Here is a 72089-nt window from a genome sequence, read left to right on the forward strand (position 1 = left end):
TTCAATAAGTAGAGCGTATTATTTTCAAGTGGTTAACTGAGAATAACTCTTGCAGAAGTACAATATAACAGTAATTATTCCAAAATCAATGGCACAAAAGGGTTCATTTCAAATCACGTTATGATTGCTGGATTAAAGTAGTTATTATATAATAGGATAGCAATTACTCCACCTTAATAATTTCTGGGTTTCTGAGGGTGAAAGTGATAATACAAGCTACAGCAGGTGTCAAATTTTAGATGTTGTGGAATGAATATTCCAAAGGCTGGAAAGAAACAAACAGATTAGCATATAAAAACCACAGGCATGGAAAGGAGCTAAAAATACCCAACTGCTTCACCCCTCTCCCCCTGAGCAGACATCCAGAAGCAGCTCCCTCCTGACAAAGGGCTCTGAGCACGCAGCTAAAATCACAAGGAGGCTGCAGGTTCTCATCACCCTCCTCTGAAGGAGCTTCGTGGATTCTGGGGTACTCAGCTTTATGGCCTGGGGCTCCTGAGCAGACAAGAGGGACAGGCTGAACTCCCAGATCTGCAGGATGCCCTAAAGGCACAGCCCACACCTCCAGCACAGCTGGAATTACCCTGCTTTGGGGTTCACACCCCTCTAGCACAGCTGGAACTGCTCTGCTGTGGGGTTCACATCCCTCCAGCACAGCTGGAATTGCTCTGCTGTGGGGTTCACATCCCTCCAGCACAGCTGGAATTGCTCTGCTGTGGGGTTCACATCCCTCCAGCACAGCTGGAATTGCTCTGCTTTGGGGTTCACATCCCTCCAGCACAGCTGGATTTTGCTCTGCTGTGGGGTTCACATCCCTCCAGCACAGCTGGAACTGCTCTGCTGTGGGGTTCACATCCCTCCAGCACAGCTGGAACTGCTCTGCTGTGGGGTTCACATCCCTCCAGCACAAATGGAATTGCTCTGCTTTGGGGTTCACATCCCTCCAGCACAAATGGAATTGCTCTGCTTTGGGGTTCACATCCCTCCAGCACAGCTGGAATTGCCCTGGTTTGGGGTTCACATCCCTCCAGCACAGCTGGAATTGCTCTGCTTTGGGGTTCACATCCCTCCAGCACAGCTGGAATTGCCCTGGTTTGGGGTTCACATCCCTCCAGCACAGCTGGAATTACTCTGCTTTGGGTGGAGAACTGTGGTGGTTTTTTTTCCTATTTTCCTTAGAGGAAAGATCCCATCTGTGCCTCAGGGCACCATCAGCTCCCAACAGCTGCAGCACCAAGGTAGAACTAAACACACAACTGCCTGATTAGTCTTGAAAAATCGAGTTCTCTTGGTATTACAAACTAAATGGCAAGTCCAAATGAAGTCCACCTAATTCTTAAAGAACAAATATTTGAGCCCTGTCAAGGAATGTCCCTTTGGCAAGGGAAGCAGGCCCTGAGGTTCAATGTGCAGACTTCAATACAGTTAAAGCAAGGAAATAGGAAAGTCTCTTAAAAAAGGTGAGTTTGTATCGATTGTAAATTCACTAAATGTAGTTCAACACGGGAGTTTTTGCCCAGCCCAGTCAGAACAGGGAAACACAGAGGAAAAGCAGCCCTGGGAACACAACCAGGCATGTACAGCCAGGGGGTCTGAGTGATCAGTTAACACAGGGTAACAACTTGTTATTAACCATAGAGGGATTGGCAAGAGAGCTCCTGAGCCACGGGAGTCACACACAGCTCTGTAAAACTGGATAAAAATGGGAATAAAGAATGGGCTCCTTCCACCATGAAGAAGATGGAGTCTGAGAGCTTTACCCCAATAGACACCCTGGCACATGAGCAAGCAGGGCAGCAAAACCCAGCCCAAGCCTGGGGTTAATTTGTGATCCAGTGTGAGATGTGCTCCTGCTCCCTGCACGGTCCCAGGAGCTCAGCAGGGCTGCACAGAGGTGCCAAATTCCAGCTCTCCCCACGTTCTCCAGGCTCAGGAAAAGCTGCCCTGTCCCTCCCAGCACAGCAAAAACCTCTGTGCTGAAAAGGGTTTCTCAGGGCTTTCAGCAGGGAGATTAAACATTAAAGCAGACAGCAGCGGTACAAAATATTAATGCAGCATAAATAAGCCCCTTATTATCACAAAAGCATATTAACCATTCACCTCAGCAAAATTCTTCTCTCATCTCTCTGCCTGCCTTCATCACAGCAGCTGCTCTGGCTGATATAGGCCAAGGCCTCCCAACTTCATGTGGAATTTGCCCGTGCTAAAACACTGAAAACACAACACAGAAATCTCCAAAGAAATCTCCAAAGTGCTACACAAAGCTGGCAAGTAAAGTGTATTACAGATTATTTCCCCCAGCCTAAACTGAGGTAAAACATCTGCATAAACAAAAGGTGAGGTCAGAAGGACTTCCAGATAAATATTTCTCCACTCACAGAGAAAAGCATCACAACACAACATCCAGTTACTGGGCAGCCTGAGGAAATATATTAAAGATGGTATAGAAATACCCACTCTACTGGAATAGCTTCACAGGGCAAGAGATTTTAGCAGGTCACTCCCAAAAAACAGATTCCCAAAGATCAATGGCAGCAAGAGGCCACAAATTGCCAGTGGCTTTTGAAACATTGAGCCAAGAGCCTTAAAAAAGTCCTCTAATATTGCTCAGAAATTCAAAACACTGAGTTACACTAATTTTTTCCCCTGCTCCTACACTGTTTATAATTAGCAAATTCTTCATTTGTGGGGACAGGAGGCTGATCCTCCAGCAGCTGACAGGCCCAGGGAGTTCAGCCCACCTCTGAGCAAAACACTTCATGTCTGCCCCAGCTCTCCATTTATTAGGGATTCTTCCAGGGCAGAGATGATTTTTGTGATCCCACCAGATGGTCCAGTCCCACTGAATCCAGGAAGAGCAAATGTTTCCCCAGACATCAGAGGGAGAAGTGGGATGCTGTGATGTTCAGCCAGGAGAACTCCCCTGGCCCAGCAGCTATGGCCCAAGCTGAATTTCTGCTTTGAAGCCTCCAAAGCTAAAAGGCTGCTCCACCAGGACTTGGGGAGCTTTAGTTCCCAATTTTTAGGACCTAAAGGAAGGAAATTGTATTGGGAAGGAGTTGATTCTTCTAATTTTCATTACATGGGCAGTGCCTGAAAGCTCCCAGCTGGGGAACAAGTGCAGAAGAAAAAATACAAGCAGTGGTTTTGCTGTTATAGGCATGTTTCTGTGAAAAGGAATCCAGCAAGGGACTGCTCTCCACCTAACTGTGTCCACAGGGGGCTTTTTCCACATCCTAATCATGTTTTTTCCCCTTCATTTTCCTTTCATTGCCTCATCACAAAGACAAGAGCACTGCACTTGCAGGTAACACCTTTTATCACCAGGCCACTGCTCCACCTCCAGCCCCCTTCCTACAGCTCCCTCCAACCCAGGAAAGGCAAAATTTGGTGGAAACCACAAAAGGAAAACCTCCTTCCTACAGCAGAGGAGAAAACAGCTCCCAGCTCCTGCCTGAGAGCTCACACAGAGACCCAGGAGGCTCCAGGATCTCCTGGCACAGATGCTGGGAATGCTGAGAGCCACTGGAGTAACTGAATTCAGCAGCCCCAGGCAGGACATCCCTCCTGCAGCAGCCACCAGACAGGAACATCCCAGAGGGGGGAAAATACATCCTCGAGCTCTCAATCTCCTGCTCAGAAAAACATTTTCTCAGGAAAAAAAATAAAAATAAATAAACAATCCAACAAGCAAAACAAACCAAATCAAAATCCCCCAAAACAAACAAACAAAACACAAAAAACAAATCCAAACTCCTTACCTTGAAAGCAGCAATTGTCCCATTCCCAGGAGAAAGCCAGCAGGAGTCTCCAATCCTTCTGTACCCATCAACCCATGGATTACAGGGATTCCACACCCCAATAAACCACTCTGCTCCATCTTCCTCCCTCCCTCCCTTCCTCCTCTGCTAAATTCCCTTCCCACAGCCCCCCTCCCCACGGGGCAGCAGCTGTCCCTGGTCTGCAGCACAGATCCCACAGGTGCCAGGGATAACAGAGGGAATTCCTCCAGAGTTTGGGAATCCCTGCCACCCCCAGCCCTCCTGGCACTCTGCAGGGAGTGTTCCAGGATAAAGCCTGGGTGAAAGTGAAGTGACAGGGAATTCCATGGGGTCTCAGGGGGCTGAGCAGGAGCTGTGTCCTGCTCTGGGTTCCCACAGGAGGGACATGGCCCTGGTGGAGGGAGCCACCAGTGTTCCAACAATGTTCCAATATTCCAGTAGGTCACAGTTTTTAAAATTGTCTGGTTGTGCTCCTGGCTTTTCTCTGTCTCTGAGTTTTGCTGTATTACAGAATGGCTTTAATATTTCATTATTTCCTTTCCCTCTCTTGCCCCAAACCCCTGATATTTGTGTTATTGATCCACACTTGTGCTCAGCCTCACACCCAACACCTTCTCCTCAGTGCAGAACCTCTCATTTGCTGAGGTCTCCAGCTTCAAACCATTGCCAAACACACCCCAGAGAGCTGATTCCTTAAATAACACCATTGCAGGGGGAAAAAAATGAATTAATTCCCTTTACAAAGCCCTACATGGAGGGCATGTTGAGTCTTTTGAAGGATCCATGACCTGAACTGGCTGCAAATTCCAAAGGTCTTGGGGGCACTGGAAATGCTGATTCCTCTCCCAGAGCAGGAGTGGTTATTGCTAAATTTGGGTCTAAATTTGGAGGGGTTTTCATCTCTCCTCAGCTTCTTCTTTTTCAGATCCTTCCTTTTTTTCATTGTCATGCAGGGAAGTCAAACTCCTGTGCTGTGAAATTGCAAACTGTTTCCATGGAGATGATTAATATGTTCATAAGTCCCCAATAATTCATTCACTGCGGGACCACTGAGGGTGAAATGTTGGCTGGCAAAAGAAGATGCCTTTAAAAACAGATTTTTTCTTTTCCCTTTTGTAATAACCCAAATAAAGAAACTAAACAATTAAATAAGTGCAATGCAAGCAACATGAATATTTGCAATTGTGTCCCATCCCAACAATTTTAACTTTAGTAAATGCTAAGGAATATCTTGTCATCAAACCTTGCAATAATTAAAAGGTGAAGCGATGGCAATTGAGGCGTGTAGATGGTGGATTGTTGTTATTTCCATAATTCCATCCTGTGAGAGGCACTCTGGGCCAGCTGGCTGACAATAATTCCCCTTCAAGAGGAGGATTGTGCCTTTACCAACTGCCCAGGTGTGACAGGAATCATCTCCTGCTTCCACAGCTCCAAGGGGAACTCGTGGCAAACTCTGATTTTTGATGGACACCAGCACTGGATTGAGCCTTTCCAAAAAGTTTAATGGGAACTGGAGCAGCTGTCAGTCCTTTGGAACAGCCCTGTTTTTAAATAAGTCAGAGTTTTACTGAGACTCAAGCACAAACAGAGATACAAAATTAAACATTTTGTGTTTTCACTCCATTTGACCTCAAATTAACAACAAAATTGTTAATAGAGGAAAAAAATGAAGAGTCAATGGTCATACTCAAACAGTCATTAAAGAGGAAAGTAAAAATACCTGAGAGCTTTCACACATTTTGCCTTTTTTCTTGCATCTCCTCATTAATGAATCATTTTCTACTAAAGCTGTGATGCTAAAATTCAGCCAAACATCCTGGGATGTGAGAGACAAGCAGAGCTTCTCCACTTACTTAATATAGACCTCTCTGCTGATGGCAGAGCTGGAAAAACTCACTTCAAAGCACACGAGCAGAGATGAAGGGCTGCATGTGGAAGATGGGGATGCTTATCCTGGTCCAGACCCTCCAAAGAAGCAGAAGCAATTAATTTTAATTAGATTAATTAAAAGTTATTTGAAATTTCGCGCTGCACTTTTGACACCCCGGTTCCTGGTTACCTGGTCTGAACCCCAGGAGATCTCAGGGGTCGGGGCAAAACTCAGGACTGAAGTGGCAAAAAATGAAAATGTTTGTTTCCTCATTTTGGAGGTAGTAAAAAGCATCACAGGGTGACCTCACAAATTCAGTTTATAGGTTGGGTCTGCACAAAAATCTTGTGGTGCCTGTCACAGTTTGAACAGCCAGGTGTCTGCCAAGGAAGGCAGGAGCCTCCCTTGAAATGGAGAATGCAAACCCCCTCCCTGTGAATTATTATAAATTTGAAATTAAGGGGCTCTCAGGCAAAGATGTGGGAGTAGGAATAACAGTTCTTTATTAGGGAAAAAATTAAATTAAAATAAAAATGCAGTGATACAACCCAACCCTGCCAGAGTGAGAGCAGTCCCTGTCCCCTGTGTGTCAGGGTGGGGGCACAGCCCCATCCCAGGGGGGCTCAGCCCTCCTGCAGTGCCAGCTGTGGCTCTGCTGCAGCAGGATCCTGCACAAGGGGGGAGTTTTCCTCTGCAGCTGCAGGGCTGCTGGAGATGGGCCTGCTCTCCCTCTGGGAATGCAGGGCAGGAGAAAGCTGCTCCTCTGGGAATGCAGGGGGCAAAGGCTGCTGTGCTGTTCCAGGGCAGATTGTATCCAGGTAGGAATGTGTGAAATCTCAGATTGTATCCAGGTAGGAATGTGTGAAATCCCAGATTGTATCCAGGTAGGAATGCTTGGCTCCTGCCCTGGGCACAGCATCTCCCCATGGGATGGTGGAATTTGATCAGCCCTGCAGGGACACCCACTGGCCATGGACAGAAGGTAATTAATAATTAATGGCCCATGGACAGAAGGGATCTCCTGGAGGGAGGGTTGGCTGTGGAAGGGATAAAGAAAACTGCCCCATGAGCAGCAGAGAGCTGCCCCAGCTCTGACAGATGGGAATTGAACACACACCCCAGGCACAGCTTGCATTTCCAACCCCAGACTCCCATGGAAGGTTTAAGGGAAACACTCCAGGCAAGGATGGGGCAAATTCCATTCCCTGTCAGAAGAAAGGGCTGGAACCAACACTTCGGGTCCTCTGCATCCAAATCCATCCTGTTTTCTGAAAATCTGAGACTTTGGAAAGGTCAGGTTGTAGGAGAGCTGGGAGAAATTTCTGGGAGAAATTTTTGTATTCTCTAGGAGAAATATGGTGAGCAGCTGAAGGTGGGGTTTTATTTTACAACACAAAGTTCTGCAATTCTGAGGCGTGGCTGGCAAAGCTACACAAACTCTGCCATTCAAATTCTACAGGAACAAACTCCTGCAGAAATTCCAAAATAACATTGACACAGCTCCACAGAGCTGCAGCAGTGCTGGATTTCCCTCCTGTTGGAGTAAATGGAGATTTTTTACAAAAGTAAAATCACTCTGGAGTTGCAGTGCCCTTCCTCTAACAGTGCACATATAAATACATTGCCAGTGTAAGGGCAGTGTAATCAAATTGAAATATATTCCTGTTTGACACTTTCATCTGCTTCCTCCTGTTTCTTTCCACTGGAAAAGGACTTTTTACAAGGGCACACAGTTGTAGGATGAGGGGGAAGGGCTTTAAGATGAAGCAGGGTAGATTTAAATTAAATAATCGGAAGAAATTTTTCCCTGGGAGGGTGGGAAGGGACTGGAATGGAATCCAGGACTGCCCCTGGATCCCTGGCAGTGCCCAAGGCCAGGCTGGATAAGGCTTGGAGCAGCCTGGGACAGTGGGAGGTGTCCCTGCCATGGCAGGGGTGGAATGGGATGAGCTTTAAGGCCCTTCCATTCTGTGACTCAATCATCCCATCAAACCACTGGTCCCATGGAATTTCAATCCACACAGGAAAAGAGTGGCCACACTTGGCAACTTCTCTCTAGCCCTGGGAGCAGATTCCCTATTTCCAAATCTGTTTTCATGCTCCTGCACAGCATTTGCTGCCTGTTAACACAGAGGTTTTGGGAATTATGGGTGGGGAGAGAGATAAATCCAGTGCTGCCCCAAAGTCAGCCAGGGCAGCAGCTGCTCTGGCTCCAGCCCTGATCCTGCTGCAGTGGAGCAGGGCCAGGGAGACTCCTGCTCTGCCCACGGGCTCTCATCCATCAGGTTTGGATGGGAGCTCCTGGCTCATGGGTGAAAGGCAAATCCAAGCTCCAGCTGCAGTTAAATGCTGTGCTGGGTGATCCAGCTGCTGTGCCAGGAGCAGGGAGCAGCCTCCAAAATCCCAGCTCCAGGAGCTCCAAAGCCCAGCTCAGATGGGGCTGCACCTGAGCCAGGCTCATCTGGGAGCATCCCGTGGACTGCACGGGCAGGGAACGGGGCCCTCTGGAAGCACAGGCTTCCAAAACCCAAAGAGGCATCCATTAAACAGCCTGAACTCTCTTTTGAAAGGCTTTTAATTTCTCTCTTCTTTAACCCTTCAAATTTCTCTTTTTTTAAAGACTTTTAATTTCTCTCTTCTTTCACCCTTCAAATTTCTCTTTTTTAAAAGACTTTTAATTTCTCTCTTCTTTAATCCTTCAAATTTAAAGACTTTTAATTTCTCTCTTCTTTCACCCTTCAAATTTCTCTTTTTAAAAAGACTTTTAATTTCTCTCTTCTTTAATCCTTCAAATTTAAAGACTTTTAATTTCTCTCTTCTTTAACCCTTCAAATTTCTCTTCTTTAAGGCTTTTCATTTCTCTCTTCTTTAAGGCTTCAAATTTCTCTCTTTATTGAGGGTTTTAATTTCTCCACCTAGAACCTGACTTCAGTTAAGCCTGTCAGATTTAAGTTTTCCCACCTAAAAATGTTGGGAATCTGCCCTTTATCCTGGAATTACATTCCCAAAACCTCCCATTTGGGTGTGATAAGGACACCCAAATTATGACTATTCTTATTAAGGATACTCCAAATTTAACAGCACTTTTTAAGCAACATTAAGGCCATGCATTAAAATTCTTTAATTCCCAGAAGTTCCTGATCTCCATCCCTCATTGACAGAGCTGAGCTATGGCACAAACCAAAAATGGAAATCGAATTCCTGGCCCTGCTCAGCTGACCTTGGACTATGGAACCACCTCAATGGCAGGGAATTAACAGCAATAAATGCAATTTCTGCTGGGCATTGTTTCCAGGTTCAGGCCTGGGTTATCCACTGTGTGAGGAAAATCTGCAGGACTCCTGAAATAGGCTCCAGCAGCTCAGTGAAGAGGGAAGGCTTTGGAAAACCCTGCCCCAGTTTGGATTGGTTCTTAATTTTACAGCTTTGTGTTCCTCTGAGCTGGGTTGTTTTGTAACTCAAAGTCTTCATTCTCTCAGCTTCAAATGACTTCTTTAAATGTAATTTTAATTGGGCTGGTTGCCTAAGATCTCCTGTTCTGCCTAAATCTGATTTTTGTTGCTAATTCTTTTTTTCCTTGTCTTTTGCAGCTTTTTTCTTGTCTATATTAAAGACCAGCAGCAAACAAACTCAGCTTTAACAGCATGTAAAATTTGGCTTTAATCAAGAGAGACAAGGATGCTGTTGAACCCTTCCAGAAAAGAAAAAAGAAGGGCTGATTTCCCTCCTTAAGTTTCTCAGCAAAACTTAATCAAACCCATGAGGGAAAACCAGCAAAAAGTTTTATGGTATTTAAAAAAAAAGAAAAAATTTCACAAATTCCAGGTAATTTTCCACCTCTTCTCCAGCCTGGTTTCATTTAGGTAGATGGGATTTGCTGGGCCTCCTGCAAAATAAAATACTTCAAGCAATTTTTTATGACAAGATGAAATTCATCCTTAGTGGTACCTCAGCACTTCCTGAGCTGTGGAGAAGTTGTCACTCAGAGAGAGAATTTCAGGTCTAATTACCTCCATTTTCTGAGAAGAAAATGTGTCCTTACAAGCATAAAGGGAGCAGCAAATACATTTATTATAACAAATCACCCAATAACACCGCCAGCACAAGGAGATTGGGTGCTGGGATGACACGATATCATTTCAAAGAGAAAATACAATTCTTATCAACCACCCAGCAGCTTTTAAAACAGATTTACTGATGGGGACAAGCTGTGTGTAAAACAAGGAGCTCGTAGTTGGCTGCTCCTTCCATATTTTATTTATAGACTCCCCAGTTTGCCAGTTAACCACACAATCTGTCTTGGAAATGTTTAATAAAACTGCTGCTCTCTCCTAGTTCATTCTGCTGGCTGAAATTCCTTGAATTGTTGCTCCCAAAATTGGACATTTGGTGATTGATGGGGGTAATGACTGCTCGCTGCTCCCCTCAAACGGGCAGGGAAAATAATTGTTACTCATTTTTATGCTTTCATTTATATTTCCTCTCTTCAAGCACTGTCTCTTAATGTGTCTTAAAAATATGAAATTTTAGGCATGGAAAAAGTTACATTCTCCCATCCAAGGGCTGATGTTGAAATGTTCTGGATGGTCACAGAGGAAGCAAAAGGAATTAAGGATCTGGATCAGCCCTGGATCCTGGGCATGATGGAATTATCCTCTCTGATGCCTTTTAAAACACTAAATGAGGCTGCACCAAAAAAAAAATACAATCTTTTAATCAATGCTTGTCTTTAATGCAGCAGTTCACACTCTCCTTTGTACCGATAAGGAAGGGAATGAAGACAGCACTGGCAGCTCTTCCTGGATCTCCAGGAGTCATTAAAATCCCACATTTAATCCCTTTGATTAAATTAAATCAAAGGAAGAGATTGACCCTCTAATAAAAAATAAAAATAAGCTACCAAAGACAGGGAGAGGACTGTGGCTAGCAGGAGTGGGTTTCTATTTGTGCTCCCACCCCTAAAACTTTATAGACCAATCCTAGACGTGGTTATTTGCTCCCAAAAAAATTCTCAGCTACTGCACTGATCTGCAAAAGGTGGATGAGTTCCCTACATTAAATTCCCATGTAAATTTTCAGGGAAAAACTGGCCTGTAAAAATCTTGGATTTCCTTTCAATATTTTTCCCCTTCAAATCTTAATAGAAGAGTTGGATTGACACAAGACCAGGAGTTGGAAGAGAAAGTAAAATAGAATATGTGGGCCTGAAGCAAGCCAGAAAAAGCCAGAAAAAGCCAGAGAAAGCCAGAGAAAGCCAGAGAAAATAGGGAAAACCATCCCCACAAATCTTCTGGGTGTGATTCATGATCATTTTGAAGGCTTTATTCATCCTGGCAAAGCCACATTTTGTAGACAGTTATATATTGGATTCCTCATCAGAGTAAGCTACCAAATATTCTGTGCCTGGGATTCCTAAAAAGAATCTTAAATATTGATAAAGAATGTCAATATCTGAGAGTATGAGAAGATTTCAAATTTGGTTTGATGGGTTTGGCATTTGAACTTATCTCCTTCCTGCACGTTGCATTTGCTTTTGGAAAATGCCTCACAAAGATCCAATTTTCAGTGGTACTGTTAATAATGGGAACTGCAGTGATGGAGATGAGGCAAGGATTTCATTTCATCACTATATAAAGTACATAAAATAGAAATTTGAGACAGTAAACATTCTTGGATAAAACTGAGCTTGGGATACTCAAAATATTTTAATTCCAAGTAGCAAAAAATTCCGAGTAGCTGCAGTGGAGGAAAGGAAAGGGAGAGAGAGAGGAAAAGGAGCTCAAAAAAATAAAAGAGACTCTTTCAACACCAAAGTATTTAAAGGAAAAAAATCAAACCCAAACGGAGTCAATTGGTGCCATCCATGCCATTCATATTAATTAAAAAATGCTTATCACCAGATTATATTGCTTGTTTGCACCGTCCTTACTTCATTAGCGCTAATTGGAAGTAATTACAACTGATATGTGAAATATTTAATTAAAAGATTTATCTGCTGCTATTGTCATGTTTCTGGAGCATCTGCAGCACTGCCAGGACTCCAATTCCACCTCTGGCCCTTCTGGGAGCCTCCCCAGCCTCCTCTGTTTTCATCACGGGCTGGAGTCCGACCGCCCAGGAAAGGACCCCAACCTCAGACTTCACCTTCCCCTCGAGAATCCCCACCCTGAGGGGAGAACTGATGCCTTCTTCCCCTGATTGCTGAGGAGATGAGAAGCAGGCAGTCCCACAGATATTCCCTGTCTCCCTCCAGCACTCTCCTCTTCCCTTTGGAGTCTTCCACCAGATTCAGCCAAGTTCGACTGACCAGGAAATGCAATTTCCTTCCTCCTGGTTTCACGTGTGGGCACAGGAAAGGGCTGTGCATCGATACCCTCCCTCCTGAGGCCTCAAAATGGGATTCCTGCTTTTACTCCTCAGACCTCTGAATCAAAAAACCCTGGGAGATCCAAGAGCTTCACCCAGAACCCCAGGAGGGGAAGCCAAACTGGTGGCTCAAGAGTCAGGCTCTGCTCTTTCCCAGCTCTTTGCCCCTCGGTAGCACCAAGGATTGACAGGAGCAGAGAAAAACAGGTTCTGCTCCATGACCTCCCCAATCCCTGCTGTTCTCCTCCTGCTCCCAGGAATGTCTGCTGGGAATGTTGGCCCAGCTGCTGAGGGTGAGGACAGCGAGGTGACAGAGCTGAGCCTGTGCCACTTCCGCACAGCCTGGGCACAGGGAGGGCTCCTCTGGCTGCAAGGAACAGCCACGGAGCTCCCGGGCTCTGAGAACTCCTGGAATCACAAAGGCTGGGAAAGATCTCCAAGGTCAAGTCCACACTTGGCCAAACACCCCCTTGTGAATCAATCCACGTCACCAAGTGCCACCCCTGCTTCTTGTTGAGCCCTTCCAGGAGTGGTGGGTCCACCACGGCCCCTTCCAATGCTCAATCACCCATTCAGTGAAGAAATCTTTTCCCAAACTCCAACCTGAACCCTCCCTTGAGGACAATTCCCCCTGTCCTATCACCTGGGAGAAGAGGCCAACCCCCAACTCCATTGTGCTCCATTAAAAGGCTGATGGCAGGTAAGAAACTTCTGTTTTCTGTCCCAATATCCTATAAACTCCATTATTTTACATTAAATGCAGCCTAGTGATTACTCTTCCCATGCTCCTGTCACCCTGTAACCACCAGCACTGTTTTATGGGTGCATTTTGAAAGCTGCACTCTGAAAAGATCCTTTTCATTGTGTTACAACGATTCCTATAAAATTGGCTCTTTTTTGCAAGCCACACCACATAACTTGGTCACAAGGCACTGCCAGGCTTCAGGATCTCTCTCAGGCACGAAATGAATGGTCTGAATCATCCACTGCAGCTTGGCTAAACCCAGCTCTTCACACTGGTGAGGGAAAAGTGCCTTTTATAATCTCATAAACTGGGAGGCTGAAATTATCACTGCAGTTGTCAAGAGCTTTATAGAGATTAAATCTCCTCCATGATAGACTGGCAGCAAAGCTGAGGGTTGGTTTATGAGGGGAGAAAAAGCAACCATAAAGAGAGAATTGGCCTCGTTCGCCCTCCCCAAACCTTGCTTGAAAACTCTTCCTGGCAGTCCTACAACAACAACAACAAAAAAAGCACAAAACCACAAAGAAATGAATGATTTCTTCCTGATTTTGTCCTTCCTGATGAAACACTTGCTACAAGGAGCATCACCTCCTGCAGGATGATATGGCTTCCATGGGAACTGGGAACATTTTCAGGGAAAGAAGTGCACGGTCAGTAGTTGGGCAGTCCTGAGATTAAATCTTTACCCTTGGCTCAAGGGGGAGGCAGTGCCTTGGTGGGGGGGTCTCTTCAGCTGCCACATTTTTAAACAAAAATCTCATGAGAAAATCAATTTTAGGGCAGAGAATGCAGTTTGGATCAGAGAACCACAGGAAGGAGGTTGCTGGAAGGAGAAACCTTGGGAGTAGCAGAAGAGGGGCTGAAAGATTTGCTGGTCAAGGTTTTGCTTTGATCCAGCTCGCTCCACATGGGGAATTACATTTCTTTATTCAGATAATCACTTGGAATTTGTTTCTTATCACTCTCTGGACAAATCCATCAGAAATCAGTCTGGCATCCAGCTGAAGACAAGGGAGCATTGTCCAGTTGGAATTCTTCATCCACATCACAGTGGGGATCAATAAAGGGGGTTGCAATTAACTCAAGATAAAGTGGATGAAAAGCCTTCCCCAAACTCACAGGATGCTTTTAATGGAAAGTTGTGGCTGATTATTTTTGTGAAAGGATGGGGAGATAGTCAAGTAGCCCAAAATCCATACCTCAGGAATTATTTAATGGCAGATATTCCCAGCAGATGCTGAGCACAGCTCTTCCAGAGATAATGAAAGAAAACTAATCAAAGCAAAGCTTTAAAAATGAGAAAAACAGACCTCCCAAACTCCATTCTCAACATCCTTACCCTGTAACACAACTTCTTAAATCAAAGAAACCGAGACTTTTTTGACAGAATCGACACCATCTGTAAATTCATGCAAAAAAAAACCAGTCACTTTCCACCAAAAAGTTCACATTTGGATTACTTTTCCTTCATGTTAACTTTCAAATAAGCCTTCCTCCTGCATCCAGCCAAAGCCTTTACTCTGACATTGCCTTGAGATGCTCTGGCTGTTAGTAATAATAAGGACAAGTGAGAAATTATTAAAAGAGATTTATTGAAAGTGACTGAATGCTCCAGGGTACCATAGGAGGAGGTTCGATCCTCAGAACAATTTTATACAGCATATTGAGGCTCTTCAGACTTTCAACTTGCAAAAAAAAAATAAAATGGAAAGTTTCTCCTGATTCAGAGCTACTTTGACACAGCTTCAAAGCAGCAGCATCTCAAAGCAGCGTTGAAGGAAAAATGGAAGTATTTTACAATGACAGCTCTAATATCTGAACTCAGCCTAAAAGCTGTCAAATAAATTAATAGTGATCCAGCAGCTCTGGTAGGGAACCTTCTCATGTACAAATGGCCTTGGGTTTTAGCCTACTTTTTTAGGACAATGTGTTTGTAGATGAATTTAGGAAATTTTTGTTTGTGCTACCGGTTTGTGGTGCTTGACCACGACAAAGCCACTCAGTGATTGTTGACTACAATGTGACGTGCTGAAAACACTTTAAAAATATGATTATCCAATTTATCTGAGCAGCCTGGTGTAGTGAAAGGTGTCAAGCCTTTACATGTGTAATAATTAACATGGGTAAGTTTAAAATCAACTTGCACAAGGGAAAAATTTAAACATTTGGAAAATTATCTCCAGAATCCATTTCACTTCCAAAAGGACAGAAGGGGAAAATCCTTGCAATTACAGCCTGCAGAAAGTGTCTGTTGCTTGGATTTCTGTTCCAGGACTGCCCTGGATTTAATGCAACTACAAATCAGTTCCCGGGCTTTGACATCCAATGTGAATTTTGTTATATCAAGAATCTGGGGACTCTGCAAGTGAGAAGCTCTGAGGATTATTTGGACATTTTGAAGTTTGTTTTTACCTTCCAACTGCATTCAAGTGAGACAGGCCCACGGAGGCAGATCTCCAAGAGCTCCTGGTGTTTGTTGGGTTCGTGTGGATGTTTCCCCAGCAGAGAAAATTCCCTCCGTGATTTCCACTCAATTCCCACAGCCCAGAGCTCGCTGAACCTCTCAGGAGAAGCTCAGTAATGCCACAGCCAGCAATTCATTTTCTTGGATGCAAATCCTTCCCCACTTGGGATGCTTCTCCCACGAGCCAGAGTCGGATGGGTTCCTGCAGAGGGGTTGGAGCTCAGGTGGGATTTGGAGCTCCCAGCCAAGCCAGCAGCCCAATAAATCTTCATCTCTCTCTATGCTCTCCATTGCCTTAAATTTTATGGGTCACACCAGAGGATTTGGTTTGGTTTTTTATTTTGGAAAAAAATCAATTATTTCAGGATGAAAACGTAGAGAACTGGTTTGGCTTTTAGCAAAAACAACCTCCATCCATGCTAATAACTCATTCCTTGAGGGCTGGATTTTTTTCTTTTGGACCTTCATGTCCACACTCCTTTAGCTTTAGCTTCACTTACCTTACCTGTCTGACTCTTCCCAAATCCAGAGTTCAGCCCAGTTCCAGAGTCAGGGCTTGGAGAGCACAACCATCATCCTCCAGGGGCTACAACAACTCCTCCTTTTCCAATAAAACCTGTGGAGATAACACCTTCCAACAGGCTTCAGTGAGACAAATGAAATCTCCTTGGGTTGTGTTTCACCTCAGTTTAAAAGGAAATTATTCCCCAATAATTTACTGGAATGACCCTCTGGAAACAATATTAGCTGAAAGAACTGCACTTCATTATTTTAATAATAACAACCCACAGAATTCAGGGTGCCTTAAAAGTCTGTTGGACAGCACGACCCTGTGTTGATAATAGTTGTGAAACCAATGTTTTGGGACTCTAGGGAGGAGAATGATTTATTTATAAAGCACCTTTTCTCTCTTAAGTGACACTGAATCACTCCAGGTCACAGGTAATTAAAGCACAGGAAATGAAGGATGGGATTTAAGAGCTGGAGTTTCTTTACTCAGCAAAGAACCCCACAGATCTCAAAATCACAGAGTTATTTAGGTTGGAAAAGACCTCAGAAATCACCAAGTCCAACCTCATAAAAGGTCATGACTCAACTGTGTAAATACAGCAGTCCAAAACTGTCAAATCACTGCAAAAGGCACAAAACTCGGTTATTTTTTAGGAATCCTCCCTGAAAGCTCTTTTTTTAATAAACACACTCCATTTTTCCATAAACACAAATAAATAAATCAAAATGCTCCACAAATTAATATGTACCAGTGAACATCCTGGGAGCACTGCAGCTCTACCAAGTCATGACTCCCAGCAAAAAGAAATTTGGATGTCTTATCTAGACCTGCTTGTTATCACTGATCCTGGGAGTGCCAGAACAGCACAGGCAGTGATCTGAAAACACAGGGGGAAAAAATAAGCCCGCACAGAACCCGAAGCGCTTTTCAGCTGTATTTGAAAAAGATGCAGACAATGAAATTTTTTTCCCTTTACCTGGCGAGGGATGATATTTCAACTATTTGATCTGAGGAAAGGAGGCATCTGCTTGAAAATCCAGCAGCCAACGAGGCTTGTTATACAAGCAAGGTTGTTTTCTTCAGTGGCTTTTGAGAGCAAACTTTCCCCCAACGAAGGCTGATGACAAACGAGCTCCGTGCTTTGACATCTGCTGCACGAGCTGAGTTGGCTAAATTGAATCCCCTTCTGTCTCCTCAAACTGCCTCGATTTGGGAGCAAACAGGGCAAAGAGGCTTTTCTCTGCCTGTTTCAAACCTTGCCCAAAGAGAAGCACGACTGATGGGAAACGCAGTTTGCGAGTTAAAGAGGAAAAGCAGAGTGGGGAAATCACACAAGGAATTTGGGAGGTGAGTTCTCCTCTGGAAATGTTTCTGCACGCATTTCCAGATCGCTCTGGAGCTTCCCCAGCCTTTTCTCTGCCTTTCCCCTTTGCTATATAAGAAAAAGCTGAAATTAAGGGCCACTGCTCATCTACAGCAGATTTGGAGGGGACAGGTGACAGAAGAGTGAGGACACCATGAAGAGGTCTCAGGTGAGAAAGGTTCCCTGCAGAAAAGACAGGACACAAGGAATTCATGCCATCTGCTCACTTCCACATTTCTAAGGGGTTGTGTTGTTTTCTAAGCTGTTTTAATTGTTGTTTTTTTTTTCTCCTTCAAGGACTGCCTAGAGAGGTTTGGAGTTCCCATCCCTGGAGGTGTCCAAGGAGTGACTGGACTGGGCAGGGTGACAAGGTGGGGATTGGGCACAGCTTGGACTCGATGATCCTGGAGGGCTTTTCCAACCAAAATCACCCTGTGATTTCCCAGTTTGTCTTTTGCACTTTTCGCCTCTCTGACTTTTGATCAAATCTGCTCCTATTTCCCTGCCAAAGCACTTTAAGCCTCCAGGAGTGTGGAGAGCACTCAATATTTTTGGTTTATGCTCTTGTGAGAAACTCCACGCCGTCCCTGTGCTCCTTTAGCAGCCTTGTCTCCCAGTTTGAGCTGCACGGCTGTTATCTTCCCTGAGCTACTCTGTCAGGACTTTGACTCATCCTTTTTGGCAATCAGAAAGGATTGTGAAGGATTTCCTCCCCAGCTGGGGCAAGATCTGGAGCCCAGCAAGGAGCCCAAGCCAGCTGGGCTGTGTGAAACCTCCTGTGCACATGAGAGTGAATCCCCTCGAGTTGATTTTTCAATTATTGGAAAATGGGTTTAAATACCAAACAAGGAGCCTGAGATTGTATAAAAAGATCTATTTTGTCCCTTTGGAAATCAATTTATTGCTCAGAGCTGCTATTTAAACTGATGCTTTTCAATCCCATCAAGCAACTGCAGGATACTTGGTGTCCTATCACCCCCAATCTGTGGGATTTTAGGGGTGCTGGGAGGGAGGATTGGAGGGATGCTCAGAGGGAGAATCTGCTGTACAAGATGAAGAATCATATTTAAAAAAAAAAAAAGTAATTTGAAGTGTTTGGGAGGGGCAGGATTGCACAAAACCTGTCCCAGTAATTCCAACCAGCAGCGACTGAGTCCCCCCAGCTCACACCCAGCCACTTTCTGCTTTCTGCTTTTTATGGGGTGACAAAATCCAGAGGCAATTCCAGCTTTTCCGTGGGAATTTGGTGTCACAACGTGGATATTCTGTTCCTTCAGTGGGGTTTCAGGTGAATTTAGATCAGCCCTGGGCACCCAGGCCAGGCTGGATAAATCCAGCCCTGTTTGTGTCAAAGGCACCGACAGCAGCTTGAAAAGGGCTCAATAAACAACTTCTCTCTGAAAGACAAAGTCAGCCCTCAAAGGCAAAGTTTTGCAGGCAGTTCCTTAAGAAAGTTGGCCAGGAAAAACTGACTTTATTAATTATTCAGCTCGTCTATTTGACTCCCAGTTAAATAGCTCCATGCATTCTCTAAGTAGGCAAAAATCACCCGAAAATTCCTTTTAAATTCTGCTTTTCTGCTCAGGAGTGGGGTGTGCTTGATCAACACCTGAAATATAAAAATATATTTTTGAACTAAAAGAATCCAAATACCAGGAATTCATCTGCAATCAACATGGCTTTTCCTATGATACATAAATTAAACAGCAAGAAATATGGACTGAGAATCCAAATTAGTTCTTTGTAGAGAAATGGGGTTGGACCAAACAAATTTATCAGCATTTCCAGTCAAATGACATTCAGATTTTTACATGAACAATGTTTGCTTAGCAGGCTGAGATATATTTTATCCAAAATGAATGTAATTAATCCAAATTTAAGTAATTTCTGTTACAAATACTCACCTACCACTGGTTCTGGTTTATTCCTTTCAATCCCTCCCTGTGCTCATCTCCCAGCTCTCTCTGTCCCCTTCCATTGCTTCCCATAATGTTTTTATCCATGAAACCATATTTATACCCATGAAAACGTTTAAATAATGCTCTAATTTCCAATTTCAGCCAAATTTTGCTGTCCCTTTCACCTTTGCTGAATAAAATCCCTGCCTTCCAGGTGTGCATCCCTCCTTCCATCTGCATCAGAGCCCCAGACATGGATTTGTTCCCTGCTCAGACACTCCACAATCGTCAAACAGAGCAGCCACCTCCTATCGACAAAAAATCTCCACTTGCAACTAAGAATGTCAATTATTCAATATTTCAGGATTCTGTCTTAAGCTGTGCCAGAAGTGTTACTTCCACAAGTGACAGGATCTGGCTTCTCCCCAGCTCCATAAGAGGCAAACACCAAAGGCCACTTTTTGCTGATGCTGTTGGAAGGATTTGGAGCATAATTAAAAAGCCAAAAGGATTTCAGAAAGTTGGAAAGAAAGGTAAGGAGGGTAAAAGCAAAACAATTCAAAAATATAAATCTGGGGGGGGGGGAAGAAGGGAGAATGCAGAGCTTTATATTCTATTTTTTTTAATTCTAGTTGTACCAATAATACAGTTTTCCTCCTCAGATGCTCTCTGGGCATGGATGATCCTGAACAAGGGTTCTGGAATCAGGTGGCTGCTCTCATCCCAAGGCAGGGATTTAACACAATCTGGGGTGGTTTCCATGTTTTATTGTAAGGGACAAGGAGAGTTCATGTGCTGGGTTAACACTGCACAGGAATTTCCATTGAGGAGTCTCAGCTCTCCTGCCTGGGAGAGCATCTCTGGTCTGCCCTGGATCTGGGAAAGCTCTCCCAGATAACCTGGAATGGAAAGCAGCACTTCTGGAAAGGCTGCTCAGTGCATTTCAGACCTTATCTCTTGGTACCTGGTTTTCTGTGGAGAGGTGCAATATTCCTTTTCAAAGGATTATTAAAAAAATCTTACAGGTGGGTAAGAATATTGGGATGAACATCTGAAAGTGCCTGGGGGTGGGAACAGACCTTGGTGTCCTGTTGGGAATGAGCAATGACGGACAGCACCTCACCTGGGGAGAAAAGGCTCCAGGGAGAGCTCAGAGCCCTGCCAGGGCCTGAAGGGGCTCCAGGAGAGCTGCAGAGGGACTGGGGACAAGGGATGGAAGGACAGGACACAGGGCAGAGATGGATGGGATACTGGGAATTAGGAATTGTTCCCTGGGAGGGTGGGGAGACCCTGGCACAGGGTGCCCAGAGCAGCTGTGGCTGCCCCTGGAAGTGTCCAAGGCCAGGTTGGATGAGGCTTGGAGCAACCTGAGATAGTGGAAGGTGTCCAGGGGTTTGGAATGAGATGGTCTTGAAGGTCTCTCCCAACCCAAATCACTCTATAATTCTATTTATCTCACTCACTTAGCAAAAAGAGGATTTTATCATTCTCCCTGTATTCTGCTTTTAAGAATTCAGTTCTTTAACTGGTGCTGGAAATTATCCACAGAAAATCTTAGCCTGATTTTTTAGATCTTTTTTTTTTGAAGCAGGAAAGTTGAGAATTGAGCTGGTTTTTGGTGCCATCAGCATCAATCTGGTTGCGCCATAATCGCTCTTCACCTTCCCCAGAGGTGCATGGAACAAAACAAACACCAAAAAAAACCCCAAAATAAACCAGAAACAATCAAAAAGCAGAATATTGAAGCCTGGACTCTAAGTGTTGTTTGGGAACTGGCACAAAACTGCACAGCACTGATTTGGGAAGCCACAAAAGGTTTGGACACCTTTGGAGAGAGCGCAGGGAAGAGCTTCTCCAATGCCACACCCCTACAGAAGCAGCCAGCCAGGAGACAGCCAAGGTCTGATTCATCTGAACCCCAAACAATCTGATTTTCTGCCAAAGGAATCAGGCAGCAGCAGGAGGATTGATGGCTCTGCTCAGAAAACTCCTCCTCAGCACCATCCCTGCTCCATTCCCTCCCTCCCAGGGGGAATTCCCTGCCTCCTGCTGCATCCCTTGGAACACTTGGAGATGTTCACCAGAGCCACTGCCACCTTCAGAGGGGACAAGCTTGGGCTTGGAGAGGGAGTTTGGGCAGCTGTGCTCACCAAAAGCAGCATTTCCATGAGCATTTCCATGCAAAGATTTGTCACTAAAAGACATCATTTCTCCCGAAGGTGACACTGAGTGACTTCAGAGCTGGAATCTGTCTCTGATACAACAAATCCAGGCTGTCAGCTTCCTTTGATTCCAGCATTAACTCCAAAGAAAAAATAAATTATAAGCAATTAGCCCTTCAATTTTTTAGGAAACCTGGGAATTCTCTGCATTTAACAGAAGGTGACTGCAGTACCTCAAACTGCTTTTGCATCAACTGCAAGGAATTGTGATTTTTCCCTGGCAATGCTGAATTGTTGAAGGTATCTTTCATTTTGGGAACCTCTCAGACATTGATTCAGGAAGGCTGGCACCAATTCCACCTTGGAGAGAAGCGCTGCTGTCCCTTTTTCAGGTGAGCCATGGACACTTTAAGTGCTTTGCTTGAGGCCAGGAGTGAGTCACTGGGAGAGCCAGAACATCTCTCATGCTGCTTCCAGCACCAGCTCACGAAAATAACAGCAATAATTCATGGCAACCTCAGAATTTATGGCAGAATTTAAGGAGTTCATGGTCTGAGCCCATTGGACTAAGAATCCTTCAGCTATAATTGATGTGGTTAATGTTCATAGCCATTCTCATGCGACAACACGGGAAAGAATTCCACAAATTAATTCTTTCTAATGCTAAAATAACCAGATTTCCCCAAAAGACACAAGTGCTGAATTCATTAAAGCCCACTAAGACCCAAGCCACAGTTTGGGATGCCCCACCAGCCACTTTCCATCCCTAAAAGGAAATTGCAAACAGGAAAGGGAATTTACACACAAAAGAGAAGAAGGGCCAAGACTTTTCCAGGGGCCTTCACCAAGCTGGGATTTGTTTTTCGTTCTCCTAAATGAAAATTTCCAATGTACAGCTGTCATTTGTAGGAGAGAGCTGTTTATGGATCATTTCCTAATATTTTGTGTGTTCTCCTCTCCTTTCAGCTATAAAAAGGAAATTGTTGGTTATGATTCATTGGTCAGACCAATGCAAATGCTGCCCTTTAAATATGGCGTGATTAATTTAATACTTTACTTCTGCTGCAGGAAATTATCCCCTGGATAGAAACAAATAATCCAATTCCTCAGGAATTTCACATTGTTTTTACAACACTTCCAGCAATGGTATAAACAACTCAGAAGTCTCTCAGAAACGTTTTGAGGGGTAATTGCCATATGTCACCATAAAAAATTATCTTCATTCTCGCTCAATTACGATAAAATGAAATATTTCCACGGAAATAACACCGGAGTGTTTACCTGGTGGTTTCCCAACCTTTGGATGTTGTGATTCCCAGAGTGACTGGGTTTTTAAATGGCTTTAGAAAAGGGAGGCTGAAATATGCAAATAAGTCCAAGGCACAGAAAGCAGCTCAATTAATTCTCGGGAGGTGCTGAATGGGAGGATTTTGAATAGAACTTGGTTGTAGGGGGAGAAAAAAAAACCAGCATTGCTCAAATCCATCAATCTTCTCACAGGACCAAAACACTCTGTTGTAGCACTCCATATTCATCATCTTTTTGGGGACAAGCCACTCTTTTTGTTCAGTGAGAGGTGTAAAACACCTCGACTGCTGAGCACGGCTTTGTGATGTTCCCAGGGCAGGGATGGCAATTTTTTACATGGAATTGCAATGTTGGAGACATTTGGAGCGTGCAATTAGCCACGGCACTCTGCAATTTGGCTGTCAGCAGGGAGGAGGAGATTCCTCCTCCGAATCCCTCAGGATTTTCCTGCGGTGCCATGAAAATGTCGCCGCATGCCGGTGTTGCAGGTGCCTGATGTGACAAATTCCTGTCCTCACAACCCAGCTGCAACTCCATTTTGGGGCTGGGAAAAAGCTGGAATTTTCCCAAGGTGGCTCCAACTGAACTAAAATCTGCTTCAAAAATCGCACTGGAGGTGACCAACTACATCTAAAGCACTTCAGACTCAATTTATCTGGACAAGGAAGGGCTGGGTGGGGTTTGATCCATTCCAAGAGCAACCCCAAATGTCACAGTGAGTTCTCCAAGGCCAGACCTGCAGAAGACCACCACAGACACCCCCATAAAGTCACACCAGCCACCCCTTTTTGCCAAGATCCCGAGTTCTGTCCAGCCATGTAGAGGATCACCTGCAGAACACCAGGCTCACTTTGCCATGGAAAACACCAGGAAAAGCCCAAAGAGTGCTGGAGGTGGTGAGTCCGTCTCTGAAATGGAAGGAATCTCTGCAGGAAGACCTGGATTGGCAACAGGCCATGAGCCCACAGTTCCTGGAAGTCCAAGCTAAGGTCCAATAACAATTTCCCATTCCAGGGAGATTCAGACTGAGCACATCCATCTTTAATGATGGAAGATCCTCTTGGATTTATCAGCTTGGGCTGTTGCTTTTCATTTCAAGCGAGCTCAATTTAATATTTTGAAGAGTAGAACAGGTACAGCAGCAGCCTAAAAAAAAAAAATCAGCGGGGTTTGACTCCTCAGCCCATGATAGGAAGTAAAAAACCAAACCTCACTGTCCTTGCTCACATCTCCTTCTGGAAAAGCTGAGGAAGAAATGACAAAGGAAAGTGCCAGAGCCTGGACTCATCTCGGTGCTGGAGGTCAAACCAACATCTCAACACTGTCATGTTAATCCAGAGCCAGCCTGAGCCTCCCAGTGTCCCCAGGGTCTCCAACATATGGAAGTGCTAACAAAGTCCCCTGGCCACAAAAGGAGGTCACATTAATATTTCAGACCACATTTAAGCACAAGTCCTTCAAGAGAGTTTCCAGCACACTTCTCTGCGTACCTGGAGATCCTCTCTTAAGCTGCTTTCTTACCCAGGCACATGTGGGGCTGTGTCCAGCTGTGCTCTGCAGCTGCAAACATCTGCCTGGAGCTCTGCCACCTGCCTGGGCCAGCTGTGACCACACCATCTGTCACCAGTCAGATGATGAATGACACTGAGGAGTGTTTTGTGGAGGAAATCAGTGACCATCTGGCAGCACAAGGGGACAGAGCCTCAGGCTGAGCAGGGGAGGCTCAGGTTGGACACCAGCAGGAATTTCTCCATGGAAAGTGTGGTCAGGCTTTGGCAGGGGCTGCCCAGGGAGGTTTGGAGTGCCCATCCCTGGAGGTGTCCAAGGAATTCCAGTGCTCTGGGCTGGGGACAGGGTGGGCATCGGGCACAGCTTGGCCTCGATGGTCTTGGAAAGCTTTTCCAACCTTAATGACTCTATAATTAAGCTAAAAAATTAAACCAGCTGAATTTCTTAATGGAAATTATTTTCCCTTTCCCAATCACCTGAGCCCAAAGCCATCCATCCCCTTTTATCAACACTATAGCACAGCAGGGGAGCAAAGCTCGTAGGGAGACCCAGAATCAGCTCTGCAATTGTCTCCAACAATTATGGAAATTGGCCATTTCCATAGATTTTAAACTTCTCAGCATTCCCTGAAGATCTTCCCAAGAAATAAACCTTTTTATGTGATCAATTCATCCAGCACAAACTAGAAATACAGATCTGTATTGCACACATCTCCTGGTCCAGGCAGCTTTCCAAAATACCTTTGCCATGAATTTCAACTAATTAAGTCATTTCCAAGGTACAATATTGCCTGGAAGAAGAAGTTAATGAAATGAGTATATGATCCTTTAGCTAAGCTTCATAGTTTAGTAAAGAATTTGAACCTGTCATCAGGTCAGTCTGAAATTATTCATGTTTAAGGCTAAAATGATTCTGAATTAGCCTTAAGTTAATAATATGCTTGATAAAGGTTTTCATGGAAGGAAACCCTAGGAAAATTCTTGTGGAATTTTTAGGTTAGCTTTTTTTTATGATGGAATTTCCCAGAGGAAAGACAAGCCATTCAAACAGTGCCTTTGATCTGCTAAATTTCATATAAAAATTTGTCATTAGCACTCACAAAAATTAATCTTTCTGCATCCAGAGTGATTTAAGCCATGCATGCTTATGAGATGTACATCTCCACACTATATATGATAAAAAGTGAATTTGATCAACTCCACTCATCCTTCAGCAGCTCTGATCACTTCTGAAGGTACTTTGCCCTCACCAGTTCGTTTTCATCTGAACTATTTCTTATAATCCCCATCTTTGTGCTCCCAGCAGCTGCATAAGAACAAAGCCCTGCTCAAGAAACATTTCCTTGCAGGACATGTAATTATTAAATTGGGTTCTAATTACAGATCAGAAATTACAGACACTTCTTTAGCAAGAAAATACCCAGAATGCCATGGAGAAATTCAATGCCTATTTTGAAGTTAAACTAAGACCATTTTGGTTAAAAAAAAAAAAAAGAAAAATAAAGAAGATATTTAGGGCTCAACTCATGGCTCCTGCATGAATTACATATGATGATATTTCAGATGCTGCTAGGCATTATTGTACACAAATATTACTTCCTATTAAAACATCTAAAAACATATGTCACTTCTGTGTGGCAGCAGCAGCAGAAGAGCCGTGCAGTCGGCATTTTCTGTGGGAAGAGAAAGGAAAGGTGCCTCTGGATATGTTCTTTCTATAGAAAGACAGACATCAGCGTGCTGCCAAAGCCCTCCAGGAAAGCCTGAGCTCCAAGAGGAGCACTCAGCTCCCAAAAAGCATCTGGGAGCCAAGGGAAGATTAAAGAGATTAAAGCAACCAGCAAACGCTTGGTGCAGGCTCCAGCTGAACCTCAGCCCCTCAGCAGGGCCTTGGCAGCGCCCAAAAACTGAGGGCACGGACACCAAAATGCAAAATTCAGCCCTGTTTGAGCAAAGCAAAGGTTGGTGGCTGGAAAGCAGAGGCAATGTGGAGGTAAAAGCCTGAGATTTGTCTCCAGAGGCCCTGGCAGGGAGCCCAGCGCTCGGCAGGGCAATGGCAGCGACCGGGGAGCACCCACACCCCACAGGAGGCCACCCCACAGCCACCCCGACAGGAAAAGCCCATCCCAAGTGACCCCAGCACGGAGACATCACCCAAAACACAGCTGGGGCAGCCAAGGGACACAAACCAGAGCAGGGCCTTCCCCCATGGCCAAGATGTCACCCTCAGGATGTCACAGCGGCCTTGGCCATGGCCCCCGAGCGGAGCCCTCCCAGCTGCAGCAGGGCCCCGGTGGGCTGAGGTGAGATTCCCTATGTCCCAGAGATCCCAGATTCCAGCTGGCAACCTGGAATCCCAGCACGGAGAGATCACCCAAAACACGGCTGGGGCAGTCAAGGGACACAAACCAGGGCAGGGCCTTCCCCCATGGCCAAGATGTCACCCTCAGGATGTCACAGCGGCCTTGGCCATGGCCCCCGAGCGGAGCTCTCCCAGCTGCAGCAGTGCCCCGGTGGGCTGAGAGGAGCTTCCCCGTGTCCCAGGGATCCCAGATCCCAGCTGGCAACCTGGAATCCCAGGCTGGGTCAGGCTGGAAGGGCACACAGGTTGTCACAGGCGCCACCTCCCCGCTCCAGCAGGGCCATCCCAGCGCAGTGGCACAGGGCTGTGTCCAGAGGTGACGCCTCAGGTTTGGCTTTTCTATGTTTCACATTCTGTGCTGCTTTAGTGAGCAGTTTTGAGCTCCTTTTTAGGGCATGGTGAGCTCTGTGCACAGAGCAGGGAGACAAAACAATTCCTGCTCCAGCTGGGCACCAAGGACAAATGAGCCAAATCTCAGCCAGGAGCACAAACCCCGTGGGCTGGAGAGAGAAAAACAAGCAGGGTGGGACTGCAGGGGCTGAAGCTGGGATGGGACAATGAACTGCAAGGTGCAAATGGAGCAGAGCTGATCCCAGGGAGAGACCCCGGCAGCGCTCGGGGATTTTGGGGCCATTTTGGTTCATCTTGGGTGCAGCCCTGGCTGGGCTCTGGTGCTGCCCCAGGTGGATCCATGGAGGAGATCCTTTGGATAAATCCCTGCTTTATTCTGGGACTCTGCCCAGCCCCTGCTCCAGGGCAGCCTGCACAGGGCATCAGAGGGGTCTGGGATATCCCAGTGAGGGACACTCCACACCCTCTCTGTGCCAGTCACCCCCATAGTAAAGATATTTTTCATCATGTTCTGGTGGAATTCCCTGTGCATCCATTTCTGCCCATTGCCTCTCCTCCTACTGCTGGGCCCCACAGAGCAGAGCCTGGCTCCAGGCTAAGGAGATTTTTGGGGTCTGTTTTTCCCATCCAGCATGAAGAGAGTGGCTGTGGAAGCGCCTTTGTAGCAGCTGAAATGTGAATCCTCCCTGTGAAATCCCTCCCTGTGAGATGAAGGGAGGGAGAGGACCCAGCCCATCTGATCTACCTCATCAGGCTCTGTCTGGGGTGGCTGGAGAAGGAAATGGGGTCAAGGCTGGCTCCAGCAGACCCTGCCCAGCATCCCACAGTCCCTGACGATGGAAATGTGTGAGGAGAGCCAGAGCTGCAGTTCACAAGATTTTGCTGCCATCTTCTGATGAAAAGACATCACAAGGGGAGAAAGGCACTGGGCAGCACCACATCCCCTGTGCCCTGGAATGATCCCAGGGGAAACCTGGCTCCTTTGGCTCCCAGCAGCCTCCTGGGATCATTGGGACAAATTATTTAAATCCCTGCTCAAATTCCTGTTCCAAATTTCAGAAAACAACCTTGTGTGTAGTATAGTACCTCCATCACTACTCAGCAGTTAAACACCATCTTATTGTGTTTAATAGCAAATATTTTTTCATTCAAAACCCCTCCATGCTTCAATTTCCAAAAATCAAAGGTTACATCAAAATTACAGCTTTAAATCAGAAGCACAAATAAATTTTTTTTCCAACAGTTAATGGATTTTCTTCAAATTTTACTTTGTTCTCTAAAAATGGGTTAAATATTTCAGTCTCTCACTTCATGGAATATTTCCACATTGGTAGTTCTTGAAAATAAAAAAAGGGACTTTATATAACATGCAGAAAAATCAACCTAGCTTTAAAATAAACTTCTTCTGAGGATAATGATGAACAGCCTACTTCTCTTTTGCATAACAGAGGCACAAGTCCTGCTCCTTTCTCAAAAGTACCACACACAACTTCAGCTAAAACACACAAACCAGTGAAACTGGAGCAGGAACAGTTCCCTTGCAGCGCCTTAAGCTGAAAAGTTTTTGCAGTAACTCAGAATTTGGGTTTTTCTCTGCCACAGTGAAAATCAATCCATGAATTTCTGTTCTGGTGCTGTTTATTTATACTTATTGCAGATGAACTGAAATACTCCTACTGAAAGCCTCTTCTGCTCAATGGAATGTCACAAAGAAACACTTCTGAACATGGAACTGAGCCATTGAGGGGTTTTTCTCCCTTCCTGGAATCCCAGAATGGTTTGGGTGGGAAGGACCTTAAATCCCATCCAGCCCCACCCTGCCATGGCAGGGACACCTCCCACTGTCCCTGGTGCTCCCAGCCCTGTCCAGCCTGGCCTTGGGCACTGCCAGGGATCCAGGGGCAGCCCCAGCTGCCCTGGGAATTCCATCCCAGCCCCTCACAAGGAAGAATTCCTCCCCAATATCCCATCCATCCAGTGGGAGCCATTCCCTGTGTCCTGTCCCTCCATCCTTTTTCCCCAGTCCTTCTCCAGTTCTCTCCCCTTCCTGCACTTCACTGCATGTGGAATAGCCTTTAAATTCCCCTGTAGATACTCCAAAACTCTTAATATTGTGCCTGAATAAGTAATTAAATAGTACAAGTTAAAAATCACCTGTTTGTATTCATTTTTTTCTTCGCTGTTCCTCAGCTTCAGTGGCCACCTACATTTACCCCTGGACAGAGCTGGGAAAAATTCTCTGATTGTGGAAGAGAGTTATTACACCTCAGTTATAAATTTGGGCAGGAGAAAAGCTCTCTCCCAGCCCCATCTCCTGCCAGTCTTTGGAGAGGAGCAGTGCAAGGTGTGTGAGTGTCAGATTGAATCAATCCACAATGTTCTTTGGAAACTGGCACAAATTCCAGGTGTATTTGAGTCCTGCACTTTGTGCCTACCAGGAACACGTCCAGTTTGTCCTGATTCCCTCACCAGATCCTCTGTAAGATGGACCAGGGATTTATCCCAAACTCAGATAACCTCTCATAGAATAAATCCCCAATTTCTCTTCAGCAATGAGCTCCACAGCATCAGACTAAATTTAAATGATGGCAATAATCAGAAATCCATAATATCCCGTGATTATTGCCGAGCTTTGTTTACTTCTACAGACCTAATGCCATCTGATTAAATTTCACCATGTTTACACATCACACCCTGGAGTTCCTCAAACAGCAGAAAATGAGATTGACTCTTCAACAGAAAGTGATAATGGGATGCAAATCCATCCATTCCCAATGTAGCAGATTGCATTGTTTGTCATGGATGTGGATCTCCAACACTGGCACCAAACACGTCCTGAACTGGCTCACAGCTCATCCAAAGTGCTTTCATTTAATATATTTATCCTCATGCATAATTGATTGAGATTTCTTGCATAATTGTGCCTTTTTTTTATGAGTTTAATGGTTTTAGTTCATCAGTTGGGAATGGTGTGGGAATTGAGGCAGGAAAAGTCACGACCACACAGACACAGAATTGACTGCCAAAAAATCCATGTTCAGCAGAAGAGATTCACTTTCCATGAATTATGTTCACTCTTCACCAATCTGCTGAGAAAGGTCACATCCAGAACATGGAGCAGAATTTTAAAAATAAAATATTTCTATTCAGCTTCTCTCTTCCTGCTGCCTTTCAGGAACACAAACAATCAACAATACCAAAGTGCCCTCCTTAGGGACCATTCCCCTTATCCTTGATCAAACTGAGTTTTCCATCACAGGCTATTTCAATCTCTGCCTGTGCTGTCTTAAAGTACACAAAAACTTCTGTCTAGGCTTCCAAAGAAGCCTAAATCAAGATTCACTGAATAATACAAAGCTGATCAAATCTCCTGCAGTGAATAAATGAGAAGCAGAAATGCTTGCTTCATTTTCTGGAATAAAGCATGGAAAGAAATCTGCTGGGCGTGAAAAGGCCCAATCCAACAGCTCTGTCCCTAAACCACCCCTTTTCCTGTGATGCCTTCAGACTTAGAGGCCAATCCTGGCAGAAAATTCCATGACACCCAAATCCATCCCTACTTAGGATTCCTGCAGTCTTAAATCATCCTAAACACATATTATGATAAATCAGGACTCCCCTAACAGTGCTGAACTATACCAAACACAACAATATTTCTCCTAAATTCACAACTGGCTACTGGAGCCTTCCAGGTCCTCAAAAACCATTTTAAAAATCTATTTTCCTCTTTTTTTTTTTTTTGTTTTTTTTCCCTAAGTTCAGAAAGAGAAGCCTTTCCTAAAATTGCAGTGATACCAGCACAGTGATGATATCACAGTGAAGAAAAACAAGGGACAGAATAAACAGCAGCCAGAGGCTAAAGCAGAATTTTTCATGACCATTCAATGCTGGGCTGCAGAATTATCCCCTCACACAGAGGATTTATAATTTCAGGCAGAAATTCAGGTAATTATGGCTATAGAGAACACTGAGTCTATTGAAAGTTTATAAGACCATAGAAAAATGGCAAATCTTGGGAGAAATCACCTTGGTGACTCACAGAAATGTGTGCATTTATCAGCACCGTGTTCAGAGGTTACCAAAATGTTCTTATTTGCCCAATTTCCTCTCTATTTTCCTGTTATCCATGAGGATCATCACATCCCATTCATTGAGTCAGGCAATGCCAGCATTCCTGGTGAATTTAGTTCACCTGATGTTCATTTTGCTGAAAAATACCTTTTTTCCATATAAAAAAAGATTGTTAATGCATAGGAAATGTAATGATCTTCTAATAGCACAGTTAATTACTGATATTTTCTCCTATTAGTGAAATGTCATTAATGCCTCCCAACACTGAGCTCAGACAAACATTAGGAGACATTTTTAGTTGTCATGTCCAGAATGTTGTGAAGCTAACGATAAATAGAACATTCTCAAGTGTGGAAAAGATAAAAATCTCTTTGTCTTTACTGTTTAGTCCTTAACTATAAGGAGAAAACAAAGTCCTAATGGATTTTGACAGATAATGAAGTTGCAGGGATGAAAAAAAAAAAATGTGTGCTGGTTGTCTTTGATGTATTGTTTCTTGAGGTGGTACCACAGCCTAATTTTGCTGCTAAAATTCCTCCCTGATAAATCACTCGGTCGTGACATTTAAATGAAGGCAAAAAGAAGAGGCTTAAAATTAAGAAGTCTTTATGAATATGTTGTTGCAGTGGATAAATGGATTTATAGCAACAGCACAAGGATCAATAATTCTATTAAAATGGAAAAGTGATTTTCTTCTTCACCCCACAGCCAGTGGGCTGCAAGTTGCTCTGAAAATAAAGAAATGGGATAAATTGAAAAAATATCAGAATTAGGGCACTAAAAGTGGGAGTATTTGGGGTTAGGACACTTTTAATGAGTGCAGCAGTTACTTCTTAGGGTACCAGCAATCCAGCTAAAATAAAGATGGGATTTTGCTGTCTGATGTTAAATCAATTCCCAAAAACGGGAATGAAAATGAAACCAGCTCCTCCACAGAGCTGCTTCGAGCCAGAGCAGCCAAAATCAATGGGAGGAAGGTTTGGAACTGTGCCACAGCCCAGCTCCCCACACCACAAACCAAACAATCCATGGGCACAGGAAAAGTTTGTGTTCCCTGCTGCGAGGGGCCACTGCAGGGACACATCCCCAAAACCACCGGAGCCACCGGGGGGAAACGGGAATTCAAGTGACAGAATTGGTCCCACACTGACTTAAACTTGTGGGGTTTTCTCCTCTGGCTTCTGGCAGGGCTGTGGAGTCAGAGAGGAGAGCTGGGTACGAGCCCATCAAATGTGGGCATTCATTTCAGCTGCCAAAATTGTAGGGAAGGGCATTCAGCCCACGGGATGAGGGGTGTGGGGATGGTCCTGCCCTCCACCCAAGGCTTCATCCCCCTGTGAGAGCTTTGGAAGAGCCTCTCTGCTTAAATGTGGCTCCAGGGGACATGGAAATCACATCTTTTATCCCAACCTGGCTTATCATCCTGCTTCCCACCCCTATGGATAACACCTGCTCCTTACCTGCACAAGAGTCCTGCAGTGGAAGTTCTAACCCAATAAAACCATAGAAAGAATTTAAAAATAAAAACTTCCTCTCTGAACCTGAGCAAAGGACTGTGCAGTGGAGGCAAATCCATTTTCCTGACTGAACTTCTAGAAAAATTATCATTTATTTCCCTGTTTTATACCTCTGACTGCCACAGGGCTCCTTCTCCTGGTCCTCCCTGTCTCCACACCTCCCATCTCCAAGTCTTTTCCCACTTCCTCTGCCTGGAGTTTCCCACTAAGTCCCTTCCCCTCACAGTTCCACTCCACAAAGGTCTGGAGTGACAGGACACAGGGAGTGGCCCTAAAGTGCCAGAGGGCAGGGTTAGATGGGATTTTGGGAAGGAATTCCTGGCTGGGAGGGGTTTTTGGGAAGGAATTCCTGCCTGGGAGGGTGATGAGGACTGGCACAGGCTGCACTCAGCAAGGGTCACCCCTGACAGCATCATCCAACTACTTCTGCCATGACAAAATAAACTTAACTAGGCTGACATTTATTTCTTATCCACCTCTCAGATAAAAATCCTGATCCAGGAAAGTCCATCAATAAGTTTTCCCTAGGTACAAAGGAGCCCATTCCTTTCCATGAGGTCACCCAGGTGGTGAATAATCAGATATTTAGTCCTTGCAGAAGGGATGTGAAAGCCTCCAGGACAAACAGGAGCCCTGAGGGAGCACTGCATCCACGTGAACACGATATTTATCTGTACCTGATGCCTTGAGAAGCTCAGTCACACATCAATAATCAGAGCTAGGGCAGTGTTGAGGTGAGACAACTGCTTTTAACCAGCACAGAGCTGCTAGAGAAATCCTTTCAGCAACAATTTTCTTCATTTGTCCTGCTGATAAATTCTCTGGGCAACAACTTTCTCCATTTTTCCTGCAATCAAGCACATCAGTTTCCTTTCTATTTTAATTTTTGATAATGAAAAGCAGATTCTTTTGTATTATTTAAGTCCCCAGACTAACCCTGGCTTTCAGAGAAGTCTGATTTTTGTATCTGAAGCTCCCAGCCCCATCCACTTGTGCCACCAGTGGAAATCTGAAAGGGAAAGTTCAGCTGCTGACGATCCAAATTAAAATTGTTCCCTCCATTTGAAAGGATGTGGAATTTTCTCCTAGATTGAGTTTGACACTGTATCACTAAAGTGAATATAATTCACTGTGATCTCCTTACCATTTAGAACCAATGGCCCATTCATGTGTAAATGCACAGTTAAAGGGGGGAAAAAAGTACAGCAAAGACAGACCATAATGTCATCTGTATCCAAGCAATCACCTCCATTGTGGTCCTGGAATAAAAGGAGAGGTAAATATTAAACAGAAGGAGGATTGTGGTTTCACAGGCATTCAGGAATGTCCTGTTTTAGAACCAAATCCAGTCCCTCACTGTATTTCTGCTTTAGTCTTCAGACTTGGGAATTAAACTCTGTTTAATACTGAATCCCACCTACTCTGCAGCCAGAAACTGAACATCCCTGCAGGCAATAATCCTGGATCATTTCCCACAAAAAGATCCCTGAGCAGGAACCCTTAGGTGGGAGTGTGACCACCACAGTGAAACAGCATCCTCAGCTGTGGATTCCAGGTGTGTTCTGAACACCAGGGCATGGAGAATGCCTGAAAGACATTTCATTATCTATTCACTAAGCCAGAAGCCAAACCTAGGGTTGAGGGAGTCCTACAGCACTGAGGGAATCAGGAGTGACTGATATAAAGAGTAATTTTAGAATGATAAAGTAGGAAAACAATGAAGGCCAGCCCTCAAATGAAATAATCATCAGGGCACAAATCAGGGGAAATGCCATCCAAGAGACAAAGGCAGGAGCCTCCCCTCTGCCATGATTTTTATGTAAAAGCCACTGATTTGGTGACAGACCCAGGTTCAAAGATTTTTAGACACCACAGTTTCAACCCTCAGTGCTCCTAGGTGAGAACCCTGAGGCTCTTCCTGCAGTGCAAAACCTTCCACAGTGTTGCACTGGTTTGAAAAGTAAAATAGAAATAAATAAATAAGCAAAGGAATCACTAAAATGGGCAGTAAATAATCTTGCCCTTTCTTCAGTGGTCTGTAGGTGAGGGCCCAAGAGTTTTACCCTGCAAGTCCCTCCCAAACTGAGGAACTCAGGAAGGGGCTGGGTAAAAAATTCCATAGGATTTTTTACTGGGGAAAAAAAAAACCAGTCTGAGCTCATCTCCTTTCCAATCTCTCCTTCCCTGTCACCATTTCTGATCTAGATCTGATTTTATGGAAAAGACTGCACTCTCTGAAGGGTCCAAATTGTGGGAATTCACTGCTGGAGGGTTTTGTTCCCGTCCAGCCCTGCCTGGCTCCAACTGCTGCCCACTTTGGTACAGTTGTAGATGATTACAAGAGTCATTAAGCAGCATAAAATCATGCATGCTGGCTAATTAATGTGGAATTGATTCTCCTTTTAGTTTCATATTTTATGCCTGTTGAACTCCACTGGAATCAATAAAGGCGAGCTCAGTAAAGATTGCAGTAAAATTGATGTAAGTGAAGGACGTCGGGTTGGAGTTTAATGAGTTATAAAATCCAAAGAAACAAAGAGAAAATCAAACTTGCAGCTCCATCCATGTATTTATTGTAATTGTACGTGACCAGGAGCGGTTGAGAAATTTCCCTCAATATCAGAGTCCATGGGATGCATTGGAGGCTCAGTAGAGGAGGAATTAAAGCTCTCAGAGTGGTGTAAGAAGGGATGAAAACCCCAGAAACTTCAAGCTGAGGCTCTGGAAGTTTCCATTCTTTACTCCCACCTCAAACCCTCTCCAGATTTACAGAGAATCTTGCCAAACTTTCCTCCCATTTGCCAAGGGTTGCTATCTTCATCTCCTTTCATTGCCCACCTTCAGTGTCCAACCCAGTCTCTGTCCTTACAGATCTCCAGTCTAAGTCAGGAAGTCCTAACCCAACTTAAACCACAGAAAGAATTTAAAAATTAAAACTTCACCTCTGCACCCTGCTATTAAAACTTGAACCAACCAACAGTTCCTTGGGTTCCCTCATTTCACACTGCCCCTCCCAGAGCAGAGTTTCTCTAACTTTGGTTAAACACAACATTTTCAGGAGTGTCACCGTGCTGTGACACATGAAATGGGGCTGTCATGTCACATTATGGGATGTGACACAACACAATTTGATGGGCAAACCTGATCTGACACTGACACCTCAGGTTTGAGCTTTTATATTTTTTAGATTCTGCGCTGCTTTAGTGTGTGGGTCTGGGCTTCACATTATGGGATGGTGAGCTCTGTGCACAGAGCAGGGAGACAAAACAATTCCTGCTCCAGCTGGGCACCAAGGACAAATGAGCCAAATCTCAGCCAGGAGCACAAACCCCGTGGGCTGCAGAGAGAAAAACAAGCAGGGTGGGACTGCAGGGGCTGAAGCTGGGATGGGACAATGAACTGCAAGGTGCAAATGGAGCAGAGCTGATCCCAGGGAGAGACCCCGGCAGCGCTCGGGGATTTTGGGGCCATTTTGGTTCATCTTGGGTGCAGCCCTGGCTGGGCTCTGGTGCTGCCCCAGGTGGATCCATGGAGGAGATCCTTGGGATAAATCCCTGCTTTATTCTGGGACTCTGCCCAGCCCCTGCTCCAGGGCAGCCTGCACAAGGCATCACCACCACAACTCCCAGAGATTTGTGTTTATCCAACCACGAGTTCATGTCACTCTCTCTATGAGAGATACACACTAAATATTTGCTATTTATCCATTTCTTTTTTAGCTGTAGATTCAGCCCTTGACCTTTCAGGGCTGGCTGGAAATGAGCAGTGCCAGATTTGCCTGCCGTGAATGTTTTGACAACAATTTTGCTGATGAGAGGGTCAAGTTGCTGCTGTGCTCAAAACCAACCTGCTCTGTACAAAAAATGAAGAGTTTGCTTAAAAAATAGTTGTATTTTACAGCCTTAACGATATTACAGCTGGATGGAGCACAGCTTTCTTTCCCATTCCTTCACAATTTTGGAAAACCAAATTAGAAAAAACTTCAGAAATTGTTGATTCCTCGCAGAAAGCAAATAAATAAATAGTCAAATTTCTAAAGTCTGTGCTTAGGTTTTTTGCCCTCTGAGGCATTTTCTGTGGATATTTCATGGCAGCTTTGGCTCAGATTCCCATCAAAAGTTAGCTCCAGCAATTAGGCAGAAATACAGGGATATTTCTGTCAGACACATTCCATGATAACCGCAGCAACACATCCCGGCAGCCTCTCCTCGGGGCACATCTATTTTTTAAATGGAAATACACCCAGAATGAGCTGAATTTTCTTCAGCCTCCCAGCCCAGAGAAGGTGCAGGAAGGGGTTTTTAATCCAGCCTTACTCACCTATGACAGCACCATCAACTGTATTTGTCCAAAGGAGTCATCTGGAATTTGTAACAGGCCAAAAATGGAGCCTGGGTAATTGGTCTAAAGAGGCTTCTTATTTATTCTCCCCATTTTTATGTTTAATATGAATTATCCAATGCCAATATCTCCAAATCACACAGGAGATGTTTAAATATCAATTTTTCCCTCATCCCTGGTAGTCAATGGGATTATTTTACCTCTGATGGCCATTTTGTCAGGGAGGTTTGAACCAGATTCCTGCTTATTCCTCCAGACAAATTACATGGATCCATCCCACTGGAATATCTGCAGCATCAAGGAGTGCCTAAATCACCCACCAAGGTGTGTGCAGAGCTCAGCCTTCCCTAAATTCTGCTGTAGGACCTTATTCCCTGGGATATATCCTCTGTCTGCTTGCATCAGTGGGGAATTCCTCAGTGCAAGCAGCTGGATTTGCATCCCACAGAACAATACCCACTCATTCAAGAGTTTTGCCAAAAAAAAAAAAAACCAACAAAAATTGCCTCATGCTTTAGATTTACTCGATATGGAAAAATGACCAGAATTAATTCTAATATATTTTTAAAGATCACGATCCAAGTCAGTGTTCAAAGGGGATTCTCTCAGAGGGGTTTTTTTCCTCCCCACCAGCAGCTGCTGACTCACTCAGCTCTTAGTTGCCAAAATTTATGACAACAATAAAATGTTGAAGTCAACCTTCCTTGGAGGATGGAGCTTGGGCTGGAGAGCGCGCGGTGAAGATCCAGGGGAGCGGCACAGGGAGAGGGGCCCTGGGATGGTCCCAGCCTTTCATCCCAACCACATCTGCCTGCATTATTCCTCCTGGCCTGCTCCAGGTGGTGCCAGGCTCAGGGAGCTGAATCCCGAGGGTTTGGGCTCATCTGCAGCTCTGAGGGGAGAACAGACCGAGCAGGAGGCAGGAAACCGCTCAGAAAGGGCTCCTGGAAATAGCCTGAATAATTGGAAGGGATCCACATGGATCCAACTCCTAACCCTGCACAGGTCCCTGAGGTGGGAGTGGGGGTTGGAAATTGGCGTGGGGCTGCTCTTCACTGCAGTTACCAAACTCGGGAAAATCACATTTTCCCTGGAAAATCCTATGGAATCTGAGCTTGGTTCAAGCATCTCCAACAAACAGAGCCCAGAGCCACTCACAACACCTGGGTGGTTCATCCACTCTCTTCACAGCCCTTCCTGTCTCTGGCCTCTTCATGTCTGATTAATTTGATTTACACTGATTGCATTGGTTATTAGGCAAAAAAGGTGTGAGCTGAATAAATATAATAATAAAAATATAGTCATGACAAATATAATGATAAAACTAATTAGGGTAAATATAATAAAATAATGATAAATAGAATAAACTAGTAATGATAAATAGAATAATAATGATAAATAGAATAAACTAATAAGGATGAATAGAATAATAATGTTAAATAGAATAAAATAATAAGGATAAATATAATAATAAGGATAAATAGAATAAAATAATAATGATAAATAGAATAATAATGATAAATAGAATAAAATAATAAGGATAAATAGAATAATAATGATAAATAGAATAAACTAATAATGATTATGGTAAAGATAGATATTGTAAAGATGATATGGTAAAGATATGGTAGATAGATATAACGACAGATATAATGATAGATATAATGATAGATAAATATAATGATAGATTAGATAAATATAACGATAGATAAATATAATGATAGATAAATAAATTATAGCCCTGCACTTGGCAGGTCAAGCACCACATACCAAGCTTATCCCTACCAGTAAATTCAAATAAAATCACAACCATTTGGTGAAAGATTTTGATTAAACAGTGGGAAGGAATTGTGAGGAAGGTGGCCCAGAGTGGCTGTAGCAGCCCCTGGATCCCTGGCAGAGCCCAGGGCCAGGCTGGAACAGCCTGGGACATGGAAGGGGTGGAATTTGATGAGTTGTAAAGGTCTCTGTTAATGCAAACCTTTGGGATTTGATGGCAATGGTCCCCACTCTGTCAGTGGGGAGACATGAACAATTGAAGGGCAGCCTGGCCAGGAGGCAGAGAGGGCAGGGATGAAGTGCTGAGCCCTGGCTGTTTCACTGTGTGACGGGTCAGACAGTGACTCAGGCTCTGAGTCAGCCCAGGCTGCTGGGGCCTGCCAGAGCCACCTCACCCAAGCTGGAAATTTCACTTCATTTAGCAGCCCACACCCCCTGACTGGTGCTGGTTTATTCTGTGCCTCAGCCTCTCGGGTCACCTCATGCTCTGCAGAGCATCTAAAACATCAGAGTCATTCCATCCTCCAGGAACAAACGTTGCAGGGCTGTTTTTACTGCACATTTCCAGGGGAGTGGGACATCACTGAGGTGTTTAATTAACTCCAGGTTACTTTTCTGACTGTTTAGTTGGCCTGGGAGGAATTTCCAGTGCTGTGGAATTATCCAAAGGAGTAGCAACAGGAAAAGTGGGATTTCTATTTCAGGAAGCCAATCCCCAATGCACAGGCACCTGCCTGAGCTGTTCTTCCTTTAATGAAGACACACTGATCGTCTGCAGGAGCTTCTGCAAAACAGTTCTGTGTTCTTGTGGCATCAGACGGGGAAAATCTGCCTGGAAAGTGGTGGAGCCCCCATTTCTGGAGAGATGGAAAAGCCATGGAGATGCTGCACTTGGGGACAGGATTCAGTGGGGAAGATGCCAGAGCTGGGTGAGAGGTTGGACCCAGTCCTAGAGTGTCACAGACATATTTTATGGAAAATCCTTTCACTAGGATCTTTTCTCCTGAGAAGCTGGGAAGCTTCAGCTTCTCCATGTCTTGCTGCTTTGGAATGGGATTTGGAGAATTGTTTACCCAGCATGTGAATTGGTTTTACTTGATGACCAATGACAGCCACCTGTGTTGAGGCTGTGAGCAGTCACAAGATTTTATTGTCATTCATTCCTTGCCAGCCTTTCTTCTATTCTTTTAGTATAGTTCTAATATATCATTCTCTTTTAATATAATATATATCATAAAATAATCAACCAGCCTTCTGAGACATGGAGTCAAGATTCTCATCCCTTCCCTCATCCTGGGACCCTGCAAACACGACCACACCAGAGGACTTTTCCAACCTGAAATTCCACAGTTCTGTGACTCCTGAGACTGCAGGACACAGCACACTGTGAAACACTTCTGGAGGAGCTTCTGCTCCCCAATCCCAGCCCTGTGATCCCCCGGGGTACTGGAAGCAGCTCCCAAGGCAGGAATCCCCTGCATTAATCCAAATCCACACTCCTGGCTCCTTTAACTGCCTCCAACTGTTGATACAAGCCTAACACTCTTGTTTAGGTATTTATAAACCATTAATAAATCATTAAACACTAATTATATTTCTTTCTTTCCCCTTCCATTCTAGCTGCTCCTCTTGCTGGCCCTCACTGCCATGAATATTTCCAGCCCCCATTCCAAGGAACTATTCCATGAAGGATGGCTTTTAAATCATTTACCACTAACAAATGCTCTCAGCCATCCTAGCAGACAGCATCTGTTTGTTTAAACGATCTGAGAGGACTCATTAATCCAGAGCACACAATAAAATTGTCACTTTGGGTCAGGAAATGCTGTTTCCAACCTTGACAAGGCCCAAGGAAGATCATATCTTGTGCTTTTAAGGATTTATCCAGAGAAGTTGGATCAAAGCGGGACAGACACAAAAGCCTGCCCACCTCTCAGAGCCAGACAAGCCCCAGCTCCTGCCCTGCTGAACTGTGAACTGTTTAACTCAGTGAAACCCACACCCAGCATGGAATAAAACCCATCACTTTTACTCCCATCCATAATTTAGAACAACCTTCAGGCATTTGCAACGGCTGAAATTAAATAGGAAATTAAACTATTCCCCCAAGGTGGTGCATTGGAGGCAAAAAATGCACTTAGAAATAAGCACACAAGTAGTTCATGCTGCTTTTGTGGGGATTACTCAGCACAACTCCTCAGCAGTCCCCTGACATGTTTTTTAGGATATTCCCTGAAGCACCCTGATTTTCAGCTGCCTTAATGCCTCCAGCACGCTCCCAGCTCCCCCTTCCAAGGGCATTCTCAGCCTGGAAAATTGTTTTTCACCCATTGTAAATCCATAAAAACCACACCAGGCTTCTCCAAGGATGGAAGGCCGGGTTAAAGTGCATGCTCCCTCCTTTTTTGGGGGTTTTAAATTAGTAGAGAAAGGAAATTTGCTGTTATTGTAGAGTATAAATGAAGATATTCCCTTTCCATCGGGCCCTGCCTCAGGTAACCCTCAGACTTTTAAAAGTGCTGATGCTCCCAAATCTCAGCCTGAGCTGAGACAAACATTTCCTTTTGCAAAGAAATAAAACCTGGAAAATATTAAACCTGGAAAAAGTTAAACCTGGAGTCAGGAAAGGACAGGGCACCTGCAGAGCCTGTGGGATACTGGGAATGCCCCAAACTTTTCATCCCACAAAAGTGACAAAATGGGAATTCGAGAAGTGGAAAAAAACCCCAATTTCTGTGCAAGGTTTAAAATCCTTCCCTTCCTGTTGGAATAAACTGACATTTTAGGAGGGCTGCATTTATTTCAATGCCACCCTGGCATGTAAATATTTGATTCCATAATGATTATTGGCAGTCGTGATAAAACAGCTCACGAGTTCACCCCGTGAGTTTGTTTATTGCATGAAAGGATTTGCCCAGAAGCAAATTTCGGTGGTGATGAGAGCTTGTATTGACACAGAAAAAATTAAATGGGAATTTCATTGTCATAAAATATCAGGATTAAGCTAATCATACCCCAGCTGTCAGCGACAGAGAGAGGTTTATCAAAATATTGCAAAATTACAAGGTCGTGGAGCGGGGTTGGCTTTGGATTTTTTTTTTCTGTATCATTTTGATATTAGATTAGACAAAAGTCTATCTCAACAGTGCACTTAGTTGCAATATTTAACAGTTAACTGGGAAAATTCAGCTTTATGAACAGAATATCAGTCATTAATCATTAATTATAAAACCTGAAGTGACAAAACCATCAGGCTGACATTTAATACTGAGAGGAGAGCCATGAAACCACGGTGTGCACAATAAGTAGCCCTAATTATTGAAGGAGTTGCTCGATGGGGGGGTTGATCTGTTCAGGCAGTGCCACAGGAATCAGATTTGGAGCTGGTTGGAAGGAAAACGGGGCTCTGACAGCCAGGAGGGTGGGAAGGAGCTGGGAACAGCTGGAATGTGGGGCATGGCATCCCAAAGCCACAATCCCAGGAATGTTTGGGTTGGAAGGACCTTAAATCCAATCCCATCCTGATGCCTCAGGATTTGAGCTTTATATTTCCATATATTTGTAACCCTGCAGTTCTTTGGTGTGTAACTCTGCACTCCACAGCCAGGGCCAGCTGCTGCTGCTGTCCCATTTTGGGCAGACACAACAATTCCTCTCCAGGCCTGGCAGCCAAGGACACCTCACTGCCCCAGGGCCAGAGATGGAAACAAAAATGAGCTGGGGGAGCAAACTGGGGGTCAGTGCCTTCATTGCCTGGAGCTGGGATTGGAGGGTGAACCCCCAAAGTGCCAATGGCCCCAAGTGATCCAAGTGTGGAACCCGTGAGCCCTGGAGCATTTTGGGGGCAGCCCCTGGGGGGCTTGGGCTGCCCTGGATGCACCTGAAGGGTCCTCAACCAACAGAACTGCTTCTTATTCCCTTAATTAATTCTTATTCTTAATTAATTTTGTCTGCCCTCTGTGTTTAGGCAGCCCCAGAAGGCATCAATCCCAGCCCAGCCATGGCAGGGACACCTCCCACTGTCCCTGGTGTTCCAAGCCCTGTCCAGCCTGGCCTTGGGCACTGCCAGGGATCCAGGGGCAGCCACAGCTGCTCTGGGAATCCCATCCCAGCTCCTCCCCACCCTCCCAGCCAGGAATTCCTTCCCAAATCCCATCCAGCCCTGCTCCCTGTCCATGTGAAGCCATTCCCTGTGTGCTGTCCCTCCAGCCCCTCTCCAAAGTCTCTCTCCATCTTTCCTGCAGCTCCTCCAGGTCACTCTGAGCTCACCCCAAAGCTTCTCCTCTCCAGGCTGGACAATCCCAGCTCTCCAGCCTTTCCTCCCAGCAGAGCTGCTCCATCCCTCTGACCATCCTGGAGCCTCCTCTGGAGTTGTTCTTCAAACATTTCCATGAAAAACTCCCAAAAGCCCCATTTTCTCATGGAAACCACATTGCAGTTGGTCACTTTTAAAGCGATTCCCATTTGTCCTAAGACACAACATTCCCAACACCATCCTGTTCCACATCTTCATAACACACAAAGTTCCTGCTGGGGGTACCTGGGAGAGGTCCTGCCCCACCTCCCTCCTCAATCCACATCCAGAACCTTCCTTTCTGTCCCACCCATGCCAAGGCAAGGCTTGTCCTCTGAAGGAGAAAAAAATAAATTAAGGGAATTGAAGGAAAAAAAAAAATCCACCCTCAGATAGGAAAATGTCTTTCATGCTCTGGAAGCAGAATTTAGAGACTTCCTTTATCTGGCGTTTTTTGTCCATCCCAAAGTCTCAATTTGTTCTTCCCTGATTGTTTTCTAACTTTTCCAATTATCTCAGGGGGGCATCAATTTGTTTTCAAAGTCAGGCATTAATTTAAAACAACACTTTGAGCAATCCTGCTTGTTTCTTTCTGAAGGTCTTTTTAATGGCACAAGCATCTGCATAGCCCATCAGTCTTCCCTCCTGGATATCTGGAGAGCCATCTCTGTCCTCACAGAAAGGCTGCTCCAGGAGTATTTATTAAATTCCAACAGATTCTGATATCTCATTATGCCTTACCTGGAGAGCCTCTTGCTGGCTGGGGACACATGGGGAAAGTTTTGCTGCAAATTGTCTCCAACTTGACTTTTTTCTCCCTCCAGAAATACCCCAGAAAGCCACAGATTTAATGGAAATAATTGTCAAAAATGCTGATTAGCAGTAATATCATTTTAGTGGGCCTAAAGTGTCTTGGGAGGGAATATAGAGCTGGGGTCTCCTTTAGGGATAAGGAGAATAATTTCTTTGTGTTTGTACCCTGTGAAATCCTACAGTGCTTTTTTCAGATATTAATTAGGATTAGCCAGGCAATTCTCCATACTGGCCTTAACTGGTGCTAACTGAGTTTGTTCCTGAGCAAAGATTTGCTGGGACAAGTGGAAAAATGGGATGAACAGCTTTTAACCCCCTCCAAGGGATGGACTTGGCTGCTCTCCTCCCATTCCCTTCTCTCAGCCCAGCAAAAAATCCAATATCTCCACACCTTTTCTATCCTTTTTTACCAAAATTTGAGAATTGAGACTTTAAAATCAGCACCCTGAACAACCCAAAGTTTTCCAAATGCTTCCAGGGAGACTCTTCTGTTTCCCTGAAAATATCCACTGCATTTTTCTGGAATTAATCTTTTAGAGAACCACAACTTCCTAAAGGAAAAACGTCACTGAATGCTTGGGATATTTTGGATCTGAAATTAATCTCTCCAGAAATTACAGACAACTCCTTAAAATTATTGTGGAAAAGGAATCCCAGAGCTCTTGCAGAGTCCACCCCAACTACACCATCTCCTCAAGCCCTAAATGAAACAGCTCATTGCCAACTCAATAATTAATTACAATATTTTCTAAGACTTTCCTCTTATAGCATTAAGGAAATAAACAGAACAAGAAGGAGGAGAGGAAAATCATTTCCACCATCCCCTTATTAAAGTTTCTACTGCAACACTGCAGGTGTTATTAAAATACAATAAAAATGCAAAAGGTCAGATGTGAGAAGGAAATATGGAAGGATTGTACTTGAAAAACCAAAATATTAAGCAGCTGATGCAGGAGATGAGCCAGAACCCTGAATAAACTTAAATTGTGTATTGGGAGGGCAACACCCCCATTTTTTATCTTAATTGAGCCTCAGGATTATTATTTAAATTTGGGGTCTTGTTCTTTATGATAAAAGTAGTGAAAACCCCCATTTTCCATGGGAATTATGCAGAGTGTTGCCAGGAGCCAGGAAATCAAAGGGACATTTCCTGCTTGGTTTCCCACATTGGTTTCTCTGTTTCAGGTCAATAAGTGAGCTCCAAACTGAAAATGAGCATTCAAAATCTGTTTACAATCGTACTTTAATTAAAGAAAGCACCTTACAGGTGATTAAATGTAATTAATCACAATTTGTGGTTCCAAGGAAATCCTCACTCAGGAAAAATCAGTGAGCTTTGTATGTTTTATAAAAGGTTCCAGATTCCTTTCTAAGCCAGGTCCAGACACAAACCCCAATTTTGTGGCCTTCCCACAAGAGTCATTATCCCTCAGAGGAGAAGTCCTGGGTTAATAAGGCACCAGATTTGGGATAAAAGGATTAATATTGCAATTCCCATGGGATAGGCTGAATTGTAGAATCACAACATTTTTAAATGGCACATTTAAATAATAGTTGAACTATAAACAAGATGCTTAAAACAGCTCCGCTTTGAAAGGTGATAAATATACACATTAACAAAAAAGATTGTTTTAAAAACATTTCTAATCTATAATATAATTGATTATCAAAATAATATAAATATTATTTTATATATAGTATTATATATTATAAAATTACAAATAGAATTTATATAATATTTATATAATATATTATATTATTATACATTCTATATTATAATGTGTATAATATTAAATACAATAAATTTATATAGCTTATTTCTATTTTATAATATAAACATTAGAAATCATTTTATAAAAATATAAATATATTTGAGAAGTAATAAATATACACATGCTAATAAATGGACACATTGACCAAGTTTCTCATGGGATACTCCAAAAGTGCTGGAAAATGATCGCAACTTACCCTCCTGGACCAGGCCAAAAGCTGGCATTTCTCTAAGTGAAATAATTCACTTTTCACATCTCTGCCACTTTTTAACCCTAAAACACCAGCTGAGAGTTGGGGCTGGAAGCTCCAAACTCTTCCTGCCTTTAGCTCAAACTCCACCTCACACCAAAAGCTGCTAATGAGGCTTCCCTTTAACTCCTGGCTGTATTACAGAAATGTAATTAGGCCACAGTTGCAGAAAATGCAGAAAATGCCTTTCTCACCTGCATTAAATCCCACTTCTGTTGCTTTAATGGTGAGAGGTCCCTGAGTTGCATTTCTTGGCTGAATCAGCCCAGGGACATTAGCACCAGGTTGATCTCAGCTAATCTGGGGACACATTCTGCTCCCCATGACAGGGAGGAGAGCAGCACAACGTCCCTGGATTTCCCTGGGAATCTTGCTCTTATTCCTGGCATGTGAAGTGCCACCACTCAGGTGCTTCCTCAGCACCTGGGGAACACAGAGCAAGTGAAAGGGACTCAAACTTCCTCAGAAATCTGAGTGGTTTTCCTGTTTCAGGGAAATAATCTCATTTCTGATAATGAATTTCAACCAATCTCAGGAAAATTGTTAATTAAATATGCAGGGGGGATAAGCATGGTGAGCTTAATCAGAGAATTCCTCCTGATTGTTTGAAAAGCTGCTTTTTTTTGTTTGCTGCTTTGCAACTGTTACACTTCCAAAAGAAAATTATTGCAGCTTTGAGGGGGAGAAATCTTTCCAATGGGAAATCTCCAGAACCAGATTTCAATTGGATCTTGGGAAGGAATTGAGGAGGGGCTGGGATGGGATTCCCAGAGCAGCTGTGGCTGCCCCTGGATCCCTGGCAGTGCCCAAGGCCAGGCTGGACACTGGGACAGTGGAAGGTGTCCCTGCCATGGCAGGGTGGGGCTGGATGGGATTTAAGGTCCTTCCCACCCAAACAATTCCATAAAATGTAGAAATATCAGAGAAAGTATGAACCTGCCCTTGTAGAAACCAACATAATACAAAATCTTAGTATTATTTTGATTTATCTGAGCACATGGATGGCTCCTGACCCAAATTACTTCTTGGAACAAAATAAAACACAACTTCCCATGGCATTAAGAACAACCATCACAAAGATAAGAAGAGGAAAAGTTATTTTTTCTTGTTAAAATGCGGATGTAATTTTACATTCTCTCATAACTGAAGCCTGAGTCCATTTCCTAGGAGTATTTTTTATTCCATTAAAGCTCTCCCTCTGCCTGCACACACTGATGCATGAAAGCAGTGGTTTGGGATGTTATTACATTCCAACAGCTGCTTGCTACTTTTCATTAAAAAGGGACAGGCAGTGGAAATAACATTTTTAGGGGAGAAAAACCCAAACCTGGAGAATATGTTGATAACTTTGGTTATCAGGTATTTTACCTCTGGAAGTGAAAGGGGTTTTCACAAAGAAGCACAGGGGAATTGTGAGGGCATTGGGATGACATGTTGGGAAATTCAATCTTTGTCTGGGCAGGAGGGTTGGGAAAAATGTCAAATTGAAAGGCTCCAGTTCTGCAAGGTACTGAGAATGACCTAAAATCAGGGATTGGGAGCTTTGCAGCTTCCCAGGCACGTCATGTGCCAAAGATGATGTCACAGTCAGCAAAAATCTGTTCAGACTGCAATGAGATCTGAATGGAACCACTGAAGGAGGAATCCATCCACACCACCCTCCAGCTTCAGGGAAACTCAAGGATTTCAACATCCCTGGAAGTTTCCAAGGCCAGGTTGGAAGTTTTGGGGCAACCTGGGATAATGGAAGGTGTCCCTGTCCCTGGGACTGGATGAACTTTGAGGTCCCTCCCTCAAAGGGAACCCTTCTGGTTTCCATGGTTCCATGGTTCTTCCATGATTCCATGATCCTTGTGCTCCCCCATGCCTGATTTCAGTTGTAACATCAGATATCCTGGCACAACATCCCTCTCCCACCTGGATTTGGTATTTTCAAGGGACATCCCTGCAATCCACACAGGTGAAGTTAAATATTCTTTTTATTTTCATTGTGGATTTGAGGGTAGAACGGCGAAGTTAGGAAGAGAAGCCTGGTCTGATTCCAGGGCTGTATTTTCCTGTTACCAGCAGTATGAGCTCCTTACTCCTCATCCATAATTCCAGCAGGAGGGAGAAGGTAGGAAGCACAAGAACAATCCTGCAAAGTTTCTCTCTGTGAGGAGAATCCATTTCCCCTCCTCTCCCACAGAAAATGTTTGTTCCACAGAAGGCTGAAGGCACTGGCTAAGCAGAAAAAGCTCCCGCTCATCCCAACAATTGGAGTGATGCAAAATGTGGTGTCAGGAAGAAAACTTGCTGGTGTTCTCCTAATTATGCAAAAAGTGCTTCCTCATCACTGTGTTCACTCTGTCAAAAGTCAGTTTGCAGCTCTAATTGTTCCTTTGGGATCCCCAGGGGTGGGGATGCTGCTCCCTCCCTGCCAGCCCAGCTCGGATCCCGCTGTCTGCAGAGGGTGGGAATGTTCCTCACTCGGGGGCACCAAACGTGGGGCTGGTCACAGGGCCCCAGGACGAGGGAAGAGATGAGAATGGTGACTCCATGTTTCAGAAGGCTGATTAATTATTTTATGATATATATTATATTAAAAGAAAATGATATATATGACGGTGATCCCAGGGGTCTCAGGACGAGGGAAGAGGTGAGAATCTTAACTCTGTGTCTCAGAAGGCTTGGTTTATTATTTTATGATATATATTATATTAAAAACTATACTAAAAGAATAGAAGGAAGGATTTCATCAGAAGGCGGCTAAGAATAGAAAAGGAATGAGTGACAAAGGTTTGTCTATGACTGAGACAGTCTGGACAGCTGGACTGTGCTTGGCCATTAATGAGAAACAACCACATGAGACCAATCCCAGATCCACCTGTTGCATCCCACAGCAGCAGACAATCATTGTTTGCATTTTGTTCCTGAGGCCTCTCAGCTTCTCAGGAGGAAAACTCCTAAGGAAAGGATTTTTCATAAAACATGTTGGTGACAGATATATTAAAACTATACTAAAAGAATAGAAGAAAGGATTTTATCAGAAGGCTGGCAAGGAATGGAAAGGAATGAATGACAATAAAATCTTGTGGCTGCTCACAGCCTCGACACAGGTGGCTGCCATTGGACATCAAATAAAAACAATTCACATGCTGGGTAAACAATTCTCCAAATCACATTCCAAAGCAGCAAAACATGGAGAAGCTGAAGCTTCCCAGCTTCTCAGGAGAAAAGATCCTAGTGAAAGGATCTTTCATAAAATATGTTGATGAGATGCAGAGGAACTTCCAGGCTGTTCTGCAGTCAGGGAAGGTGGCAGTGGGCAGGAGCTCTACCCTGGGTCCCCACACCCTCACACTCCTTCACCTTCCTGGGGAGGAGCAGCAGCACAAAGGGAATGATCATTTTCTAAATCAGACTTGCAAGGGGAGGGGATAAACAAATCCAAATCTGCAATTTTTTAGTGAGAGGAAGGAAAGTTGTAAAAGATTCTGAATTATCAGAGCATCTGAGGCTGGACAGCAACAGATAAAACAAACTGAGAGCCCAACCCCAGCTTGGTGCCCATTCCCTGACCCCCAGCATGGATTGTGCTGCCTGATTGGGATGCTGGAATAAACCAGGACATTTTTATCCATGTGCTCCCTTCATGAATTTGGAGCATTGTGGAGGAAACCTCTTGTCCATGACAAACAGTGGGAGCTGGGCTGACTGAGGGCTGGCCATGGAAATAAATGTATTTTTACCCTGCTGCTGGCTCAGGCTCAGGCTTTGCCATCTGGAGCAGCAAATATTTCATGTGAAGAGGGCTCTTGACCAGGCTTGGATCATCGAGGATTAGACTGGAAAGGTTTGGCAGCAAATCTCCACGAGGCTGCTCCCAGCAATGACTTCAGCAGGCCTGGGGAGAAGGGATGGGGACACAGCACCCCCAGGACTCCCAATCTGCCAGGGATACCCGTGGCCAGAGAGAGGGAAAAGTGCTGCTATTCCAGCTAAATTTGGGGTTTTAAAATGGAGGCTGTAATTGAAAGAACGGCTCTTTATATTCCTGATCATATCGGTGGCACCCAGCTCGGGGCTGGAAGAGAAGAGCTGCAGCTCACCCAGGGAGGGCCCTGCTCAGCATTCCCTGCTGCCAGAAATCCCCATTGTCTCCAGCAGGAGCTTTGCCTGCCTCAGACAAAAGGAATTCTGAATAGGGACAGAAATAACCCAGCACAATCCCAGGCTCTCCATCATTCCCCGCTCCCTGAGGCCGCGGGCACAACCTGCCCTGTTCTGGGAATTCCTGCAGATATCCCACCTGTATCCCGGGTTTCCCAATCCCCATCACCTCCAGCTCCAAGGGAACACCCAAGGGGAATGATCTGGGATCTCAATTTGGGCCAAAATTGTTATTTGGGGTAATATCATAATGGAATATTATTATTGACGCATCCAAGGCCAGGTTGGAAGGGCTTGGAGCAAGCTGGGCTAGTGGAAAGTTCCTGCCCATGGAACTGGAATTTTTTAAGGCCCTTTCCTGTTGCAGTAAGGTAGAAAAATTATTTTTAAAAGCCTTATAAAACCAGGCCTGCTCTGGCTGGCCTGTCATTTCTGCTAAACCAAGGCAGCCCTGTGCAAGTTCCCATGTGGAAGCAATCCTGGTGGGAGCAGTTCATTAACACAACAATCTATTCCTGGGAAAAAACAGCCAGCACCTGTAAAAAAAAAAAAAAAACAAACTGTTTTTACACCCTGAGAAAAATGAAAACTGTCTCTCACAAACAACTTTTCAGCAGGTACACACCAGGGTTGGAGTGACCAATAAATACAGAATAACAACTTGTTACTGACCAATGAAGGGATTGGCAAGAGAGCTCCTGAGCCATGGGAGTCACACACAGCTCTGTAAAACTGGATTAAAATGTGAATAAAGAATGGGCTCCTTCCACCATGAAGAAAATGGACTCTGTGTGATTTATTCCCATACTCATCCATGGAATATTTGGCATTTTCCAGGAGTTTGCCTCCCATTCTGGGTGTTCCTGTGTCAGTCGCAGCCAGGGTTTGAGTGCCCAATAAATACAAAATAACAACTTGTTACTGACCAATAAAATAATTTACAAGAAATGTGCTGACCACTAGGAGTCACACACAAGCTTTGTAAAACTGCATAAAAGGAGTTATGTGAATAAAGAAGGGGCTTTTTTTTTTTTTGTCCACCCTGAAGAAAATGGAGTCCTGTGTGATTTATTCCCATACTTTCCAACCCAAACTTTTCCATGGCTCCATATAACAATGACACATTCCAAAGAGTATGAAGCTGGTGAGGAGAAGAGGAGGAAAAGCTGGAGAGAGAAATGATGGCAGGGTTTGCCTTTCCCTGTGTCAGCAGCTGCAGCGTGTACAAATCCCACGGGAATTTTTAAAAAAATGAAAAGGAAAATTGCTGGCAGTGAGATCATAATCTGGAAACATCTCTGAGCTGAGAACAATCCATACAAATGTTGTGTTTGATCAAGCAGCCAGAGGTCCTTCTCTTGATGGAAATCATCCCCAAACAGGGGCTGGGTCATCCCAGCTCTCCCAGGGAAGAGCCCAGTGGGGATTTCTCATCCTCAGCCCCGTGGCACAGGCAGAGATGCTTTTAATATCTGCTTCCCAAACTGGGTGGGATTTCCTTGGAAGCTGCAGGTGAGAACAGGATTCAGTTATCCTCTGGGAATGGAGGAAACAAGAAAAACTATTAAAAAATAGCTGCCTGATTCCCCCAGGATTTGTCTTTCTTTTCTTTAAGCCATTCTAATGCTTAAAAAAATCCATATTCTATAAAAAGTCATTCCGTGAGTCTTTATCTTATTGTTTTGAGTCATTCTCTTTCAAAATAACATTTTTATTAAAGCCAAATGTTCTGGTTCCAATTCAAGGGCCCATTTAAAAAATGGGAGTTTTTATTATTTTTAAATAGGAAAGAGAGAAGGAGAAAATAGAAGGAAAAGGAGAAGGGAAAGGAAAAGGAAGTTTTCTTCCCCTTTTCCCCAATTCCCTAAATTTTATCACTGTAAATGAATGTTAAGGTCTTACACTGAAAATCAAGGTAGGATTTAATGCAGAATTAATGGGATTTATGGTTAACTTTCTGCCTTCAGGAAAAACAATTCCCAATTCTTTGCCTATTTTTTACTTCTCATTCATTTTAATTCTGCCATTCTGCAATTATAAAATTGGTGCTGAGATTTGTAACAATTTTGGGAATGAATTAATAGGCCTGGGATTTGAATTTTTGTGGGGGTGCTGATGATTGAGAATATATATATTTATCTACACATGTATAGATATAAATATATATAATACATTGCATAATATAATAATATATTACATGAGATATATATAAGTATACATATATAGAGTATATTGCATAATATAATTATATATAATCATAATTTCACATCAGATTTTTACCCTGACAAGAAGAGCTTTTGTAGTACAGAGCATTCCTTTTTTAATTTTTTCCCCTTTTTTCCTCTTTTTCCCCCTTTCTCCTCAGTTTTTCCTTTTTTCTTTCCCTTTTGTCCAGGACATTAATTAGGATAAGGATAATCACTGTTTTCCCCTATGGTGAGAAGTTTCAGGATCTTTACCACGTTTCCTTCTCCCTCATAACTCAGCAATAAATCCCCCATCATTGACAAGGCCCAATAAAAATGCAGAACTCTTTTCAGAATTGTTGGGAAGTTACAGCCTGATCAAATTTCCAGCACAGTCCCAGCAATTTTGGAACTCTTTTTTTTTTTTTCCCATTTCCCATCATTTCCTGTTTTTTTATTGTAATGAGGGAGCGTGGCATAACTCAATGCTGATGTGAAAGCACCACTGTTGACTTTTCCTCTTTTACTGGGAATTAAAATTTTGTTTGAGATCAAATTGTAACTGTATTATTCAAATCCTGCCACTTTGAATGGGAAGAGGTGAATATTTGCCTTTTTTGTCCTACATTTCCCAGGAAATTTAGGATTTTCCCGTGTTAACTTCCCAGCGTTTTGCCTTGTTTATTTTCAAGGAGAGAGATTCTAAATTTACCTTAAAAAATATTCTGGAGCTACATTTCCCCTTCCAAGCAGTTTCAGTTCCCAGCTCACTCAAGTTCTGTAGTTTATATTAAATCCTTCAACTCAGACAAGATGGGCCCTTGTTTCTGGAAGGTTTCTCCTGCTTTTTCCAAAATAAATACAAATAAAATGCTGCTGTAGGGTCGGGAATGTCCCGGGCTGTCGGTCCTTGGGGTCCAAGTGCCATCTTGTGTTCACACACTGCATTTCAGGAATTCTTCCCCTCAAATTCCTCAACACTGCAGCTCCTGCTCGCCATGGAAATGCTTGGAGTGGTGTTTGCATCGTTCAACACTGAATTATTGGCAAATTGAAACACCAGCAAAGCCATTTCATAATAAATGAAGCTGGAGATTTATAAATGTGAGCTGCTCACACAACAAATTCTTGGGGTGTGGTATTTTTGGGGTCCCCAGGACAAAGGAGGATTTGAGAATCTGACTCCATGTTCTCAGAGGGCTAATTTATATTAATTATATTATATATTATTATAATATAATATAATATAATATAATATAATATAATATAATATAATATAATATAATATAATATAATATAATATAATATAATATAATTATATTGCATTATATTATATTATATTATATTATATTATATTATATTATATTATATTATATTATATTTATTATATTATATTATATTATATTATATTATATTATATTATATTATATTATATTATATTATATTATATTATATTATATTATATTATATTATATTATATTATATTTATTATATTATATTATATTATATTATATTATATTATATTATATTATATTATATTATATTATATTATATTTATTATATTATATTATATTATATTATATTATATTATATTATATTATATTAATCTGTAATAAACTATACTAAAGAATAGAGGAAGGATACAGACAGAAGGCTGGCAAGATAATAATGAAAAACTCGTGACCTCTTCCAGTCTGACACAGCTGGACCATGATTGGTCATTAAGTAAAAACAATTCCCATGTTGGATAAACAATCTCCAACCACATTCCAAAGCAGCAAAACACAGCAGAAGCAAATCAGATAATTCTTGTTTTCCTTTTTCTCTGAGGCTTCTCAGCTTCCCAGAGAAGAAATCCTGGCGAAGGGATTTTTCTAGAAAATATGACAGTGACATTGGGGTTCACTGCAAATTCCACTTCCAGTTCCTCCAGTGGGATGCAGGTCTGGCTGTGCCATCATCCTCCTCATCCCTCTCCCATCAGGATGAATTTCGGGGGAAGTAGAGATGCTCAAATTGAGCAACAGCTGCAGCAGAGCCACAGCTGGCACTGCAGGAGGGCTGAGCCCCCCTGGGATGGGGCTGTGCCCCCACCCTGGCACACAGGGGACAGGGACTGCCCTCACTCTGGCAGGGTTGGTTTGCATTTTTATTTTAATTTTCCTAATAAAGAACTGTTATTCCTACTCCCATATCTTTGCCTGAGAGCCCCTTAATTTCAAATTTATAATAATTCAGAGGGAGGGGGTTTGCATTTTCCATTTCAGGGGAGGCTCCTGCCTTCCTTGGCAGACACCTGGCTTTCCAAACCCAAACACCCAGATTTGTTCCATCCCCTTTTCCTGCTCAGTGCTGCCAAAATGCAGGTCCACATTCCCTGCCCTGAGCTGCAGGGACAGACTGACAGGTGCTGGCAGCGAGGGGCCAGAGACAGCAGGACAGCTTTGGCTCCTCATGGAAGCCACAAAAGCAAGGCAGAGCAGCAGCACGTGCAGCCCCAGGAGGCCTTTGGCAAAGCAGCCCTTGAAAATGCACAATTCCAGAATGTTTGATGGGGAAACGATGAGATTTGTCCAAAGAGTTGGTTGTAATTTGCCATCACAGACCTGGATATTCTCACTGCTTGGGAAATGGGCACTACCAAACCTTCACCTTGTGCTTCGTGTGAGGTTTGGGGTTATTGAGAGTTTGTGGTTTATTGAGAGTTTGTGATTTATTGTAATCTTGGAGTTTATTGAGAGTTTGTGGTTTATTGTAATTTTGGAGTTTATTGAGAGTTTGTGGTTTATTGAGAGTTTGTGGTTTATTGTGAGGTTTGTGGTTTATGGTGAGTTTGTGGTTTATTGAGAGTTTGTGGTTTATTGTGAGTTTGGAGTTTACTGAGAGTTTGGAGTTTATTGTGAATTTGGAGTTTATTGTGAGTTTGTGGTTTATTGTGAGGTTTGTGGTTTATTGTGAGATTGGAGTTTACTGAGAGTTTGGAGTTTATCGTGAATTTGGAGTTTATTGTGAGTTTGTGGTTTATGGTTTATGGTGAGTTTGTGGTTTATTGAGAGTTTGTGGTTTATTGTGAGGTTTCTGGTTTATTGAGAGTTTGTGGTTTATTGAGAGTTTGTGGTTTATTGTAATTTTGGAGTTTATTGAGAGTTTGTGGTTTATTGCGAAGTTTGTGGTTTATTGTAATTTTGGAGTTTATTGAGAGTTTCTGGTTTATTGTGAGGTTTGTGGTTTATTGTGAGTTTGGAGTTTATTGTGAATTTGGAGTTTATTGTAAGTTTGTGGCTTATTGTGAGGTTTGTGGTTTATTGAGAGTTTGTGGTTTACTGTAAGGTTTGGAGTCTATTGTGAGCTTTGTGGTTTGTTGTGAGGTTTGTGGTTTGCTGTGAGGTTTGGAGTTCATTCTGAGTTTGTGGTTTATTGTGCTCAGCAATCTGAACCCTACAACCTCCTGCAAGTTAAAATGGGGTAAAAAAATAATTTAGCCGCTTTAGTACAAAGCTGTGCCTTAGCATCTACTGCCACTTCATTTAAGTGTTTGTTTGCACACAGAAAATGCTGAATAAAAGGTGATAACTCCTTCCAGAGCTCAGAGAAACATCGTGGGGTTGGACTGGAAGGGCAGTGCCACCCTGCCATGGCAGGGACACCTCCCGCTGTCCCAGGTGGTTCCAAGCCCTGTCCAGCCTGGCCTTGGACACTTCCAGGGATCCACAGCTGCTCTGGGAATCCCCCTCCAGTCCCTCCCCACCCTCCCAGGATGGAATTCCTTCCTTTTTCTCTTCCAGCCCTGTCCCCTGCCAGTTTGAAGCCGTTCCCCTTGTCCTGTCACTCCAGAGTCCCTCTGTGTCAGCCAGGCTGTGAAACACCGATGCTGGGACCCTCCCTGGCTGAATCCTGCTGGGATTCACTGCTCCTGAGCTTGGAGGAGCTAATCCTTGAATATTATCCAGCTTTCCTCCCTGCAGGCCTTAATCCCAGGCTGCTGAACCAAGCAGATCAGTTTATCAGCTCAGTTATTATCAAAAGCCATAAACAATGCTGTTTGCACTGCAAATAGAGGAGAAAAAGCAGCAGATAACAAAATCTCCTGCTTGAAAATAAGAGAAAACTAAATTACAATTGTTCCTGCACAGTCCTGATCCTCTCAGGGCTAATGAAGCCCCAGCCATTCCAAAAGTGCCAAAGTCCAGCAGAGATTCCCACGCCTGGAGCTCAGCCACGCAGGCAGAGGTTCAGGACATGGTGGCACAAGCATTTAACAGCACATTCTCCCCTTATCTGTTGCTTTTTGTGTCTTTTTTTTTTCCCCATAAAATTCACATTTCAACTCCAGTCAGCTGCTTCTCCCCTAGGGGTGAGCAGGAATCAGCAGCCTCCCAGTGAAAGGAACCTGTTCCCTGGGAAATCAGCATATTCTCTGAGGGAGGAAATGGATGAGAAGGAGAAATCCTCACAAGAGATGGCAAAGAAAATCCTTGTTATTCCTCATACCTCGCAGTCCTGGTTCAGTCTCTCCTGGATGAAAAGTTAAACCTGACCTTTGTGTTCCTGCCAAGGTCAGCAAGCGCTGCTCCCGCAGCTCAGACTTGCCTGGGGCCTGCTTTACCTCACACTGCAAAAAAAAATTCACATAAAGAGTCTCAAAACTCCAAGAAAAGGAGGTCAAATTGAAAAGTCTGGGCCTGTTTTCCATAATTCCCATTTCTCCCTGCTCTTCCATCCATCTGGTGGGAATCCTCTGTTTGCAGTGCTGGGAATGTGGCTTTGGGGAGGCTGTGGTGGATGTTTCCCAAGAATTCTGCTCCAAACCCGCCCTGTCCTCCATCACCCTCCAGAATTTATCCCTCTGGATGTGTTATCCTCGTTGTTTTTAGTCCAAAACACAGAAAATTGGGTTACATCCCATCCTCCCAAGCAGCTTCCAATGGGTTACATCAGCCAGTGCATGCCTGAGTTTAAAAGTGAATTTCTGTAGCCAAAGCAGGACACAAAAACATTCCCATGCTGAGCTGCAGGCAGGAAAAACACAGCCCAAGGAACTTTAATAAAGAGCTGCACTCCAAAACCATTATTTTTATATTTAACTAGGGCTTCATAATGTCATTAAAAATTTAGGTCAAGCACACGATGTCCAAAGGTTCTCAAGGAACACGAGGATGAAATTATCTGCCAGGAATTGATGTCCACTGTTGGGCAGCAGCAGGTAGCAGTTAATTGAAAAGTGCCTTATCTCTAATTATTCTCCTCCATCCTCCTTAGCAGCCCCATTAGAGTGAATACACAGGAAACAGCCTTAAATACTCTCGAGCCTGATGTAAAAAAGAATATTAGGGGATGGTGATACTCTTATTTTAATCCATGTTTTCCAGAGGCTGCTCTGCAAAGCCTTTTCTTTAGGCTGCATCCCTGATGTTTTCTGAGGCAGGCCTACACATTCCACAACTATAAAATTTAATTTCACTTTAGCTTGTTTTGGGGTTTTTTTTGCCTCTGGAAGCCATGTGGTCTGGGGGTCTCCCAAATAAAACCAAAATAAAATAAAACAATTTTTTATTTCATTTATTCCAGCAGAATAAACAGATTTTTCCAATCTATCCACCTATCTATAAATGTTTATCAGGATCTCTCATGATTTGTATCCTGATATGGATTGAGAGCTGAGGGTAAAACAGCCCCAGCCATTTAAAGTGAGATTATTCTGAAATTAAAACCCCACTTTAGCACGGGGATCATTCTCCCAGCTCTGCCCTAACAAAACTTTGTGGCAGTGACAGAGAGGGAAAACTTGGAGGCTGGAAAACAAGATCATGGAATGATGCTGAGTTAGCGAGAGCATAAAGCAAAGCACGATAACTGATTTTCCAATTGCATTTAATTTGGGGAGTTTAAGACTCAAATAAAGAGAAAATCGTGGAAACTTCTCAGAGCCAGAAGCCATTAGCAGACTCTAACTCTATATTAGTTTAAAGGGATTCTGTCAAGTGCATTTTGAGCCTTTTAAATTTTTTTTTCCATGTAATTAATGTCCCTGCAACATTAGTTCCAGTGGCTTTGAAGCTGGAAAATGGTGTTTGCTTCCTTCTCTTCCCTGACATTGCACCTCCCCTCACAGCTCCTGTGGAGACTCATTCCAGCTCTACTTGGAGTTATTGATTTGGCCCCAATGATATTCCTGATCCCTGCTTTCCCACACATCCTCTTCTGGCCTTTGGGACGCTGACAAACTCATCTGGTGCCACTTAGAAATGTGAAACAACATTTTGGGGTTCTGTTTGGGCCAAGTCCCTTTTAGAACTGTTGGGGAAAGTATTCATACTGACAAATTTAAGTAAAACTTATGGATTGATTGATTGATGGATCCTTATTTTCCTTTCATTAAGCTGACCAGCACTGCAGTTGGTGGGATACAGAGAATTAAGGAGCAGCTTTAAGTTCCATAAGTTCCCTGGCAAAATTCCTTCACCTGGGGAAATTCTGCAGAAAAACCTGCTGAAATTCCAACTGATGCCCTCAGATGTGTCCAAGCAGCAAACCCAGCTACTTTTCCAGAGTTAAGGACCAAGCTTGGAAGTCAACTCTGGATATAAATAAGTTTTGCAGTAATTAGCATTCCAAATGCTCTGTGGCAATTCTGCCTGGAACATTGTGTTATCACTCTCCTGCTTTTAACATGGCTTTGGGGGAAAATAAACACCTCCAAAATGTGGAGACTGAGCTTAAATTCCTTATTTTTGCCATGGATATGGAGGCCCCTTCAGCAGAGGATTTTGCTGCCTCTGTGAGAGAAGTGCAGAATTGTGTTAACAGAAGTTTTCCTTTCCTGAGCATCTTCCTTCCCATCAGTATTTCAGTTCTTGCTCTGGGATCAGTGCAGATTCCAGCTGTCAGGAAACACAGGAATAACCCGTGTTTACATCACCAAATTGAATTATTCAGACAGCAAAACAACCTGGAAAAGCCATAAAAAGCAGAAATTCCTTGGTGCCCTGGGTGTGCTGATCCCTTTGGAAGGAGAAGGGCCCAGTTAGAATATCAAGAATGATCCGGGAAAATTACAATCCTATTTAGACTTCTGATGCTTTTATGGTACTTAAAGAATAAAAAAAAATGCTGTGCCCTAAGTTAACACAATTTATCTGCCACAGATTCCATATAATTTGTTTTCTAACATCAATTCACACGGAAATCTCTCTCAGGCAAAATTGCTTTGAATAATTTCAAACCGCGTGATTTTTCTGGCCATAGTTTATTAACCACAGCCCTTTTGTTTAAAAGCCCTCTCAATTAGAGCTTGTTTCATATGAAACACTCACAATATTTCTGAAGATCTTATAGAACCAGCCCCACTGCAGCCACTCTTTCCATCCAGGCAGGAACCACTGGGCTCCAGATGGGCTCTGACCTAAAATCCTTCAGCGGTCAAACTCCCAGGGCTGTTTCTGAGTCCTCCTCAAAGTCCCTTTGTAAACACCCTGGTGCTCCAAGGAGCATCTGAAGGGACATTTTCCACAGGGTCACCAGTGGCCTGAGCCTTTGCTTGAAGCCAGAACTTGGCATGTGAGATTTCTTCAGCAGAGAAGATTTTTTTTCCCCCGCCAAGCTCCGACCCCTCCTTCCCCTGGTGCCCAGAATTGATGTTGGCAGTTTTGTGCTCCGAGTCAGAAGCAGAGTTTATCAGTTTAAGTGACTTCAAAAAGCTGGGATGAGCATCTTTGATAACACACAAACACTACCAGGCTGCTCAGCGCTGACAGGCTCAAATTTGCAGCCACCCAGAGAAAATTCCCAGCTCTTCCACATTCATATTTTATTCCTCCCCAAACCTGGAGCCTCCTAAACCTCTCCTCAAATTCCTGCTCCACCTAAGGGCAACAATTCCCACTGCACATTCCAGGTCCTGCAGGGATTTGCAAGGAATAAAAGACCCAAACAGCCAACCCTGAGCTGGTTCTGGTGTCAAAGCCAAGCAAGGAGCAGCTCCAAAGAGAAAAATCCCAAAAGTAATAAAATGAAACATAAAATAGATAATAAATAAATAAATAATTTAAAATCATATATCTATTTTTATATTATATTACATATTATACATTATAGCTTATATATTATCTATTTTATATTTTATATTATTAATAGAATGGAATGGAATGGAATGGAATGGAAGGGAATAGAATAGAATAGAATAGAATAGAATAGAATAGAATAGAATAGAATAGAATAGAAAATAGATATAAAATATATTAAAAATAAAATTAAATTAAAAAAATAAAATAAAATAAAATAAAATAAAATAAAATAAAATAAAATAAAATAAAATAAAATAAAATAAAATAAAATAAAATAAAATAAAATAAAATAAAAGCAGGTTTTTGGCAAAGAGAAGGCACCAAGTCCCACCTGTGTCTGAGGGAAAGATCTGCTCCCAGCCATTTAAATTACCTTAATGATAATCTCAATGCAAATTCACTGCTGCTGAGCTGTTCTACACCAGGCAGCAAAGACTCATTTGTTTAAAACTAATCTGCAGTTTCTTTCTGAAAGTTCCTAAGGTTTTGGGCTGGTAAACCTTCAAATAAAAATAAAAATTCAGTAAAATTCAGCTGCATCAGCCCATGGGGGTTGTTGAGAGCCTGGCAACTCCAGGGCACCTCAAGCCTGAGCTTGCATTAAAAGAAGTGACTGGAAAAGTTGGAAGAAAATAAACAATTTTTAAAAAAACAGCTGTTTTGTCATTTTTTTTCAGTCTTGGGTAAACACAGAAGGTGCCAAACTGCAGCAGATTGCAAATACCCAAAGCTTGGCTTTTTCTGCACCATTGCCACCCGAGCTGATCATGGGAAAGAATTAATAATTAAGGGTAATTATCTGAGTGGACACTTTTTAATATGCTGAACTCAGGCTGGTGTTGGTTATGGGAAGGGGGGGAGAGAGGCCAGGGAATTCTGGAAATGCCAACCTCATCATCTGGAATTATTTTGACTGGGTATTTCATCTCCCCTCTCATGACCACCACGTTCTCCTTGTCCATATCCCCTTTCCCTCGAGTGCCAGAGGTGACAGGAATGGGAAATACCCCTCCTCATTCAAGGGTCAAATTGTGCTGGAATTTCACTGCCCTGCTTCTTTCCTTCCTCTGCCTAGAAGGAGTTTTGCTAAGGAAAAGCTCAACAAAGGAATGACAAAGCTGTTGAAACACAATTTGGATTTGTGATCTTAATACTGAAAAGATTCCCCCTCTTTCCAACTTTGCTGTTAAAAAATATGGGCTGGGAAAGGTTCATTGGAATTTGACAGCTGGAATAGAGAAATATCTCAGGATGAGCCAGGGACAGAGATCCCCAATTCCTGACAGAGATCCCTGATCCCTGACATAGATCCCTGATTCCTGACACAGATCCCTCATTCCTGACACACATCCCTCATTCCTGACACAGACCCCTCATTCCTGACCCCATTTTCCGCACCAGCTTTTTCAGAGCTGCTGCAACTTTGCGGCTGTCGCTGACAAAATCCCAAATTCCCTTTTTCCTAAATTCCCACCCAGCTTTAGCAGCACCCAGGACTTTGCCACTGCCTCTCAGGCCTCACTTTCCTCATCCTGAGCCACAAAACCCCCTGAAAACAGCCAGGTGGAATTCTGTGTGCTCCTGGCACTGCAGCTGGCACCTCACCTTTGTGGGCAAATCTTTCCTAAAGCATGGATGGGATGTGGGAATGTTTGAGCCCTGACAAATCCCTTCCCACCCATCACGTGCTGCCTCAATCCCTTCTCTGCCTCCTCTCACTTTCCTGACCATTTTTCTCTTCACCTTTGCAGCCAATCAATTTAAATGTGACCCTTCTGTCTCTGGCCCAGCATCCTGGGTTCTGCTGTTAAAGGGTTTGTACACATCAAAACAAAGTCAGTTATTATTTCTAAAATACCTTTAAACATGTAAAATACAATTGAAATTAATATATTGCAACAAGTCACAAAACCCAGCTTCAATTTAATTTACTGACATATGGCATTTATACTTTCTATTAAATAACAAATATTTTAAATGACAAATATTTTCAATGACAAATATTTTCAATGACAAATCTTTTAAATGACAAATCTTTTAAATGACAAATCTTTTAAACAAATCTTTTAAACAAACCTTTTAAATAAAAGGGAAAATCAAGAACTGAAGGAAAAACAACCTCAGCTCTTGTTGCCTCTCCACTTTGCTTCCTGCACGGAGAATTTCCAATATGCAAGCAATCACTCCAGACCAAATGGGAGCACTGGGGTCACCAATCCTCTTTAAGAGGCACCTTTCCCCAGGAGGGGGCAGCAGGTTTTTATTCCTGTGTCTCTGCCTAAACGCTGGATAAATGATGTGCTAAAAGCAGATGGTAAAACTCTTCCCAGATATGGTTGGGAAAATTGGACTTGCTCGGAGTAGTCCCAGGGGCCTTTTCTCAGAGCGCTCCTGTACAAGGAGAAACAATTATTTTCCTTTTGGCTGCTGCTGTGTCCTGCTGAGGGAATGCTGCTCTGGAATGATGAACTCTGTCAAGGGTGAAATGAGGGCTGCTGCTGCTTCCCATCCTCGCTGCTGAAGAGTTTGGGCTCCCACGGACCTGGCAGGGCTTTTGTGGCTGCAATCACTCGAGTTTGGTTCAAAGTGGTGTTTTCTGGGGTCACCAGGGCAAGGAGCTGGTCCTTGGTGGGGTGTTCAGCACATTGCTGTGATGCCTTAAATTTTAACTTTTGTATTTCCCAGCCTCTGCACTGCACTCCAGCAGTGTGTGACTCTGAGCTCCACAGCCAGTGCCAGCAGCTCTCCTCACAGCCCAGGCACACACAGCAATCCCTGCCCAGCCCCAGAGCCCAGGACAGCGCTGCAGCTTCAGCCCAGAAAGTGCAAACAGCAGGGGATGGAGGAGAGCAGCTGGGAGGGTGGGACTGCACAGCCTGGGCTGCAACTGGGCAATGGACCCAGCATGGAAAGGGACCAAAACCTGTAAAAGGGTGAAAACTTGTGGCTTGGAGTCATCTGGGTCCATCTTGGGTGCAGCCTTGGCCGGGCTCTTGTGCTGCCCAAGGTGTGTCCTTTGAGGTAATTTAATAAATAAATCCCTGCGTGATTCCTTCAACTCTGCCCAGCCTCTGTTCCAGGTGCCATCAGCTTCCCCTCACAATTCATTCCCTGCCCTTTATCAATAAATTGCTTTTCCTGGAGCTGAGCTAAGTTAGGAACCCTCAGGCCCCACTGACTGAGTTTAGCACCACATCTGCCCAGCCCACCCATGGATCTGCCCATCAATTTTCCAGTAACAACCTCGTGTCCTCAACACGCACAGGATGGAGGAAAGACCCAAAAAACCACAGCACAGAAAGCATCAGCCTCCCAAAAATCACTCACTCAGCTTCCTGGGAAGGAGAAAAACAAGGCTGGCATCCCTAAAAACCTGCTTAAGCTTTTGTCAGGCTTGCCATGATCTCGACTGCCAGGAAAACAAATCCTTTCTGAGCTCGTAGCCCTCAGTTACCATCTCAGTGATTTAATTAAAAAGGAAAAGTTTCCTCCTACAGCCAGCAGGCACCTGGAAGTATTGGACAGTTGGAAAGAAGAGCAAAACAGCTCAGGGATATTGTTAAAAACATCTGAGTATGAAAGAATCTTCATAATTTAACAAGTTGTATGGACCAAATTCTGAATTTTAAACTGGGCTCAAACCAGAAACTCATTTCCTTGAATTTAACCTGGGCTTCAGAGGCTGCAGTCCCCACCTCCAAAACAGCATTTTCAGCATCCCTGCATGCAAAATGTGCATTATTCTTAGGAGAAACAGCCCATCCTTGCGGATCCAAAGCCAGGATTTTGGGCTCACCCAGCTCAAACTCTTCAGACTTATCAGGAGCAAACAGAACCACCTGGAGCCTCTCACGAAGGTAAACAAAATCCAACATTACATCCCAGAGCTTTTGTCCTTCTCACTGCACCAGGGGGGGAAATGGAGTTGACAGCTCTGCTGGAGAATTCCAGAGAAACATCCCGAGCCAAATTCCATGGGAGAGCCCTCCCTGAGCCTGTGCCCGGCTCCTGTGTCCAACAGGGACCTCTTCTCCTTCCCCAGATGGGAAATGAAGAGCTCAGCTCCAGTGGGATCCAGCTGAAGGAATGAACTCTTGTTTTCCCTGGAGCTGGGTGTAAGAGCCGAAATGAGGGATGTGGGACTCCAGGGGCTCTCCAAAATGCAGTTTATTGGATCCAAGGTGTCCCAGCAGTGCAGGGTGGTGGGTGACACAGCTGTGCCCACAGCTGGCAGCTCCCTTTGGTTTAGGTTCCATTGCAATATAGACTTTTCTTTGCTGAGCATCTTCACACAGTAGAACCAATCTATGCCTTAACTTTTACCTATAGCCTATCATAACTGCTATAGTTACCATATTCATGTTACTGCTCTCCAGTCACTCAAAGTCAGTGCATTATAGTTTAAGCCAGAAGTTGTTTTTCAGTTTTCTTGCAGTGGAAAATTCTGAGACCTTTTTTCTCCTTGCCACATGGGCAGCCTTGTTTGCCTGTGCTCTCTTCCTGCTTGGTAAAAACATCTTCTTGTTTGGGGTGGGTTTATCCTTTGCTCTGAGCCATAAAACCCCTTCTAACCAACACACCCTTTTCCTCCTTGGTTACCCAGTCAGACTGGCTCAGCAATTCTTCTATATCAAAACTTGCTTCCAACTCTATTCCTTCATCAGACTCCACATTTAAAAACCTTTCTGCTAAGCACACACACCTGTGAGACTTCCTTGTCAGACTTTCATCCTTCCCAACATCTGGGGCAGCTGTCTTTGTGTCGGGGTGAATTCAGAACTCAAATCAAGCCTGGAGTACACTCCTTGCTCTTTGTGAATGCTCAAAAATCACAGGAGGAAATCTGCTTTTTACCTTTGGTAGCGACAGCCTCGTCTCACCAGTGATTTCTCCAAAAGCCTAAAGGAAAGAGATTTTCATGGATTCGGGAAAGAGACCTTGGGAACTGCTCCATTCCTGAATTCACTCATTTCCTTTGAACCCCAAATGCTAATAACAAATCACCATTTTTTAGATTTGTGGTAGTTTTTTCTAGAAAGCACTGGAAGCCTTCCAGCTCCAGAGCAGATTACTTAAGGAGAACGGAAGCAAAAACATTTCTGTCAAACAGAGATTTTATATAAAGAGCTTTTATTTTTTTGGTAAAACATCATTTTTTTAAGCATCAGCAGACAAGTTTTTCTCACAGTCGTTTTGCCCCTTTTTAACTTACAGCACTTTTAGAGAATTCATTCCTATTTTCACCTTGGATGTCCCAAGAAGCCTCTTTTTGGCTGGAACGGCTCCTGCTTTTTCTACCCTGAGAAAAATACCTCAAGCTCGATTATTTTTTTAAATGCCATTTTTATTCAGCCCTTGGCACCGGTGCCAAACCCCAGAACGCTGCAGAATTTTACTTTTAAAGAGGTGTTTTTATCAAGCAGCCATTCTCATCCTGCTGTAATATCTCATTTTCCCAGCAGTTGATTAAAATCCATCCCGTTTCACTGGGATACACCCAGTGACACTCCCCTGCTACAGAGATACACAGAGGAGATAAAAGAAAATAATATATCACTGGCAGAGCTCGGAACATTGGTAAAACCAGATATTCAGCACCTACTTATCTTTTATGTATACAGATATCCGTGGTGACAAATAGCCTATTATGGTCTGTGATTGACTGAAAATTGGGAGCAGAAGCTGGAAAAGAATCCTGAATAACTCTGAGGAGCAGTTCCTGCTGATATTTCACATTATGCACTCGCAGATTGCCCGCAGGGAAAGGGAAATAGGAAAGAAAACAATTTAGTTGGAGTGTGGCTCCGGCTAAAACTGGAGATGGTTGTGGATTCTTCCAGTAATTAATCCAATTTACAGGATTTGGGTTTGGCACTGGATGAAATTCCAGCATTTCCAGGTATTTCTCCAGCAGGATCAGGAGGCCTTGACCCTACAGGGCTCATCAGAAAAGAGGGTGAGGACTGCAGCAGAACTCGTTAAATAATTAAAAAGTCACAAATACATCAGAGGTTTTTGTCTCTGAGCTCAAGGACTCTTGTGCCCAACACCTTCAGTCAGATTCTCACAGCTGGCAGGCAAAAATCCTTGAGCTCCTTCTTGGTTTTCTTAGTTTTCATGGAGATGGGGTAACTGAGAGGTGTTTTAAAAGATTTCATTTTATTATCAGTCTCGATGAATAGTGAGGCACAAGAGATGTAAAACTTAATGCTATTTCATCAGAAGTTAACTTATTTCTTGGTTATAAAACTTGATAAATGTTTCACAGGTTATTAGCTGGGAAAAAAAAAAAAATCCATTTCCCACACTCCTTCTTGGGTTTCTGCTCACTTTCCACTTGGGCAAATTCCCATTTTATTTTTCAGGGAGTGCAACCCTCAGTGGTGTCCCTGGGAGTTCTGATGTTGATTTCTAAGGATCCAAATGTCACAATTCAGAGACAGAAACTGAAATTTTGGCACCCAAAATCCATTTTGGTGCAAATCCCAAGCGGGCTGTGGTCCCACTGTGTGTACTGGAATGTTTTACAGCACATTCCCAGCAGCTGTATCCCAAATCTGTCAGAGCTGGGCAACAAAGCCCAAAAATTCCCAGCTAGATCTGGTGACTTAACCAAGGATTCTGCAGCCACACAAACCTTAGCAAACCTTTTCTAAAAGTTACTTTTGTCCTAATTACTTTCCACCTTCCCATCCATAGACTTAAAGCTATAAACTCCTCTCCTCAGACAGATAAATCCATAATTATCCAACAGAGATTTCTCTGCCTTGGTTTTTTTTGTGAGCATCAGCTGCCAGCCAGGAGATGCTGCTGCCATCCTGCTGATCTCATCCAAAATCTCAGCTCCTGCTGCCCCAGCAGATCATCACTCTTTTCATCCTCTCCCCTCATTCCTCCCAATCCATCACTGGCTCGGGAGAGCTCCTGGAATGGTTGGGATCCATCATTTACATGGGCAAAAAATTCAGATTTAAGCTCCCTTAATAATTCTCCACCCATCAATCTCTTCAGTCCCTCCATCATTTTTGTGGCTCTGCTGGGAATCCCTTCCTGCTTTTCCCAGACTTTCCAGCCTGGAGTGCTCAGCTGGGAATGCAGCATTTCACCTGCCCTCCCACAGGAGCTCCATCCACAAAAACAAACTCCTCCTCTCTTACCAAGTATCCAAAATCAGAATTACTTTATTTGCCACTTTTTTTAGTTCAAATTCCAGCACATAAAATTTGAAAATCACTGAATCAGCTTTGCAGATGGTTAGGGATTATTTTGATTATTTTCTTCTCCATTAATTTTTTTTTTTTTTCAGGGAGTTCAGGTTTGAAAAAAGCTGGAAACACCAAACTTCATTGAATTGGCTGCATTTTATCTCAAAAAAAAAAAAAAAAGAGAAAGATAAAAGCAATTTGATTGCCACACAGACAGCAAAAACCATGATTGGATTTCTGATTCCTGTTGAATATTTTTGCTAAGGTCCTTGCAATTCTCATTCAACCAGATGCTCCAAGGACTCCTCATTCAGGCTGTGACCAGATCCAGAGCAGATTTCTCATGGACACAAACTCATTTAGGCTCACCTGAAGCTTTCAAAAACATTTTTGGAGGGAAGCTCTGGAGCTCCCTTCTGTCTTTTTGACGCTCCTGAATCCTTCCTCTTCCCAGGCCTGGGGTTTTCCATGGGAACACTGAATTTTGAGGTGAAAAATCACCTTTAAAAGGCTCACCAGGGAGGTCAGGAGCAGCTTCGATGCTTTTCAAGCTGAATAAACACCAACAACCCCCGGAAACCCAACTTTCCCCAGCGCCCAGCCGAGCTCCTGAAACAACACTTTGAACCCTGCTCTCATTTCAAGCTGTTAAAAATCACCTCATCCCTTCCACTCAATAATTTTCTGATTTATTACAGAAAGGTGAGAGGTCCTCCCTGCCCTCCCCAATTACCTGAGCCCCGGGTGCTCTCTGATGTGTCTTTGCATGAATAACTTTGTTTTCAGACTTCCTCGTCCTTCTCTAACTTGAATTATTTGTCAAACAGGAGCAATTTTCCCCTGGCAGAAGGCAGCTAATTAGCGTGGCAGGCTGTCACTTTGTCACACCGTGCTGACAAACAATGCAGGAGATTAAAGAGTTGTTAATTGGCTGATACTTTTAGTAGCAATTTCAGCCTGTTAATGCAGCAAGAAAACATCGAAAAGTTGTTTTGATCAGGAGGGGAAAAAAAAAAATTCAACAAAATCTGCTTTTTCAAGAGGAAGAGTGTTGTCCCACAGGAGAAATCCCAAAGGCAGGAAGCCCTTCCAATATGGGATTAAGGAAAATTATTGCTGCAGGAATGTTCTGCCAGAAGAAAGTTTATTAGAAATTATTCTTGGATTTAGGGCCTTTATTAAAGACCTGCATTTGCAGATCACAGAGTGCTTTCTAAATGGACATTCAACAATAAAGACTAAAGGGATTTGGGGATATTTTTTGGGGGTGGTTTTTTTGCATGTTAAAAGGATGATGGAATCACAGAATTATTTGGTTTGGAAGGGACCTTAGAAATTATTTTATTCCACCCCCTGCTATGGGCAGGGACACTTCCACTGTCCCAGGCTGCTCCAAGCCCAGTCCAGCCTTGGGCACTGCCAGGAGCTTTTCTGGGAATTCCATCCCAGCCTCTCCATCTTCCTCAGAGTTTCCTTCAGATCCAAGGAATTCTGAACTACTCCAACATGAAACTCTGACCAAAAATAAATAAATAAATAAATAAATGCCCAGATTGCTCCAAAATAATTCAAAACTTCTCCACAGTCACCGAGGATGAGTTGGGATAAAATGGCCTTTCAGTTACCAGCAATTAAGCAGCACGAGACAAGATAATCAGGGTAATTAACAACATCTAGACAAAGTTATAAAAGCCCACAGCGTTAATTTGGTGGCTCTGGGTGAAGGCAGAGATTTGCAGTGGGTGGGAGCAGGGAGCTCAGTGCTCAGGGCTCATCCCCACAGCTGCCAGAGCCCCGAGGAAAATCAAACTTGAACCAGCTGAAAACACATCAGAGAATTGTCCTGAACCTCTCCCTCCTCCTGGGGAGGGAAATCAGGGAGGCACAAACATTTAGAAACACAAAGTGTGCTCACAGTTTGGGGAATATTGGGGTGCAAAAACCTGGATGAGCTTCAGTCCTGTTTTCCATGGCCAAGCCCTTGCTGAATATTCATATTTCTTAGGAGATCCTGGAGTGGAGCTGGTAAATAACCCCACTTGGGGAGGTGCTGCCTCCTACCCTGTCCTGAGCAGCTCAGAGCTGCTCTTTCACTTCAGCTGCTTCCACCTGGGATTTCCTGGTTCCTGCAAGGAAAACAAGGAGAGGAAATAAAGCATGAGAGGAAATAAAAGCACCTCCACTTCGTGATAAACAGTGCAAGGCTGAGGCAGCCTCCCCGAAATGCAAAAATTCAGAATTTTTTAGATATCCTAAAGGGCTCAGGCAGGGATCTGCCATCCTCTGGAGAGGACTTTTAATTAGGAAAGCATCCCAGCAAAAATGGGCAAGCAGGGATGTCAGAAAATCCCAAAAATACCAATTATTGCTGGGGAACAGAGCTGGGAGCTCATTTTTATCAACAGAATCATTGAAAGGCAAATAAAACCCCGCAGGAAATAATGGAAGTTTCTTTCCTGGCTCTCTGCTCCAAGTTCTCCCCTCCAGGAGCTGAGCCCTCCACAATGACAGAAGAGGGAATTTGGAAATGTGGCAGGTCCAGGGTCCCACCTGGCCCAGCCATTCCCTGGATAATCAGCAGGGACAGGACCCCTTGGCCAGAGAAAAGAAGAAATTAGTGAGGTTTCTGCTGGCAAAGTGTTGCTTTTTGGCACCTTCAGCTCAAGACAGGGCCACTGCTGGTTTTATTCCCCCTTAAAAAGCCCAGAACCTTCTCCTGAAGGGATCCAGGAAAAAAATAAATAGAAAGTTTATATGTTTTGAGGGATCCAAATGTTCCCACTCTGTGTTTTCCCTCTATTTTCCTGATTAAGCTCAACATAACCACTGACACATCATCATTACTCATTAAAGGAGGAAAAGAATCCCACAGAAGAATCACTAAAGGAGGAAAAGAATTTCACAGAAGAATCCCACAGAACAAATTCCAGCTCCAAGAAAGCTCCCAATTTCTTTCCAGGTCCTTCCCAATTTCAGGCACTAATTAAAACCACTCTGCTCCTTGCATCAACAAGTGCAGGGTAATTATGTTGTTCCCCCCACCTTGTGCTCACAGATTGCATTGATCTTCATTATATTCATAAATCCAATGGTTCCTTCCTTTCTGCTGGCTGTGGAAGCAGGGAATTACCCAGGAATGGATAAACTGGGATGCTGGGCATTGAATAAATCCCTTTTTTCCCCCTCTTGCTTGTTTACCATTAATGGTTGTACTTCATCTGCTGCTTAACACCATTAGTGCCTAAATGGGGTGATATTAATTCAGGATAATTACAGAATCTCCAAGGCAAAGCCTGCAGAACTCAGACCAAATTCCAGAGGATAAATTTTTCCTGCAGGCTCTGGGGTGCAGATTCCACTCCTTGCTCCACACCTGCCCTGGAAATGCAATAAAAACTGAGAATTCCTGCTGGAGTGAAGAATCTGGGAATTCTCAAGCATCCCTGTTTCTTGCTAAATCCCCCTGAGTGCCTGAGCTCACCCCATAACCAATCTGTCTGGAAAAAAAGGAGAATATTTCAGGAAGAACTCGCTGCCTGTATTTAACTCAGTGCCCTCCCAACCTGGAATTCATCACTTTTTACCCTCCTCCATTCCCAAAAAATTTTCCAGGAGAGAGAGAGAGAGAGCAGAGAGCTCAAAAATATAACTGTGAAGAAGCAGAGGGGAGGAAAAAAAAGCATTTAAACTTTGCTCCAGCCTCATGCAGCTATTTTAGATGCTGCATGTGCAAGAAATTCTGCACAAAATTGGCTTTTCCCCCATGCTAGGAACTGATTTTGTTTTAAAAATGTAAATGTACAAAATCCTCCCTTTTTTAAAGCAAATTTTAAAAGTTACCTGTGAGCCTGCAATGTTTTATAAACACAAATTCTAACACAGGAGGAATTAATCCAACAGGATAGGAATCCTACATGAACAAAAATCTTGCTTTATGCATAGTTTTGTTTCTTTTGTGTTCAAATCTCATTTTTAGGGTGGTTGAATAACCAGAAAAAAACGTGGAGAAAAAGAACTGGTGGTTGAATAACCAGAAAAAAAGTGGAGAAAAAGAACTGGTGGTTGAATAACCCCAAAAAAAGTGGGGGAAAAAGAACTTACAGAGAACAAAACAGGTTTTTTAAGTATTCTACCCATGATAATCCAATGTAATCTGCTGGAAATTTAACCTCTTATTAATGGGAAGGAGAAATATGAAAAGAGTCTAAGAGAGCTGCTAATGAGGTTAATTTAGCACAGATTTTAATTACACCAACCCAGCCATTCTGAGCTGTTCTGCTGAGGTCTGAGCAGAGTTTATCCCCCCATGCACAACCTAAAGGGTAAAAAAATGAGAAATAAAACAATGTGCCATCTTCTTAAACGACAAACAGGACATTTTCATGACATATTAAACATTAAATAATGAACCTGGCAGAATATTAAATCCTTCAAGCCTCATTTGAGATCTTCATGGCTGGGCCAACCACGCTGGGAATGTCCCTCATGGAGGAGAGTTGGATCAATCCATGAAACCTTTAATTCTCAGCCATTAACTCTTTCTCAATGCCATTTTTCCCAGTACAATAATGAAGTTTGGGGTGTTTTTTTTTTCTTTTTTTTCAAATATTTCCAAGTAGCTTTACCAGAATAAATCCCAGCTTTGTTTTCAGAAGCAGCAAATGAGATCCATTTATTTTCCCAGATTCCACATCAGGCAGGATCAGGAACCTCCCTCTGGACACAGCCAAACCTGCTCCTCTGAATCTGCTTCCCTATTTATTTTTTCAGGGAAATTTCAACCTTTTGGTTAACCTGAGCTATCACACTTTTCCATTTGATTTTTCACATCATTTGTAAGAACTGCTGAGACTGTTGGGTCAAGCTCTGCAGCCATGGACCTTGAGCATGATTTGTGCTGAATAATTCATTGGCAGAGACTTCTGCCTTTGCATCCCAGCCTGGAAAAACCTG

Source organism: Fringilla coelebs (assembly GCF_963513975.1).
Source record: "Fringilla coelebs genome assembly, chromosome: 10".
In the NCBI taxonomy this organism is placed as follows: Eukaryota; Metazoa; Chordata; class Aves; order Passeriformes; family Fringillidae; genus Fringilla; species Fringilla coelebs.